The sequence below is a fragment of the Phyllobates terribilis genome, unplaced genomic scaffold, assembly GCF_046119375.1.
Source record: "Phyllobates terribilis strain yellow unplaced genomic scaffold, ASM4611937v1 Scaffold_5__5_contigs__length_657084704, whole genome shotgun sequence".
NCBI lineage: Eukaryota > Metazoa > Chordata > Amphibia > Anura > Dendrobatidae > Phyllobates > Phyllobates terribilis.
In genome coordinates this window covers 298812889-298884977 of record NW_027362765.1, presented here as the reverse complement: position 1 = coordinate 298884977, position 72089 = coordinate 298812889, and the positions used below count along the sequence as shown (strand labels likewise).

The window sequence follows — 72089 nt, the reverse complement described above, 5'->3', positions numbered from 1 at the left end:
CCCTCACTCCCCACAGTTGCTTTCCCTGCTCTGAAACCAGGGCTGTGGAGTCTGTAAGCCAAACCTCCAACTCCGACTCCTCAATTTCCATGACACAGACTCCGACTCCCTCATACATGGCTCATGTTTAAGTGTTACTGTAGCACAGATTCATCTCAGCTAAAAGTCTAGACCCTTAGATCAGGAATAGGACAGACATTTATAGGACATTTCATAACTTTCCTAAATTCTTATGAAAAAAATAATCCCCACAAACTGCATTGAACTACTGTACCCAATTTATTATATATTTTAGGAGTTGGAGTCGGTCCATTTTATACCGATTCCGACTCCACAGCCCTGCCTGAAACGGGATGTTATCAGGCACATCCTCTTCAGAGGGCGGACAGTACCTTTTCTACTGCGCGTGCGCCAGTTGTTTTGATGCAGACTCAGTATGGTCTCTCTGCTTGCAGCGCTCCATCGCTGGCTCGCTAGTTCCCTTTACTGTGCATCAGGTGACTAACAAGAATGCACTTACCATGTGACAAAACGAAAACTGCAGTAAAAAAAGCAATAGATTGACCTCTGAAAAGGCTGTTTCAGGGCAGGGAAGCAACTGAGGCCAGTTACCACAACGCTGGCCCCATGATGCTTTGTTTTAGGAAGAAAAGCTATGTAAGTGACAGCAGCCCCCTACTCCTTGATGATGATCTATTAGAGAATTCAGTTGGGATTCTCAAACCAATATTCATTGGAAGTATAAAAAAAAAAAAAAGTAGACAAAGTCAGAGTAGACAGGGAAAGGTAATTTGGAAGTTTAAAGAGGTTGTGTGCACATTCCTTCTATTTCTTGTTCTTACGGGCCCTGGCTGAGCCTGATTTTCTATGTCCAGTTCTATGGCTCAGTATGTCCTGTTCTGAATATGTATATACACATACACAGTGGGGGAAATAAGTATTTGATCCCGTGCTGTTTTTGTAAGTTTGCCCACTGACAAAGACATGAGCAGTCTATAATTTTAAGGGTAGGTTAATTTTAACATTGAGAGATAGAATATCCAAAAAAAAACAAGAAAAACACATTGTATAAATTAGATAATTTTTTGCATTTTGCAGTGAGAAATAAGTATTTGATCCCCTACAAACCATTATGAGTTTTGGCTCCTACAGACCAGTTAGACGCTCCTAATCAACTCGTTACCTGCTTTAAAGACAGCTGTCTTACATAGTCACCTGTATAAAAGACACAGACTCAATTAATCAGTCAAACTCTAACCTCTACAACATGGGCAAGACCAAAGAGCTTTCTAAGGATGTCAGGCACAAGATCATAGATCTGCACAAAGCTGGAATGGGCTACAAAACCATAAGTAAGACGCTGGGTGAGAAGGAGACAACTGTTGGTGCAATAGTAAGAAAATGGAAAAAATACAAAATGACTGTCAATCGACATCGATCTGGGTCACCATGCAAAATCTCACCTCGTGGGGTTTCCTTGATCAGGAGGAAGGTGAGAGATCAGCCTAAAACTACACGGGGGGAACTTGTTAATGATCTCCAGGCAGCTGGGACCATTGTCACCAAGAAAACCATTGGTAACACATTACGCCTTAATCCTGAAGTGCCTGCAAGGTCCCCCTGCTCAAGAAGGCACATGTGCAGGCCCATCTGAAGTTTGCCAATGAACACCTGGGTGATTCTGTGAGTTATTGGGAGAAGGTGCTGTGGTCAGATGAAAGAAAAATTGAGTTCTTTGGCATTAACTCAACTCGCCGTGTTTAGAGGAAGAAGAAAGATGAGCACAACCCTAAGAACATCGTCCCAACCGTGAAGCATGTTGGGGTAAACATACTTTGGGGGTGCTTTTCTGCAAAGGGGACATGAAAACTGCACTGTACTGAGGGGAAGATGTATGGGGTCATGTATCGTGAAATTTTGGCCAACAACCTCCTTCCCTCAGTAAGAGCATTGAAGATGGGTCGTGGCTGGGTCTTCCAGCAAGACAATGACCCAAAACATACAGCCAATGCAACAAAGGAGTGGCTCAAAAAGAAGCACAGTAAGGTCATGGAGTGGCCTAGCCAGTCTCCAGCCCTTAATCCCATAGAAAACTTATGGAGGGAGTTGAAGCTACGAGTTGCCAAGCGACTGCCTCAAAATTTTAATGATTTAGAGATTATCCTCAAAGAGGAGTGGGCCAAAATTCCTCCTGACATGTGCGCAACCCTCATCATCAACTACAAAAAAGTCTGACTGCTGTGCTTGCCAATAAGGCTTTCGCCACCAAGTATTAAGTGTTGTTTGCCAGAGGGATCAAATACTTATTTCTCACTGCAAAATGCAAATAAATGTATCTAATTTATACAGTGTGATTGTGATTTTCTTGATTTTTTTGGGGATATTCAACCTCTTAATGTTAAAATTAACCTACCCTTAAAATTATAGACTGTTCATGTCTGTCAGTGGGCAAACTCACAAAAACAGCAAGGGATCAAATACTTATTTCCCCCACCGTGTGTGTGTGTGTGTGTGTGTGCGCATGTGCATATATATATATATATATATATATATATATATATATATATATATATATATATATATATATATATATATATATATATATATATACAGTACAGACCAAAAGTTTGGACACACCTTCTCATTTAAAGATTTTTCTCTATTTTCATGACTATGAAAATTGTACATTCACACTGAAGGCATCAAAACTATGAATTAACACATGTGGAATTATATACTTAACAAAAAAGTGTGAAACAACTGAAAATATGTCTTATATTCTAGGTTCTTCAAGGTAGCCACCTTTTGTTTTGATGACTGCTTTGCACACTCTTGGCATTCTCTTGATGAGCTTCAAGAGGTAGTCACCAGAAATGGTCTTCCAACAATCTTGAAGGAGTTTCCAGAGATGCTTAGCACTTGTTGGCCCTTTTGCCTTCACTCTGCGGTCCAGCTCACCCCAAACCATCTCAATTGGGTTCAGGTCAGGTGCCTGTGGAGGCCAGGACATCTGGCGTAGCACCCCATCACTCTGCTTCTTGGTCAAATAGCCCTTACACAGCCTGGAGGTGTGTTTGGGGTCATTGTCCTGTTGAAAAATAAATGATGGTCCAACTAAACGCAAACCCGATGGAATAGCATGCCGCTGCAAGATGCTGTGGTAGCCATGCTGGTTCAGTATGCCTTCAATTTTGAATAAATCCCCAACAGTGTCACAAGCAAACCCCACCCTACACCATTACACCTCCTCCTCCATGCTTCGCGGTGGGAACCAGGCATGTAGAGTCCATCCGTTCACCTTTTCTGCGTCGCACAAACACACGGTGCTTAGAAACAAAGATCTCAAATTTGGACTCATCAGAACAAAGCACAGATTTCCACTGGTCTAATGTCCATTCCTTGGGTTCTTTAGCCCAAACAATTCTCTTCTGCTTGTTGCCTGTCCTTAGCAGTGGTTTTCTAGCAGCTATTTTACCATGAAGGCCTGCTGCACAAAGTCTCCTCTTAACAGTTGTTGTAGAGATGTGTCTGCTGCTAGAACTCTGTGGCATAGACCTGGTCTCTAATCTGAGCTGCTGTTAACCTGTGATTTCTGAGGCTGGTGACTCGGATAAACTTATCCTCAGAAGCAGAGGTGACTCTTGGTCTTCCTTTCCTGGGGCGGTCCTCGTGAGCCAGTTTCTTTGTAGCGCTTGATGGTTTTTGCAACTGCAGTTGGGGACACTTTCAAAGTTTGCCCAATTTTTCGGACTGACTGACCTTCATTTCTTAAAGTAATGATGGCCACTCATTTTTCTTTACTTAGCTGCTTTTTTCTTGCCATAATACAAATTCTAACAGTCTATTCAGTATGACTATCAGTTGTGTATCCACCTGACTTCTGCACAACACAACTGATGGTCCCAACCCCATTTATAAGGCAAGAAATCCCACTTATTAAACCTGACAGGGCACACCTGTGAAGTGAAAACCATTTCCGGTGACTACCTCTTGAAGCTCATCAAGATTATGCCAAGAGTGTGCAAAGCAGTCATCAAAGCAAAAGGTGGCTACTTTGAAGAACCTAGAATATAAGACATATTTTCAGTTGTTTCACACTTTTTTGTTAAGTATATAATTCCCCATATGTTAATTCATAGTTTTGATGCCTTCAATGTGAATGTACAATTTTCATAGTCATGAAAATACAGAAAAATCTTTAAATAACGTGTGTCCAAACTTTTGGTCTGTACTGTGTATATATATATATATATATATATATATATATATATATATATATATATATATATACAGGGTGGTCCAAAAGTAGGTGGACAGAAAGTGTAATAAGGTTATGAAGGGGGAGATTTATCAAACACTAAATTGCAGCCGCCTGTCAGGATCATCCTCCAATAAACCATGAATTAGACGTGGACGATAAGTTTTCCACCCAACAGATTTCAGGATTCGCATGATAGAAGCTCGTGAAATTCCCAATTCCAAAGAGGCTCTTCTGGTGACTTTTTTGGACTCTGAACAAATGTTTCAGCAACAAGTTGTTTATTATCTTCTGTACAGACTGTTTTGGGTCGACCAGTTTTTGGAGCATTAAGGATTGAGCCAGTGGCATTGAATTTGTCACGAATGCGGTAAATGGTTTGTCTCTTTGGGGCTTGAGTAACAAATGTTTCAACTCAATTTGCTCTAACGGTTTCAGCATTTTGAGATTTCCAATACTCTGTTAAAATCCATTTTCTTTGATCTGTATTTAAATTATTTCCCATTATGTGTTATCTGAAAAGAAAACAGATTTGGGGGAGATCTATCTGTGAAAACTAGATCTATGAAACTGGCTCAGTTGCCCTTAGCAACCAATCAGATTCCACCTTTCATTTTCCAAAGAGTTTAAGGAATGAAAAGTGGAATCTGATTGGTTGCTACGAGCTACTGAACCAGTTTCACTTTACACCATGTTTGATAAATCTCCCCCTTCATAACCTTATTACACTTTCTGTCCACCTACTTTGGACCACCCTGTATGTATGTATATATGTGTTTATATATATATATATATAATATATATACACTGCTCAAAAACATAAAGGGAACACTCAAATAACACATCCTAGATCTGAATGAATGAAATATTCTCATTGAATACTTTGTTCTGTACAAAGTTGAATGTGCTGACAACAAAATCACACAAAAATCATCAATGGAAATCAAATTTATTAACCAATGGAGGCCTGGATTTGGAGTCACCCCCAAAATTAAAGTGGAAAAACACACTACAGGATGATCCAACTTTGATGTAATGTCCTTAAAACAAGTTAAAATGAGGCTCAGTAATGTGTGTTGCCCTCACGTGCCTGTATGACCTCCTTACAACGCCTGGGCATGCTCCTGATGAGGTTGCGGATGGTCTCCTGTGGGATCTCCTCCCAGACCTGGACTAAAGCATCCGCCAACTCCTGGACAGTCTGTGATGCAACGTGACATTGGTGGATGGGAGTCTCGGATGAGACTCACACATTCAAGTCTATGGGTGCAAGAAAAAAAACGGATCCCATCCGATTTTTACAGATAGATTTGTATTATAAACCTAGGCAATATAATTTTTATTTCTATAGTGCCAACATATTCCACAGCACTTTACTTGTATAGACAATATGTGATCATGTGCATGTTTTAATGTAGTTGTATGAAAACAGATTGCACATGGATGTAAAAGGACACACCGATGGCACATGGATGAAAATACTAAAAAAAAAAATTGTCAGAGTTTTCTAGGCTGAAACTTTGATGATTTTTCATATGCTTGTCTGCAGGCAACTAAGTATGGTGAGAGTGGGGATGTTGCATTGCTAGGGCCAGCTTATATTTCTACGACACTGTGACATTTTATTTTTATTTTTGAGGCCCCCAAGAAAAAAACTTTGAAGACAGGACTTGTTAGAAATAAAGTGGAAAAAAGGGCCTGCCTAGCGTTGGTGTATTTGTACACCTGTATATTTATTTAATACTTCGTGGCGAATATACTAACATGTACATACACAATGTGTCAGCACACCGCGATTATAGGGGTTGTCCATTACTTTGACATTGATGCCCTATCCGTAGCATAGGGCATCAATGTATGACTGGCCGGAGTCCCACATGCGGCACCCCCGCCGATCAGCTGTTATCGTTGCCGGCGGCTGGAAGTCCTTACCTGCTTGCCTGGCCATCAAGTTGCAGTGGCCGCCGCTTGTAACTGCACATCCGCCTCCCATTCAATTGAATAGGAGGCGGATGTGCAGTAACAAGCGGCAACCACTGCAACTTGACGGCCAGGCACCGCAGGCAATGACTTATGGCTGGCGGCCGCCGCCGGCACCGATAACAGCTGATCGGCAGGGGTGCCGCGTGCGGCACCCCAGCCTATCATACATTGATGCCCTATCCTACGGATAGGGCATCAATGTCAAAGTAGTGGACGACTTCTTTAAGGAATACATACTCCACTATTGCTATACCCGTAAATAATCCAAGGCATTTTGTTAACAATTTTTGAGTAAAAGTGCAAAAGCCATCCAACCACATCAAGGTGTACCTAAGTATGGATGGTCCCTAATGCTAATGTCCTACTTTTCCATATGTCAAGCCAGTCTTCATCTGAACTGGGGAAGTGAAAGGAAATCAGGCATCGCTCGTATTTAAAAGCTCTGGAAAATATGGTCTGGAGGAGGGGGTTCCTGGTTGGCTACTTATTGGTGGCCGAGTCACAACATTTAATACTGGCACGATCTAACGTGTCCATTCCATGGCAATCGTTTTGTCCTATTTTCTTTGTGGTGTATTGATGGTTCCCTACGGGTCAGTGATCTCTACAACATACAATCAGTCTTGAGCCAAGATCCTTTGCTGACTCTTTCTGCTACCTAGGAATCCAGTCCATAATTTTACATGGTGTTATAATTTTCAATACTTTGTCTATTTTGCCCTGGTCGTTTAGTGGCATGCACATTCACAAACTGTAAACTTGTTAAAATGTTCCCTGTGATAACAGTACTTCATTTTGACAGCCACAAGGCTTATAATAGTGAGAGCCCCACCGTCCTCCAGCAGATTTGCTGTTTGGATTTTATTCTGCAATCCTCCAGCAATTTCTAGCACAGCACATGTACAATGAACTATGAAGGGATTCCACCTTTGCAATGTAGCACCACTCTTTGCAAAATTTGCGGTGACAATTTTTATCACCCAGAAGAGCAGAGCCTTTCATTAGTTTTCCTCTTTGTATGTACAATGCCTCATTTTAACAAACAAATGCTGATGCAAAATACAAACTAGAATACTGCCATGTGAATGAGCGGTACAAGAGACAGACTACGGCACTCTCATCACAGTGATTGCCACACTTTTTCTCAGTAATACTAGCCATAATGCCCCATACAAACCAAGCTACAATAGAGCCTCCTATAACCAGACCCCATCATAGTCCACATCAATGTAGAGCAGTGTTTCCTAAACCCCATCCTCACGGCCCCCCACAGGTCAAGTTTTCAGGATCTCCTTAGTATTGCACAGGTGATTGAAGTATCATCAAGGCATCAGGAATTCTCTCACCTGTGCAATACTAAGGAGATCCTGAAAACATGACCTGTGGGGGGCCGTGAGGATGGGGTTTGGGAAACACTGATGTGGAGCATGTTCCAGGGCAGCAGCAATGGAACGTATTGATCTTTGCAGTACTGACAGACCAGGGAAGATCAGAGGTGGCTCAGATGGATCTCATTGGCTTTTGGCAGCCTAATTTTTCTAGATGATAGTCGCTGTATTGATCAATTTTTAGGCATTTTAATGCCACCCTCTAAAAACAGGAAATTCTATTCAAGTGGAGAGTGAAACCAGTTCTCGGGAAGTATAAGATAATGGCTAATTTCAACCAAGGAGGACAATTAGGATGAATGGAATATGACTTCTATTCTAGATGTATCATCAATACTTCTCTCCATTCAGATGTCCGTGAGTCACCAATGTGTTCTATCCATGGGTTTCCATTTTAGTCTGTGGCTGTTCACATCTGTGTTTGTTTGCAAGCTGAGTGGTCTGCATGAATCAAAACTACCTATACAAGTCTATGGGTCCGTGAAAAATCACTAACCGCACAAGTTGTCATCTGTGTGTTGTCTGTTTTTAACAATGTGTCGGAGAAGCTTTGCAAATTATTTATTTTTTCATAAGAAAAGTTGCTGAAGAAACACTCATGATAAAAACTGACAGTGACCAAATACTGATTTAATTCTAATAAAAAAACACTGATGAAAATCAGACTGATTTTTGCATACAAGAGAAATCACTGAAGTCCAAATGAGGGGTTTCCCAATGTTTATCACAGAATTCATTATAAATATAGGGCCACTGCGTTTTCGGCAGCTGAGAACTCCAGTGATCTTGAGAATGGGGGTCCCTTGTGTAACTAGATGGGTAGTAAGCAAAGTCAACCACCACATTATTTACTTTCTTTGATAAAAAAATCACATTCTCTTCTCATAATTAGCGGATGCCATGTTGCGTTGGAGAGCCCTCTGATGTGCCTAAACAGTGGAAACCCCCTATAAGTGACACCATTTTGAAAACTAGACCTCTCAGGCAATTTATCTAGATGTGTGGTGAGCACCTTGACCCACAGGTGCTTCACAGAAGTTTATAACGTTGAGCCGTGAAAATAAAATAAATCACATTTTTCCCACAAAAATGTTTTTTTTAGCCCTAAATTTTGCATTTTTCACAAGGGTAACCGGAGAAAATGGACTCCAAATTTTTTGGTGCAATTTCTCCTGAGTACGCAAATATCCCATATGTGGGTGAAAACTACTGTTTGGGCACACAGCAGGGCTTAGAAAGGAAGGAGTGACGTTTTTGAATGCACATTTTGATGGAATGGTGTAGGGGTGTCATGTTGCGTTTGGAGAGCCCCTGATGTGCCTCAATAGTGGAAACCCCCACAAGTGACCACATTTTGAAAACTACACTCCTCAAGGATTTTATCAAGGGGTATAGTGAACATTTTGAATCCAGGGGTACGACACAAAATTTGATAACATTAGGTCATCATATTGAATATGTATTTGTATGTAATAGACCCCTAAAGGAATTTATCTAGACGCGGTGAGCACCTTGAACCCACTGGTGCTTCACAGATTTTACAATGTTGATCTGTGAAAGTGAAAAAAAAAATTTTACACAAAAAAATTTTAGCCCCAATTTTTTTTTAGTTTCACAAGGATAGCAGAAGAAAATGGACCCCAAAACTTGTTGTGCAATTTCTTCTGAGTAAGCTGTTACCCTATATGTGGTCGAAATCTACTTTTCAGACACAGTGCAAAGCTGAGAAGGAAAGAAGCGCCATATTGGAGTTCAGATTTTGCTGGTTTGAGGGTGCCATGTCACATTGGAAGAGCCCCTGAGGTGCCAGAACAGCCGAACCCCCCTCCCTATAAGTGACCCCATTTTACAAACTACACCTCTCAATTAATTAATCTAAGGATGCAGAGATCATATTGACACCACAGGTGTGTCACAGAATTTTATACCATTGGGCAGTGAAGAAACAATACAATTTTTACCACCAAAATTTTGTTTAGCCCCATATTTTGCATTTTCACACTCGGAAATGGGTAAAAATGGCACTAAAATTTGTCCCTCAATTTCTGCTGAATGTACAAATACCCCATATGTGGCTGTACTGCTTAGCCACATGGCGGGACTCAGGAGGAAATGAGCGCTATTTGCCTCCTGGAGCACAGATTTTCCTAGAATAGTTTGCGGACTCCATATACAGAGCCCCTAAGTGCTAGAAAAGCAGAATATTCCCCTCAAGTGACGCCTTTGGGAATTTATCTACAAGTGTAGTGACGATTTTGACTCCATGGGTGTTTTCCAGAAACAAGTAGTAGTGGATGTTGCTGAGTGAAAATTGCAAACTGCTATTGTAGTGACGAGTGATGTTGTAGTGATCAGAACGTTGTAGTGACCAGTACGTTGTCGTGCCTGTACATTGTGCACAGCTCAGGCTTCTAGAGAAATGCGCCTGTAAATTAGGCCAGCTCTCATCGCTACAGAAATGCCAAACATGTGGATGCTAAATGTGGTTTAGACAAATTGGGGCCCAGAAGGGAGGGGGGCATTTGGATTTGGGAGTGCAGAATGCGCTGAATTTCTTTTGGGGGGCGAGGGGCCATAGCACTTTTCCAGAGCCTTTGTACTATAACGTGGAAGTCCCCTATATTTCTGATAACAGATGATGGACATGAGTGGGGGCTTTTTTTGTGGATTGAGTTGAAGCTTTTATTGGGAACATTTTACATAACATTTTGGATCACATTTATCCAGTGCTCTTAGCACTTACTTTGGGGTTTCCATCTAAATCTCCAGTTGACGTGACAGATGAAACCCCCAAAGGATCTATTCACTATAATGATGCAGCAGAGTTACTCTGAACTCCGTCTGGCCTCTGTTCAGCGTTGTCCTTCTTTCCAGAGGTGCGCAAAACTGTGGCTGATGGCACGTTTAGGCACGCCTAAAAAGACGGACACCGCTGGATCACAGGTCAGACGGTATCAACAGTGTCTCCATCTGCGTCATTATAGGGAATATTCCGCCAGGGTTTCCGCCTGAATCACGTATCCTAGAGATTTACACGGAAACACTGGTATAAGCACTCAGCGCAGAACGGAGGATAAATGTGAGCCTGCGATCTTTGGGAGGCAGAATGAACAAATCAACATAAGGTGAAGAATTGATTTTATTTATTTTTTACATCATTCCTTATGCTGTATAAGTGATTAGACATCTTTATTCTTCGGGTTGGTGTAATTATAGTGATACCAGATTTATATCGGGTTTTTATGTTTGGCTGCTGTCACACACTAAAAGACGCTTTTTTTTGCAAAGACTAGTGCTCACTACTTGAGTTTGCATCGGGTGCTTGGGTATGCACTGAGTATCGTGGGTGCTCGACTGACATGCTCGAGTCTCCGCCCCATATGTTTCGCGGCTGTTATACAGCCAAAAAAAACATGCAGGGATTGCCTGCTATTCACGAGCCATCCCCGCATGTTTTTTTTTTGGCTGTCTAACAACCATGTAACATGCAGGGTGGGGAATCGAGCATCTCACTCGAGCACCCGCGATACTTGGTGCATACCTAAGTACCCGATGCAAACTCAAGTAACGAGCACTTGCACTCAAGACTAATGACAACATATTTAATATGATGGCCTAACGTTATCAAATTTTGTGTCGTACCTCTGGGTTCAAAATGTTCACTATACCCCTTGATAAAATCCTTGAGGGGTGTAGTCTCCAAAATGGGGTCACTTGTGGGGGGTTTCCACTGTTTAGGCACATCAGGAGCTCTCCAAATGCAACATGGCGTCTGCTCTCAATTCCAGACAATTTTGCGTTCAAAAAATTATACAGTGCTCCTTCCCTTCTGAACCCAGCTGTGCGTCCAAAACAGTGGTTTTCCCCCACATATGGGGTATCTATCGGCTTACTCAGGATAAATTGCACAACAAATGGTATGGTGCAATTTCTTCTGTTACCCTTATAAAAATGCGAAATTGGGGGCTGGAAAACATTTTTGTGGGAAAAATGTGAAAATTTTATTTTTACGGCTTCATGTTATAAACTTCTGTGCTGCACCTGGGGGTTCAAGGTGTTCACCACACATCTAAATAAGTTCCTTTTTTAGGCCAGACAGAAATTTATCAAGGATGAGAGGGGCATGGATGTTCTCCCGGGGCTCCCACGTTCTCTCCCTCAGGACCAAACCCCTTCCAATCTACCAGAAAAAAGGTTTTTCCTCTTACCCTTTTGGTGGCCAGAATGTTCTCTACCTCAAACTCGTTTTCAGCGGAAGCCGGAGCAGGAGGCGTACCTGTAGACTTGGAAAAAGAGTTAAGTACCACGGGTTTGAGGAGAGATACATGGAAGGAGTTAGGGATCCGCAAGTTGGCCGGGAGTTTCAATTTATAGGCCACTGGGTTGATTTGTTTGATAACTTCTAGTGGGCCGATGAACCGAGGCCCTAACTTGTAGGAAGGAATCTTGAGCCGGACATACTTGGACGAGAGCCAGACTTTATCTCCAGGACGGAATTGTGGAGGATCCAGGCGTTTTTTGTCAGCGTGTTTTTTCATCCGCTCGGACGACTGAAGGAGTGCGGATCGGGTACTCTCCCAAATAGAGGAAAATTTGCTAACGAGAGATTCCGCAGCCGGATTGTCCACCGAGGTGGAGACGGGAAATGGGATCCGAGGATGCTGACCGAAGACTACAAAAAACGGGGATCTGGAGGAAGATTCGCTCTCGTGATTATTGTAAGAGAATTCGGCCCATGGCAGGAGATCCACCCAGTCTGAATGGTGGGCATTAACGAAGTGCCGGAGGTAACTGGTCAGGATCTGATTGATCCGCTCCACTTGACCATTGGACTGTGGGTGGTATGCGGAGGAGAAGTCCAGGGTGACGTCTAGTAGCTTACATGTGGCTCTCCAGAAGCGTGAGGTGAACTGAACCCCACGATCTGACACGATGTGGAGGGGCAGGCCATGGAGACGGAAGATGTGGCGGATAAAGTCTTTAGCCAGCTCTGGTGCAGATGGGAGGCCTGGCAGGGGAATGAAATGAGCCATTTTGGAAAAGCGGTCAGCGACCACCCAAATGACCGTACAACCGGCAGAGACAGGGCGATCTGTTATGAAGTCCATAGCTATATGCTGCCAGGGGGCAGCAGGTACTGGAAGAGGAAGGAGGCGACCGGCTGGCAGGTGTCTCGGAACCTTGTTGCGGGCGCAGGACACGCAGGCAGAAACAAAGTCTATTACGTCCTTGTGCATGGTAGGCCACCAGTAGTGCCGGGTGATAAGCTGGAGGGTCTTTTTCTGACCGGCATGGCCAGCAAGCTTAGACGAGTGACCCCAGTGTAGGATCTTCTCCCGATCAGGTACCGTTACGAACGTCTTACCGGGAGGGAGACGATTTAGACTCACGGGGGCTACCTGCATTACTCTGGCGGGATCGATGATGTGTTTAGGTTCCTCCTCAAGATCAGACACCAGGAAGGATCGGGACAAGGCGTCAGCTTTGATGTTTTTGTCAGCCAGGCGAAAATGAAGAACAAAACCAAAGCGAGCAAAAAACAAGGACCACCGGGCTTGGCGCGGGTTAAGTCTCTGGGCACTCTGGAGGTAAGCCAAGTTCTTGTGGTCCGTGTAAATTATTACCGGGTGAAGAGCCCCCTCGAGCAGGTAACGCCACTCCTGCAATGCCAGCTTAATGGCCAATAATTCTCGGTCTCCTATAGAATAGTTGCGCTCGGAAGAGGAGAAGAGTTTGGAGAAGAAGCCGCAAGTTACCATTCTCCCGGAAGACGATTTTTGGGTAAGTACCGCTCCGGCTCCAGAGGAGGAGGCGTCAACTTCCAGGAAGAATTGCTTGTTGCCGTCCGGGCGATGCAGCACCGGGGCGGAAGAGAAAGCCTGTTTTAAGGAAAGAAAGGCTTCCTCAGCTTCGGGCGGCCATTCTCTGAGATTAGTGCCCTTACGGGTGAGCACAGAGATTGGGGCAGTCCGGGAAGAGAAGTGCGGTATGAAGAGGCGGTAGTAGTTGGCGAAGCCCAGGAACCGCTGAATTGCCTTCAACCCATCTGGTCGAGGCCACTTCTCGATGGCAGACAGTTTCTCAGGATCCATTCGTAGGCCGGTCTGAGAAATTATGTAGCCCAAAAACGGAAGCGAGGTCTGCTCAAAGATGCACTTCTCATATTTAGCATAGAGGTGGTTCTGCCTGAGCCTGAGCAGAACCTGACGAACATCCCTCCGGTGTGTGGGGAGATCCAGAGAGAAGACCAAGATGTCGTCCAGGTACACCACTACGCAGGAGTAGAGAAGGTCCCGGAAGATGTCATTGACCAACTCTTGAAAGACGGCGGGAGCGTTACAGAGACCGAAGGGCATTACCAGGTATTCATAGTGGCCGTCCTGGGTGTTGAATGCCGTCTTCCATTCATCCCCCTGACGGATACGGACCAGGTTATACGCCCCACGGAGGTCCAGCTTGGTGAAGATTCTAGCCCCCCTCAGACGGTCAAATAATTCCGGAATGAGCGGAAGGGGGTATTTATTCTTCACCGTGATCTGGTTAAGGCCTCTATAGTCTATACAGGGACGGAGTGAGCCATCCTTCTTTTTGACGAAGAAGAAGCCTGCTCCCGCCGGGGAAGTAGATTTCCGGATGAATCCCTGGGCCAGATTCTCCTCAATATATTCTGACATGGATCTGGTCTCAGCAGCGGACAAAGGGTAAATGCGCCCACGGGGAGGAGTAGCGCCGGGCATCAGGTCGATTGGGCAGTCGTATGGTCTATGAGGGGGAAATGTCTCTGCCTCCTTTTTACTAAAGACGTCCACATACGACCAATAAGGAGCCGGAAGACCAGGTAGATTGGCTGGAGTAGGAGAAGGACGGACAGGATGGACGGGAACTAAACAAGTCTTATGGCAGTCCTGTCCCCAGCGAAGGACTTCTCCGGTCTGCCAATCAAGCACGGGTGCATGTCTCTGAAGCCAAGGTAGGCCTAGCAATAGTCCAGGCAGAACATGAAAGAAGATGCTCTCAGAGTGCAGCATTCCCACCTGCAGGGTTATGGATTCGGTGATGAGTTGGATGGGATGTGGTAAGAGGCCCCCATCCACGGCAGCGACAGATAAGGGTACAGCTAGAGGTTTGGTGGGAATGCGGTATTTCTCTACCAGAGACTGAGAAATGAGATTTCCGGCAGCTCCAGAGTCAAGTTGGGCTAGTTCAAAATAACGATTCTCCCTGCAGATGATAGAGACCGACAGCAACAGAGATGGAGAGGGTTTACTCTTGTCTAGGACGACCTCTCTGAGCGATCCTAGACACAGGCGTTTCCCGACCTCTCCGGGCAGGAACGGATCCGGTGCTCCTTACTGCCACAGTAGAAGCAGCTCCCCTCGGCACGGCGTAACTCTTGACGGGTTTTGACCATCTTGGTCTGGTCGACCTGCATAGGCTCGGGTGAGTGCGCCTGGGGAGTAGCAGGAGAAGGGACAGGTTTCAGAAAGGTAGGGGCTAGACGTGGAAACCTCCTCTCACGGGTGACCTCTTTGGCGCGTTCCTGGAACCGGATGTCAATCCGGGTGGCAAGAGTTATTAAGTCGTCAAGAGTGGTAGGTATGTCCCGACCGACGAGTTCATCTTTAATACGGCCGGACAGACCCTCCCAAAAGACAGACACCAGGGCGTCGTTATCCCAGGCCAGCTCCGAAGCAAGGGTACGGAACCGTATGGCATATTGGCCCACGGTGAGATTTCCTTGATGGAGACGTAGCAGAGATAATGCGGATGAGGTCTTCCGTCCGGGTTCGTCGAAGACTTTCCGGAAAGCCGTGAGAAAGGCTGGCAGGTTGGACACCAGGGGGTCTCCTCTCTCCCATAGAGGATTTAGCCAAGCCAGTGCCTCCCCCGTGAGATGGGACATGATGAAGGCTACTTTGGCCCGGTCGGAGATAAACTGGTGGGACAGGAGTTCAAAGTGCAGGGTGCACTGGTTCATGAAGCCCCGAGCTTGAGCGGGGTGGCCTCCGAAGCGAGGAGGTGCAGAAAGCCGGGGTCCGGGGCAGGATGCCATGGTATTGGTGGGCAGCGGCGCTGCCGGGCTGCGAATCATGACACTAGCGGTGGTTGCTGGTGGAGCAGTCAGAGTGTCCAGGCGAGAGTTGACATTCCGCAGATGACTCAGGATGGACTCCTGTTGGGACCTCTGACGGGACAGTTCATGACATAGGTCCGAGAGCGAGGGAGCTTGGGTGCCACCGGGTTCCATGGCCTGAGCAAACTGTAACGGGTCTGGGAGGCGGAACCTCTGAGCAACTATACAAGGGGGCAGTCCTTGTAAGGAAGCGGGTGGCTCCCAGGGAAGACGGGCAGGTAGTCACGGCAAGTGACAGGGACAGTCTCTGGGTAGAAGGGCAGGTAGTCGCGGCAAGTGACAGGGACAGTCTCTGTGTAGAAGGGCAGGTAGTCACGGCAAGTGACAGGGACAGTCTCTGGGTAGAAGGACGGGTACTCACGGCAAGTGACAGGGACAGTCTCTGGGTAGAAGGACAGCAGGCAGGTGGCTGGTGAGCACTCCCAGGTGAGCGGGCGAGAGTCTCTGGACGGGCAGGTGGTCACGGCAAGTGACGGCAGAGCCTCCAGGTAGGCTAGCAGGCAGGTAGCAGGTGAGTGCTCCCAGGTGAGCAGGCGAGAGTCTCTGGACAGGCAGGTGGTCACGGCAAGTGACGGCGGAGCCTCCAGGTAGGCTAGCAGGCAGGTAGCAGGTGAGCGCTCCCAGGTGAGCAGGCAAGAGTCTCTGGACAGGCAGGTGGTCACGGCAAGTGACGGCGGAGCCTCCAGGTAGGCTAGCAGGCAGGTAGCAGGTGAGCGCTCCCAGGTGAGCAGGCAAGAGTCTCTGGACAGGCAGGTGGTCACGGCAAGTGACGGCGGAGCCTCCAGGTAGGCTAGCAGGCAGGTAGCAGGTGAGCGCTCCCAGGTGAGCGGGCAGGCTGGTCCATAGACAGACTGACAGGTGTCGGAAGGCAGACCGTCGGACCGCAGGCTTGCAAGCAGGTAAACGGATATCAGGCAGGTATCAAGCAGGAATCTGACAGGTGACTGGCAGGTAACTGGTAACGGGACCTGAGGGCTGAAGCAGAGTGAAGGCTTTGCAACAACATTGCTCGGGCACCTCAATTTTGGAGGAGGTGCCTTATATATGGTGAGGTCCTCCGGCCATTGGCCGTGGACTCCTTAGGACGGCGCGCGCGGCCCCTTTAAGAGAGGGGGAGCGCGCGCGCCCTAAGCACAGTGGCCGGGAAGCAGCGCGCGCTGCCAGCAGAGCGGGAGGAGGACGCCGGGCACAGAGTGGAGAGGTGAGGGGAACAGCGTCCCTGCCTAGCAGGAGGCAGGGACGCCGACGCTACACAGAGGCTGTGTGGGAGCTCATACTGTAGTATATAGGGAGGCTGCGTGGGTGCTCAGGCTGTATATAGGGAGACTGTCTTGGGGCTCATGCTGTATATAGTGAGGATGTGTCGGAGCGCATGCTGTATATAGGAGGCTATATGGGGGCTCATGCTGTATATAGCAGACTATATGGGGCTCACGCTGAATATAGGAGGTTATGTGAGGGCTCATACTGTATGATATTAAGGCTGTTTGGGGGCTCATGCTGTATATTGGAGACTATGTGTTTAAACTAGGGATTGGGGGGGTATTCATTTTATAGGTGGGGAAGATAGTGCAGATAGTGACCTGGCCACAAATAAAGAAATTGGGGGTGGGGTTAGAAAAGTCAATATAGTAAGAAGGAATAGAGAGGTACGGAGAGATACCTAAAATGTATGTACACTAATGCCAGAAGCCTCACCAACAAAATGGAGGAATTAGAATTAATTTTGTTGGAAAATAATTATGACATGGTGGGGATATCTGAGACATGGCTGGATGAGAGCCATGACTGGGCAGTTAATTTACAGGGCTATAGTCTGTTCAGAAATGACCGTACAAACAAGCGAGGGGGGGTGTGTGTTTATATGTAAAATCATCCTTAAAACCCATCTTGCGTGAGAATATATGTGAATCTAATGAAAATGTAGAGTCCCTGTGGGTGGAGATAAGGGGAGGGGGAAAAAATAATAAATTACTGATAGGGGTTTGTTATAAGTCTCCAAAAATAATGGAAGCAGCGGAGAATATCCTCATAAAGCAAATAGATGAAGCAGCGACTCAAGGAGAAGTCATTATAATGGGGGACTTTAACTACCCTGAAATACATTGGGGAACAGAAACCTGTAGTTCAAGCAAAGGTAATAGGCTTTTGACAACTATGAGAGACAATTACCTTTTACAACTGGTTCAGGACCCAACAAGAAGGGGGGCACTGCTAGACCTAATATTAACCAACAGGCCAGACCGCATATCAAATATACGAGTTGGGGATCACTTGGGTAATAGTGATCACAAAATAATAAGTTTTCATGTAACCTTTAATAAGATGTGTAGTAGAAGGGTTACAAGGACACTAAACTTCAGGAAGGCAAATTTCCAACGGTTGAGAGATGATCTTAGTGCAATAAACTGGGACGATATCCTGAGACATAAAACTACACAAAGCAAATGGGAGACATTTATTAGCATCCTTAATAGGACCTGTGCACAATATATACCCTATGGGAATAAACATGCTAGAAATAGGAGGAAACCACTATGGCTAAATAGAGCTGTAAGGGGCGCAATAAGTGACATAAAGAAAGCATTTAGAGAACTAAAGCAAGTAGGTAGTGATGAGGCATTAAATAAATACAGAAAATTAAATAAATTCTGTAAAAACCAAATCAAGGCAGCAGAGATTGAGACAAGAGAGACTCATTGCCAGAGAAAGTAAAAATAATCCCAAAATGTTCTTTAACTGCATAAATAGTAAGAAACTAAAAAATGATAGTGTTGGCCCCATTAAAAATAGTCTGGGTGAAATGGTGGATGAGGAAAAAGCCAATATGCTAAATTATTTTTTTACAACAGTATTTACACAAGAAAATCGCATCACAGAAAACATGATCAGTGATAACAAAAATTCTCCATTAAATGTCACTTGCTTAACCCAGCAGGAAGTACGGCGGCGTCTAAAAATCACTAAAGTTGACAAATCCCCCGGCCCGGATGGGATACACCCGCGAGTACTGCAGGAATTAAGTAACGTCATAGATAGACCATTATTTTTAATCTTTAAAGATTCCATAATAACAGGGTCTGTGCCACAGGACTGGCGTATAGCAAATGTGGTGCTAATATTCAAAAAGGGGACAAAAGCCGAACTTGGAAATTATAGGCCAGTAAGCTTAACCTCTACTGTGGGTAAAATCCTGGAGGTTTTCTAAGAGATGCTATACTAGAGTATCTGAAGAAGAATAACCTCAGGACCCAATATCAACATGGGTTTACGAGGGACCGTTCCTGTCAAACTAATCTGATCAGCTTTTATGAAGAGGTAAGTTCCGGACTGGACCAAGGAAATGTAGTGGATGTTGTGTATATGGACTTTTCAAAAGCTTTTGATACGGTTCCACACAAAAGGTTGATACATAAAATGAGAACAATTGGGATAGGGGAAAATATATGTAAGTGGGTTAAAGCCCCCGTCACACTAAGCGAGATCGCTAGTGAGATCGCTGCTGAGTCACAAGTTTTGTGATGCAACAGCGACCTCAGTAGCGATCTCGTTACGTTTGACACTTAGCAGTGACCAGGCCCCTGCTGTGAGATCGCTGGTCGTGTCGGAATGGTCTGGACATTTCTTTGATCGTTGAGGCCCCGCTGGGTAGCATGCATCGCTGTGTTTGACACCTTACCAACGACCTTGTTGACGACTCAGACACAGAGACACATAGGCGTGCATCGTTATACAGATCGTTACGGGTCACCGCATCGTTGCTGCGTCGTTGGGAAGATCTGACCGTTTGACATCTCACCAGCGACCACATAGCGACGCAGCAACGATCCCTGACAGGTCGTATCGTTGTCGGGATCGCTGTAGCGTCGCTTAGTGTGACGGGGCCTTAAGAACTGGCTCAGTGATAGGAAACAAAGGGTGGTTATTAATGGAACACACTCAGGCTGGGTCACAGTTAACAGTGAGGTACCACAGGGGTCAGTATTGGGCCTGCTTCTTTTTAACATTTATTAATGACCTTGTAGGGGGCATACAGAGTAATATTTCAATATTTTCAGATGACACTAAACTCTGCAGGGTAATCAATACAGAGGAGGACACTTTTATATTACAGGAGGATCTATGTAAACTAGAAGCTTGGGCTGATAAATGGCAAATGAGCTTTAATGGGGATAAATGTAAGGTAATGCACTTGGGCAGAGGAAATAAAATGTATACTGTAATTATATGCTTAATTGTAAAACACCGGGCAAAACGGTCACTGAAAAAGACCTGGGTGTATTGGTGGACTACAAGCTCACGTTTGGTGGCCAGTGTCAGGCAGCTGCTGCAAAGGCAAATAAAATAATTGGATGCATTAAAAGAGGCATAGATGCTCATGAGGAGAACATAATTTTACCTAACTCTATACAAGTCACTAGTGCGACCACACTTAGAATACTGTGTACAGTTCTGGTCTCCGGTGTATAAGAAAGACATAGCTGAACTAGAGCGGGTGCAGAGAAGAGCGACCAAGGTTATTAGAGGACTGGGGGTCTGCAATACCAAGACAGGTTACTACATTTGGGGTTATTTACTGTGGAAAAAAGAAGGTTTAGGGGAGATCTTATTACTATGTACAAGTATATGAGGGGACAGTACAAAGACCTTTCTACTGATCTTTTTACTCTTAGACGGGGACAAGGGGGCATCTTCTACACCTGGAGGAAAGAAGGTTTAATCATAATCACAGACGCGGATTCTTTACTGTAAGAGCAGTGAGACTATGGAACTCTCTGCCGCATGATGTTGTAATGAGTGATTCACTACTAAAATTTAAGGAGAGCATGGATGCCTTTCTTGAAAAGTATAATATTACAAGTTATATATACTAGATTCCTTGATAGGGTGTTGATCCAGGGAACTAATCTGATTGCCGTATGGATTCAGGAAGGAATTTTTTTCCCCAATGTGGAGCTTAGTGTTTGCCACATGTTTGTGTTTTGCCTACCTCTGGATCAACATGTTAGGCTATGGGTTGAACTAGATGGACTTAGTCTTCCTTCAACCTTAAAAACTATGTTACTATGTGAGTTCTTATGCTGCATTTAGGGAGGCTGTGTGGGGGCTTATGCTGTATATAGGGAGGCTGTGTGGAGGCTCATGCTGTATATAAGAGGCTATGTGGGGGCTCATACTGTATATAGGAGTCTATGTGGGACTTGTGCTGTAGATAGGAGGCTATGCGGGGCTCCTGCAGTATATAGGAAGGCTGTATGGGGGCTCATGCTGTATATATGGGGCTGTGTGGGGCTCATGCTGTATATAGGAAGGCTGTGTGGGGGCTCATGCTGTATATATGGGGCTGTGTGGGACTCATGCTGTATATAAGGAAGCTGTGTGGGGGCCCATGCTGAAGATAGGGAGGCTGTGTGGGGGCTTATACTGTATATAAGACGATATATGGGGAATCATTCTGTATATAGGGAGGCTGTGTGGGAACTCATACTATATATAAAGAGGCTATGTGGGGGCTCATACTGTATATAGGAGGCTATGTTGGACTCGTGCTATTGATAGGAGGCTATGTGGGGGTCCTGCAGTATATAGGAAGGCTGTGTGGAGGCTCATGCTGTATATAGGAAGCTGTCTTGGGGTTCATGCTGTATATAGGGAGGCTGTGTTGGAGCCCATGCTGTATATAGGAGGCTGTATATTGGAGACTATGTGGGTTCTTATGCTGCAATCAGGGGGGCTGTGTGGGGGCTTATGTTGTATATGGGGGGGGGCTCTTGCTATATATAGGGTGGCTGTGTGGGGGCTCATGCTGTATATAAGAGGTTATGTAGGGGCTCATACTGTAAATAGGAGGCTATGTGGGGCTCATAGGAGGCTATGTGGGGCTCATGCTATATATAGGAGGCTATGTGGGGGCTCATGCTGGATGCAATGTGGAAGAAAAATATTAAAATTTTACTTTTTTCCACAAAAATATTGCTTTACACCTAAATTTGGCATTTTCACCATGGTAACAGGAGAGAATAGACCATATAATTTGTTGTTCAATTTCTCATGAGTACACGGATACCCAAACTACTGTTTGGGCGCATGGCAGGGCTCAGAAGGGAAGGAGCGCCAATTGACTTTTGGAGTGCAAAATTGTCTGGAATAGATAGTGGACGCGATGTCGTGTTTTCAGAGCCTCTGATGTGCTTAAACAGAGAAAACCCCCACAATTGACCCCATTTTGGAAACTACACACTTCAAGGAACTTATCTACAGGTGAGGTGAGCACCTTAAACCCACAGGGGCTTCACAGAATTTTATAACGTTGAGCTGTGAAAATTAAAAAATACATTTCCTGCAAAAATGTTGCTTCGGCCCTAAATTTTTCATTTTCACAAGGGTAACAGAAGAAAATATACCATACAATTTATTGTGCAATTTCTCCTGAGTACGCCAATACCCCATATGAGGCGTAAAAGTACTATTTGGGCACATGGCAGGGCTCAGAAGGGAAGTAGTACCAATTGAATTCTGGAACGCAATCCCTTGTCACATTTGAAGAACCCCTGACATGCCAAAACAGCAGAAAACCCCACAAGTGACCCCATTTTGGAAACTACACCTCTTGAGGAATTCATCTAGGGTTGTAGTAAGCAATTTTAACCCTCAGGCGATTCACAGAATTGTATAACATTGGGCTGTGTCAAAGGAATATTACCATTTTTTCCACTAAAAGGTTGCTTTGGCCCCAAGTTTTGAATTTTCAAAAGCGATAATAGAAGAAATTGAATGTTACAATGTATTATATAATTTCTCCTGAGTACACTGATACCCAATATGTGGTCAAAAACTACTTTTCAGGCACAGTGTAAAGCTCAGAAGGGAAAAAGCGCCATATTGGAGTTCAGATGTTGCTGGAATGCTTTGCAGGTGCCATGTCACATTGGCAGAGCCCATGAGGTGCCAGAACAGCAGAACCCCCCCATAACCGACCTCATTTTACAAACTACACCCCCCAATCAATTCATCTAGGGGTGCAGTGAGCATGTTGACACCAAATGTGTCTCACAGAAATTTATACCATTGGGCAGTGAGGAAAGAATAATTACATTTTTACCACTAAAATGTTGTTTTAGTCCCAAATTTTAATTTTTATAAGGGCTAATAGGAAAAAATGGACCTCACAGAATTTTTCTCCAGAGTACGCCTACCCTATATGTAATCGGAACTACTTCTCAGGCACAGTGCAATGCTTAGAAGGGAAGGAGCGCCATATTATAGTGCAGATTTTGCTGTTATTGTTTGCGGGTGCCATGACCCACTGGAAGTGCCCCTGAGGTTCCCGAACAACAAAAACAGAACCCCCTCATAAGAGACCCCATTTTACAAACTACACCTCTCAATGAATTCATCTGAGGGTGCAGTGATCATATTGACATCACGGGTGTGTCACAGAATTTTATACCATTCGGCAGTGAAGAAAAAATAATTACATTTTTACAACAAAAATGTTGTTTTAGCCCCAGATTTTACATTTTCACACAGGAAAATGGATAAAAATGGCACCAAAGTTCATCACACAATATTTTCTGATAGTGGCAATACCCAATATGTGGCTGTACAGTACTCATGCTTCTGGTGTCATACACCCATAAATTAGGCAGGCTCTCATCGCTACAGAAATGCCAAACATGTGGATGTCAAATGTAGTTTAGGCACACACTAGAGCTCAGAAGGGAGGGGGCATTTGGATTTGGGAGCACAGAATTCACAAGATTTTTCTGCAGGGGTGAGGAGCCATAGTACTTTTCCAAAGTCTTTGTGCTACCAGTAATGTGGAAGACCCTATATTTCCGTTAACAGATGACAGACCTGAGTGGGTTCTTGCTTTTTTTGTGTATTGAGTTGAAGCTTTTGTTGGGAACATTTTACATAACATTTTGGATCACATTTATCCTGCGCTCTACGCTGAGCACTTATATCGGGGTTTCCATTTACATCTCCGAATGACGTTATTCAGATGAAACTCCAGACGGATCCATTCACTATAATGAGGCAGCAGAGTTACTCTGGACTCCGTCTAGCCTCTGTTCAGCGGTGTCCTGCTTTTCAGAGGTGCACAAAACTGTGGCCCAATCATGCTTTTATGCACGCCTACAAAGACGGACACCGCCGGATCATAGGTCATATTTCAGATTTACATGGAAACCCCGGTGTAAGCACTCAGCGCAGAGCGCAGTATAAATGAGCCTTGCTGCAATCTTTGGGAGGCATAATGAAAAAATCAACAGCAAGTTACTTGGTTTTATTTATTTTTTATGATGTTCCTCGTGCGGTATAAGTGATTAGACGACTTTATTCTTCGGGTCGGTACAATTACAGCGATGCCAGATTTATATTGGATTTTTATGTTTGGCTGCTGTCACACACAAAAAGACGCTTTTTTTTAACAGCTATAATTTTTCCAGATTTCTGCCAACAGAGTAATGTGAGGGCTTGTTTTTTGTGAGACGAGTTGATGTTTTTATTGGTACCATTTTCGGTAACATAACATCTTTTGATCGCTTTCTATCCCGATTTTTGGGGGCCAGAATGAACAAAATCCAGCAATTAAGGAATTATCTGGGGTTTTTTTTATACCGTTCTGCGTGTGGTAAAATTGATAAGGCGGCTTTACTCTTCAGGGCAGTACGATTATAGCGATACTACATTTATATCTTTTTTTTATGTTTTGCCACTTTTACACAATCAAAACTATTTTATAGAAAAAATAATTATTTTCACATCGCTTTATTTTGATAGCTATAACTTTTTTATTTTTCCGTTGATGGAGCTCTATGGCGGCTTGTTTTTTGAGGGGCAAGATGGCGTTTTCAGCTATACCATTTTATTTACATTTGTCTTTTTGTTCGCGTTTTATTCCACTTTTTGTTCGGCAGTATGATGAAAAAGTATAGTTTTTTTGTCTATTTTTTTAGGAATTTTTTTTATGGTGTTCACTTAAGGGGTTGACTAGTGTGACAGTTTTATCGATCAAGTTGTTCTGGACGTGGCGATACCAAATATGTGTACTTTTTTTGTTTCTTTTTACATAAAAATACATATTTATGCGTATATTTTTTCCTTTTTTTAGTATTTAGTGATTTTTAAAAAAAATATTTTTACACTTTTTTTTTTTTACTTTTTACTTAGTCTCTCTATGGGTCTTTAACCTTTATTACCCTGATCGCTGATATAATTCATTTCAGTGCCAGCATTGCAAAGCATTATACCTGTAAGTGTTGCACTGACAGAAGCCTCTTAGACCATGCTGTCAGCATGGTCTAACAGGCTTCCTGTAGGTGGCAGACCCGGAGGTCGTCATGACTATCGGGCCCTTGCGATGACGTTGCAGGGGCGCCAATTGGATGGGAGAGGGAGCCACATTTAGAGGGTTAAATAGCCATGGGTGGTGCATGAAGGGATCTATGACTCTCTCCGATTCTCTCTCATGAGAGAATCGCAGCACAGGTTCGGAGGAGACGGAGAAAGTAATTTCTCCATCTCCTCTATTGCTGATATCTGTGATAATCGGACTGAACTGGGATGACATCTGAGTGCAGTACGATGTTTCACACGCACTGTGATGAACCGGTAGCCGCCATCTTGGTAATGATAAATCATATCCAGGGATGGCCACACTTCAGCAGCCCCCACCCTTGGGACCTTCTGTTAAAACGTCAACTAGATAGTTTCCCCCCATCCAGGCTCCTGTAAGATAAGAAGCCTACTTAACACCTGAATGCTAGGAGCCTCAAAGACTTCGAGAGGAAACACAGCCAGCAGGGGGGGGTGCTTCGTCTATCTGTACCTGACCATTTGTCCCATAGGACTAGTTTCTTTGTCTGTCACAAGCATGGAGGCATAAGATATAGAAACATGAAAAGTACACGCATGTTGCATGGGATGGGCCAATAAAAAAATATCACGGCGTCCCGGAGCCATTGCGCACACAAGCCTCCGCGGTAGACGTTTGTACGTGCTCTGGAAGCCAAGATATAGCGCGGAGCCATTCCTGAGGACCGTATGGTATCATAATTGATATCAAAAGGTCGGTTACGGCGGCCCGAATCCATGGGAACCCCTGGGGGTATCATGAGACCATCCCAGAAGAAGTTATTGGGTTCCATAGAATTTGGGCTTCTGATCGAAGTTAGACCTGAGGGTGGAGACTGAGCCAGCTGACCTCACCAGCAGTGGGCGGGACGGGGCAGGTAAGATAGCAGGACAGACAAGAGACAAGTCAGTCTTGACCCAAGAGTGGTGTGCTGAACATCTGAGCACCAGCTGAGGCCACCAAGGGGAGGAGCAGTTTGACCATGCGGTGGTAGGCCTCAGCCTGTAACAAAGAACCGTGCCTGCGACCGCAGAATCCTCTCCCTGCGTCACAAGAAAATCAAGAAACCGGTAACTGATATGCTGTGGTGATTCTGTGTGTTGTATTCCATTGTTGTATAGTTTAGCCTGACCTTATACCTGTGTATATTTAGTTGTATATCGTGTATCTAGTGTATTATTATAATCAATTACCTCAAGTAATTGTGGGCCTGCCTTTTATTCTGCATAACGAACGCACGTCCGTGTGAGCTCGGCTCAAGCCAAAAACGCTACCCAGGGTTGGTTCCTGACCCGATATAGGCCCATTCACGGACTGGGCGTATATCTAAAATAGGGACTGGTGGCAGCATACCAACTGGGGATTGGGGAAGGCTGATAGTGACGGTCGGAGGTTCAGATATATATATTCCTGGCGCGGCCAAGGAAGATATATATACCGCCCTCACTACAGAGCGCCCCGATACCCAGTAGGTTACAGGACAGTCTCTCTGGCGACCGCTTATCCTAGGTGCAGTTCCTTGACTGCCCTGAGGCTAAGAGGGCGCTAGCGAGTTGTGCTGTGTAGTGACGTTACGGTTTAGTGACGTTGAAGGGATAACACACTACCGTGTTCCCTGCGCTGGTTGCAGCTACCTGGCACTACTTTCTCTAGGTGCAATACCTTGACTGACCTGAGAGGTAAGGGGGCGCCAGAGAGCTGCACCCACCGGCCGGCTTTCGTCACATTGGTGGCAGAGCGGTGGGATTGCAGAATAATAGTGTTGTGGGACCCCTACTCCCAGGCACTAAAGACTGCCAGTGGTAACTTCCACTGCTGGAGTCTTAAGGTCAGCCCAACGTTAGACGGTCAGGCTAAAAGTATAACAAGGTGTGTGCAAACTCAGGGTTGCAGCGGTGTCAGTTACCAAGATGGCAGACGGCACCAGGAGCAAGACCCTGCAGGAGGCTAATGCTACGGTCCGTGTGGCAGGAGGGGAGGACATTGTTACTCATGGCGAGGAGGAGTCCAGCCCGGGCACCTCAGGGAGCCAGTCCCCAGTATACGGTCCCGCAGTGGGCTGCCCACCACCTACCCAGCCCAGCCTGTCCAGATCACAAGCCCTTTTACAAGCGGCTATGGCAAGTCTCCAGTCTCATGGCGATGCCGTCTACAAAACCCTCCTGGCAGCATCAGAGAAGGCAGCGGAGGAGGAGCGTGCAGAGCGGGCTGCGGAGCGGGCTGCGGAGCGGGCTACGGAGCGTGAAGCTGCAGAGCGCCGGGAGGCTGCGGAGCGTGCAGAGCGAGCTGCGGAGCGCCAGCACCAACTGGACCTGGCCCAGCGGGGGCTTCCGCTAGAGCAACCAACCCATCAGGAGACCAAGTCGTCCAAAGTCCGAGCTGAGGACTTCCCTCTACTGGAGAAGGATGGGGACCTGGACTCCTTTCTGGTGGCATTTGAACGGACCTGTCTTCAGCACCATCTGGCCCGGGATCAGTGGGCCAGATACCTGACCCCCCGTTTGAGGGGTAAGTCCCTGGATGCCTTGGGGGACTTACCTGCCGGGGAGGTACAGAACTACGACTGCATCAAGCGGGCCCTGATCCGGCAGTACAACCTCACTCCCGAGTCGTACCGCCAGAAGTTCCGGAGCCTGCTGCGTGGCCCCAAGGACACCTGGACCGATCATATGCGGGCGCTGTTGAGAGCCGCAGAGCACTGGACCTCGGGTCTAGCGCTTACTACCCGCCAGGAGGTCCAGGAACTGTTCGTCACGGAGCAGTTCTTGTGGAACTGCCCAGAGGACCTCCGACAGTTCCTCCGTGACCGAAAACCAACAGGGGCTTCTGCTACAGCCGCCCTGGCAGACGAGTATGCCAATAACAGGGCGCCTGAGCTGAAGAAGTCTGCCAGCAGCACCTGGAGAGGGGGTAAGCCCAGTCATGCCCCTGTTTCCCCGGCCCCTAGAACACAAGGGGTGTATCCCCCTGTTGCCCTCTCCAGGCAAGGACCAGACGTAAGACGTTGTCATCTATGCAACAAACCAGGACACTTTAGGGCTGAGTGTCCCCAGCGCCAAAAGACCCCATCCCAGTCCCAGAGAGCGCCCAATGTTTTGTGTGTGGGAGGGGGTGGTGGTAGGTCCCTGGACAACATCCAACCCGTCACCATAGGCCGTTCTGCGGTCATGGGACTGCGGGACACGGGCGCTGAACGAACACTGGTACGGCCTGAGGTGGTGTCCCCCCAGGACTTGGTACCAGGAAAGACTCTTTCCGTCTCCGGGGTTGGAGGCGTGGAGCCGGCACTTCCCGTTGCCATGGTGTATTTGGACTGGGGTGCCGGAAGGGGGATGCGGGAGGTGGGAGTAACGCCAAATATTCCCGCAAATGTTTTATTAGGGACCGACTTGGGGCGTCTAGTATCGCAGTATGTACCCTCTGAACCCCCAAGTTCGGCCCCCCAAGAGTGTATTGATTTGTCTGCTGCTAATGCCAACCATGTTGTATGTAGTGTGTGTCCTGCTGAGGAGGAGGGAGTGAAACCTGAGGGTAACACCTGCACAGACACAACACAAACAGGGTTAGTGAAAGCAGGTGGGGAGTGTGGGGATGCCCGCAGAGGTGCTCAGCCGGCGTGCCGTGACCTCTTGTCCTCCGGTGAGGGAGGGGGCGGGCAGGATTCTGTAGAGGGAAGCTCAGGGATGGAGAGGGGGGCAGCTACCGGCAGTGTAGGGCTCCCAGGGGTATCCAGGCTGCTGAGTATAGGCCCACTGCAGGGGGAGGAACAGGTCCATCGAGGATGTGGGGGTTGGCCACCAGCTCACGGAGGACCAACGGTCCCAGCTGGGGACCACCCTGCACCCCTTCCGGGGGCTGTTCAGCAGCCTGCCCGGAAGGACTGAGATGGCTGTCCACGACGTGGACACTGGCGATCACCCGCCGATCCGGCGTTCAGCATATCGGGTCTCTTTCGAGGTGCAGGGAAACATGCGCCAAGAGATAGACGAGATGCTGAAGCTGGGGGTGATCCAGGCATCCAGCAGCGCGTGGGCCTCGCCTGTAGTCCTCGTACCAAAGAAGGACCGAACTACACGGTTCTGCGTGGACTACCGGGGGCTCAACGCTGTAACGGCCACCGATGCGTTCCCCATACCACGCATCGATGACCTGCTCGATCGGATGGCCGGGGCTAAGTACCTGACCATCATGGATCTGAGCCGGGGGTACTGGCAGATTCCTCTGACCCCCGCGGCAAGGGAACGCTCTGCCTTTATCACCCCTTTTGGACTGTACGAGTCCACAGTGATGCCATTCGGCATGAAGAATGCCCCTGCCACTTTTCAGCGGATGGTCAATATGCTGCTTGAGGGACTTGAAGGGTACGCGGCTGCGTACTTGGACGATATTGCAGTCTTCAGTCCCACTTGGGAGGATCACCTAGAGCACCTGCGGCAGGTGCTCGGTCGGATCCACCGGGCAGGCTTGACCATCAAGCCGGAAAAGTGCCAGCTGGGCATGAGTGAGGTCCTCTACCTGGGTCACCGGGTAGGCGGGGGGGTTCTGAAGCCAGAACCGGGGAAAGTGGATGCCATCGCATCCTGGCCCACTCCTAGGACCAAAAAGCAGGTGATGTCCTTCTTGGGGACCGCCGGGTACTATAGGAGGTTCGTCCCACACTATAGCACCCTGGCCAAGCCCCTGACGGACCTCACCAAGAAGAAGCTGCCCGTCGCAGTCGACTGGACAGTCGCCTGCGAGACAGCTTTCGGGGCACTCAAGGCCGCCCTAAGTAGCTCCCCTGTACTGCAAGCTGCCGACTTCGACCGGCCGTTTGTGGTACAGACCGACGCCAGTGACTTTGGCCTCGGTGCTGTGCTAAGTCAGGTCAACACGACAGGCCAGGAACATCCTGTCTTGTACCTGAGCAGGAAGCTACTGCCCCGGGAGGTGGCTTACTCCACGGTGGAAAAAGAATGCCTGGCAATTGTATGGGCCCTGCAGCGTCTGCAGCCCTACTTGTACGGGAGCCATTTCACCGTGGAGACGGACCACAACCCCCTCAGCTGGTTACACACGGTCTCTGGGTCGAATGGCAGGTTGCTACGCTGGAGCCTCGCTCTCCAGCAGTACCACTTCTCCATTCGCCACAGAAGAGGCCGTGACCACGGTAACGCTGACGGGTTATCCCGGCAAGGGGAGGGTGCAGAAGGACGCACGGGGGAACACAGGAATGTGCTACCCCCTCGCGCCCTCGTATAGGGGGAGGTGTGATGAACCGGTAGCCGCCATCTTGGTAATGATAAATCATATCCAGGGATGGCCACACTTCAGCAGCCCCCACCCTTGGGACCTTCTGTTAAAACGTCAACTAGATAGTTTCCCCCCATCCAGGCTCCTGTAAGATAAGAAGCCTACTTAACACCTGAATGCTAGGAGCCTCAAAGACTTCGAGAGGAAACACAGCCAGCAGGGGGGGTGCTTCGTCTATCTGTACCTGACCATTTGTCCCATAGGACTAGTTTCTTTGTCTGTCACAAGCATGGAGGCATAAGATATAGAAACATGAAAAGTACACGCATGTTGCATGGGATGGGCCAATAAAAAAATATCACGGCGTCCCGGAGCCATTGCGCACACAAGCCTCCGCGGTAGACGTTTGTACGTGCTCTGGAAGCCAAGATATAGCGCGGAGCCATTCCTGAGGACCGTATGGTATCATAATTGATATCAAAAGGTCGGTTACGGCGGCCCGAATCCATGGGAACCCCTGGGGGTATCATGAGACCATCCCAGAAGAAGTTATTGGGTTCCATAGAATTTGGGCTTCTGATCGAAGTTAGACCTGAGGGTGGAGACTGAGCCAGCTGACCTCACCAGCAGTGGGCGGGACGGGGCAGGTAAGATAGCAGGACAGACAAGAGACAAGTCAGTCTTGACCCAAGAGTGGTGTGCTGAACATCTGAGCACCAGCTGAGGCCACCAAGGGGAGGAGCAGTTTGACCATGCGGTGGTAGGCCTCAGCCTGTAACAAAGAACCGTGCCTGCGACCGCAGAATCCTCTCCCTGCGTCACAAGAAAATCAAGAAACCGGTAACTGATATGCTGTGGTGATTCTGTGTGTTGTATTCCATTGTTGTATAGTTTAGCCTGACCTTATACCTGTGTATATTTAGTTGTATATCGTGTATCTAGTGTATTATTATAATCAATTACCTCAAGTAATTGTGGGCCTGCCTTTTATTCTGCATAACGAACGCACGTCCGTGTGAGCTCGGCTCAAGCCAAAAACGCTACCCAGGGTTGGTTCCTGACCCGATATAGGCCCATTCACGGACTGGGCGTATATCTAAAATAGGGACTGGTGGCAGCATACCAACTGGGGATTGGGGAAGGCTGATAGTGACGGTCGGAGGTTCAGATATATATATTCCTGGCGCGGCCAAGGAAGATATATATACCGCCCTCACTACAGAGCGCCCCGATACCCAGTAGGTTACAGGACAGTCTCTCTGGCGACCGCTTATCCTAGGTGCAGTTCCTTGACTGCCCTGAGGCTAAGAGGGCGCTAGCGAGTTGTGCTGTGTAGTGACGTTACGGTTTAGTGACGTTGAAGGGATAACACACTACCGTGTTCCCTGCGCTGGTTGCAGCTACCTGGCACTACTTTCTCTAGGTGCAGTACCTTGACTGACCTGAGAGGTAAGGGGGCGCCAGAGAGCTGCACCCACCGGCCGGCTTTCATCACACGCACCCATAGACTTTTATGGGTGCATGCAATCCGATTATTGGATGCACCCCCAGCATGATGTGATTGTTTTCTCATGCCAAATTGGCATGATAAAATAATCGCAGCTATGCACTGGCCCATAGAATAACACTGGTGCGAGTGCTATAAGCATCGTATAGCACTAGGTGGTGTTATGCACTCGTGTGAGCGAGCCCTTAAGGGGAGTATAGTTTAGGAGTTGTCAAATCTCCTCTGGGACCTGCTACTGTAACGTCTGCTTCTGTCACCAGGCAATCCCGTATTCATTCTGCGGCCGGCACTGGAGAAGTCAGAACCTGAAGCTCTGGGTGGCTAGGACCAGCAGCACCATTTAATCTGGCAGTATAGGTGTGTGTGCTGTCCTGCTGGAGTCATCAGCTCCCTGATTCAGCCAACTGGAAAGCACCACACCCCACTAAAGCTCCCAGCAAATTGCTGGAAGCTGCCAGATATAGTCTTGTTCTTCTTTGGGTCAACGCTATGTGTGTTGCACGTTTTCACGTGTCTTGTCACTCGGATTTGTTGGATATGGTTCCCTTATGGGTTCCCCCTGATAGGTCTAGTGGGGGAGTGTGTGGTCATTAGCTTCCGCTCCCCCCTGACCCTTTTCTTTTGACAGTCAGTGGCCCCTAGCTTGGGTGGAAGCCTGGGCAGATGCTAGGAGTGAGCCTGAGGCTAAGGGAGACTAATTGTCCTCGACCCTCGCTGTGGCCTTTGGGCTTGGAGGGACAGGGAATGGTTTTTGGTTTCATGAGACCAGCATCCAAGTGCACTTTTTTGTGGCACCATGTCACTTTTTTTAAGCAAGTTCGGGTGGAGAGCACAACCTTGAGTCTTCCAAGAAAATAAAGTGTTCAGCTCCTATCTTGTATGCGGTTCCTGTTTTCGCCTTGGCCTGTTCACTGACTACTCGAGTCTTCTGATGTTGTACCTTCTCTGCCCTCCTGGGTCTCACAAGTCCGGCCAGCTCGCACCACCAGCCAGCAGCCAACCTAGAGGCGCCTGTGTAAGTCCAGCTCCTGTATAGGCGTTATAGAGCCGCTGCCAGAACCTGATTCCAGGAGTGTAGGGTAGGTGAGGAGTGTAGTGTAGATAGAAATATCTGACTGTGTGTAAACGTCCATGTTCCCATCCTTGCATTCCTCACATTACAGACTGTTGCTTGCTGTGCAGCAATCTACAGCTCCATGTTATCAGCCACAGCAAGTAAGTCTGATTACCGTAGTCTGGTCACGCTGAAATGACAGCACACAAGCTGTCAGACAAAGCTAGCTGAGGGGAAGGAGTCTGCAGCTCACTGCCTGCTACCGGGTAAACGAGGTGTTCCAGCCCACAGCTAACAAAAACTCCTGGAAGGATGCCCTCCCACCATGTGACTTTTGAGGTCATGTGACCGTGTTCTCTAAACTTTAAATCCCAGAATTCCGTGCGAAGCGTTTACTTCCTGCACAATATTCATTTGTGGAGTCGGCTGCTCCTGCAGGTAATCAGTGTAGTCACGTGTCCTCTGAAGACGGGAGGAACTATATACAGTGTATTATATACGGGCATAGTATGTGGGGAGAACTATATACAGTGTATTATATACGGGCATACTATGTGGGGAGAACTATATACAGTGTATTATATACGAGCATAGTATGTGGGGAGAACTATATACAGTGTATTATATACGGGCATAGTATGTGGGGAGAACTATATACAGTGTATTATATACGGGCATAGTATGTGGGGAGAACTATATACAGTGTATTTTATAGACATAGTATGTGGGGAGAACTATATACAGTGTATTATATACGGGCATAGTATGTGGGGAGAACTATATACAGTGTATTATATAGACATAGTATGTGTACACTGGGGAGAACTATATACAGTGTATTATATAGACATAGTATGTGGGGAGAACTATATACAGTGTATTATATAGGCATAGTATGTGGGGAGAACTATATACAGTGTATTATATACGGGCATAGTATGTGGGGAGAACTATATACAGTGTATTATATACGGGCATAGTATGTGGGGAGAACTATATACAGTGTATTATATAGGCATAGTATGTGGGGAGAACTATATACAGTGTATTTTATAGACATAGTATGTGGGGAGAACTATATACAGTGTATTATATACGGGCATAGTATGTGGGGAGAACTATATACAGTGTATTATATACGGGCATAGTATGTGGGGAGAACTATATACAGTGTATTATATAGACATAGTATGTGTACACTGGGGAGAACTATATACAGTGTATTATATAGGTATTGTATGTGTACAGTGGGGAGAACTATATACAGTGTATTATATAGACATAGTATGTGGGGAGAACTATATACAGTGTATTATATACGGGCATAGTATGTGGGGAGAACTATATACAGTGTATTTTATAGACATAGTATGTGGGGAGAACTATATACAGTGTATTATATACGGGCATAGTATGTGGGGAGAACTATATACAGTGTATTATATAGACATAGTATGTGTACACTGGGGAGAACTATATACAGTGTATTATATAGACATAGTATGTGGGGAGAACTATATACAGTGTATTATATAGGCATAGTATGTGGGGAGAACTATATACAGTGTATTATATACGGGCATAGTATGTGGGGAGAACTATATACAGTGTATTATATACGGGCATAGTATGTGGGGAGAACTATATACAGTGTATTATATAGGCATAGTATGTGGGGAGAACTATATACAGTGTATTTTATAGACATAGTATGTGGGGAGAACTATATACAGTGTATTATATACGGGCATAGTATGTGGGGAGAACTATATACAGTGTATTATATACGGGCATAGTATGTGGGGAGAACTATATACAGTGTATTATATAGACATAGTATGTGTACACTGGGGAGAACTATATACAGTGTATTATATAGGTATTGTATGTGTACAGTGGGGAGAACTATATACAGTGTATTATATAGACATAGTATGTGGGGAGAACTATATACAGTGTATTATATACGGGCATAGTATGTGGGGAGAACTATATACAGTGTATTATATAGACATAGTATGTGTACACTGGGGAGAACTATATACAGTGTATTATATAGGTATTGTATGTGTACAGTGGGGAGAACTATATACAGTGTATTATATAGACATAGTATGTGGGGAGAACTATATACAGTGTATTATATACGGGCATAGTATGTGGGGAGAACTATATACAGTGTATTATATAGACATAGTATGTGGGGAGAACTATATACAGTGTATTATATACGGGCATAGTATGTGGGGAGAACTATATACAGTGTATTATATATGGGCATAGTATGTGGGGAGAACTATATACAGTGTATTATATACGGGCATAGTATGTGGGGAGAACTATATACAGTGTATTATGTAGACATAGTATGTGGGGAGAACTATATACAGTGTATTATATACGGGCATAGTATGTGGGGAGAACTATATACAGTGTATTATATAGACATAGTATGTGGGGAGAACTATATACAGTGTATTATATACGGGCATAGTATGTGGGGAGAACTATATGCAGTGTATTATATAGGCATAGTATGTGGGGAGAACTATATACAGTGTATTATATAGGCATAGTATGTGGGGAGAACTATATACAGTGTATTATATAGACATAGTATGTGGGGAGAACTATATACAGTGTATTATATAGACATAGTATGTGGGGAGAACTATATACAGTGTATTATATACGGACATAGTATGTGGGGAGAACTATATACAGTGTATTATATACGGGCATAGTATGTGGGGAGAACTATATACAGTGTATTATATAGACATAGTATGTGGGGAGAACTATATACAGTGTATTATATACGGGCATAGTATGTGGGGAGAACTATATACAGTGTATTATATACGGGCATAGTATGTGGGGAGAACTATATGCAGTGTATTATATAGGCATAGTATGTGGGGAGAACTATATACAGTGTATTATATAGGCATAGTATGTGTACAGTGGGGAGAACTATATACAGTGTATTATATAGGCATAGTATGTGGGGAGAACTATATACAGTGTATTATATAGGCATAGTATGTGTACACTGGGGAGAACTATATACAGTGTATTATATAGACAGTATGTGGGGAGAACTATATACAGTGTATTATATAGACATAGTATGTGGGGAGAACTATATACAGTGTATTATATAGGCATAGTATGTGTACACTGGGGAGAGCTATATACAGTGTATTATATAGGCATAGTGTGTGTACAGTGGGGAGAACTATATACAGTGTATTATATAGGCATAGTATGTGTGCAGTGGGGAGAACTATATACAGTGTATTATATACGGGCATAGTATGTGGGGAGAACTATATACAGTGTATTATATAGACATAGTATGTGGGGAGAACTATATACAGTGTATTATATACGGGCATAGTATGTGGGGAGAATTATATACAGTGTATTATATAGACATAGTATGTGGGGAGAACTATATACAGTGTATTATATACGGGCATAGTATGTGGGGAGAATTATATACAGTGTATTATATAGACATAGTATGTGGGGAGAACTATATACAGTGTATTATATACGGGCATAGTATGTGGGGAGAACTATATACAGTGTATTATATACGGGCATAGTATGTGGGGAGAACTATATACAGTGTATTATATACGGGCATAGTATGTGGGGAGAACTATATACAGTGTATTATATACGGGCATAGTATGTGGAGAGAACTATATACAGTGTATTATATAGGCATAGTATGTGTTCAGTGGGGAGAACTATATACAGTGTATTATATAGACATAGTATGTGGGGAGAACTATATACAGTGTATTATATAGACATAGTATGTGGGGAGAACTATATACAGTGTATTATATAGACATAGTATGTGGGGAGAACTATATACAGTGTATTATATAGACAAAGTATGTGGGGAGAACTATATACAGTGTATTATATAGACAAAGTATGTGGGGAGAACTATATACAGTATATTATATAGACATAGTATGTGGGGAGAACTATATACAGTGTATTATATAGACATAGTATGTGGGGAGAACTATATACAGTGTATTATATAGACATAGTATGTGGGGAGAACTATATACAGTGTATTATATAGACATAGTATGTGGGGAGAACTATATACAGTGTATTATATAGGCATAGTATGTGGGGAGAACTATATACAGTGTATTATATAGACATAGTATGTGGGGAGAACTATATACAGTGTATTATATACGGGCATAGTATGTGGGGAGAACTATATACAGTGTATTATATACGGGCATAGTATGTGGGGAGAACTATATACAGTGTATTATATAGACATAGTATGTGTGGAGAACTATATACAGTGTATTATATACGGGCATAGTATGTGGGGAGAACTATATACAGTGTATTATATACGGGCATAGTATGTGGGGAGAACTATATACAGTGTATTATATACGGGCATAGTATGTGGGGAGAACTATATACAGTGTATTATATACGGGCATAGTATGTGGAGAGAACTATATACAGTGTATTATATAGGCATAGTATGTGTACAGTGGGGAGAACTATATACAGTGTATTATATAGGCATAGTATGTGTGCAGTGGGGAGAACTATATACAGTGTATTATATAGACATAGTATGTGGGGAGAACTATATACAGTGTATTATATAGACATAGTATGTGGGGAGAACTATATACAGTGTATTATATACGGGCATAGTATGTGGGGAGAACTATATACAGTGTATTATATACGGGCATAGTATGTGGGGAGAACTATATACAGTGTATTATATACGGGCATAGTATGTGGGGAGAACTATATACAGTGTATTATATAGGCATAGTATGTGTGCAGTGGGCAGAACTATATACAGTGTATTATATAGGCATAGTATGTGTGCAGTGGGCAGAACTATATACAGTGTATTATATAGGCATAGTATGTGTACAGTGGGGAGAACTATATACAGTGTATTATATAGACATAGTATGTGGGGAGAACTATATACAGTGTATTATATAAACATAGTATGTGGGGAGAACTATATACAGTGTATTATATAGACATAGTATGTGGGGAGAACTATATACAGTGTATTATATAGACATAGTATGTGGGGAGAACTATATACAGTGTATTATATAGACATAGTATGTGGGGAGAACTATATACAGTGTATTATATAGACATAGTATGTGGGGAGAACTATATACAGTGTATTATATAGACATAGTATGTGGGGAGAACTATATACAGTGTATTATATAGACATAGATGTGGGGAGAACTATATACAGTGTATTATATAGACATAGTATGTGGGGAGAACTATATACAGTGTATTATATAGACATAGTATGTGGGGAGAACTATATGCAGTGTATTATATAGACATAATATGTGGGGAGAACTATATACAGTGTATTATATAGACATAGTATGTGGGGAGAACTATATACAGTGTATTATATAGACATAGTATGTGGGGAGAACTATATACAGTGTATTATATAGACATAGTATGTGGGGAGAACTATATACAGTGTATTATATACGGGCATAGTATGTGGGGAGAACTATATACAGTGTATTATATACGGGCATAGTATGTGGGGAGAACTATATACAGTGTATTATATACGGGCATAGTATGTGGGGAGAACTATATACAGTGTATTATATACGGGCATAGTATGTGGGGAGAACTATATACAGTGTATTATATACGGGCATAGTATGTGGGGAGAACTATATACAGTGTATTATATACGGGCATAGTATGTGGGGAGAACTATATACAGTGTATTATATACGGGCATAGTATGTGGGGAGAACTATATACAGTGTATTATATACGGGCATAGTATGTGGGGAGAACTATATACAGTGTATTATATACGGGCATAGTATGTGGGGAGAACTATATACAGTGTATTATATACGGGCATAGTATGTGGGGAGAACTATATACAGTGTATTATATACGGGCATAGTATGTGTGCAGTGGGGAGAACTATATACAGTGTATTATATAGACATAGTATGTGGGGAGAACTATATACAGTGTATTATATAGACATAGTATGTGGGGAGAACTATATACAGTGTATTATATAGACATAGTATGTGGGGAGAACTATATACAGTGTATTATATAGACATAGTATGTGGGGAGAACTATATACAGTGTATTATATAGACATAGTATGTGGGAAGAACTATATACAGTGTATTATATAGTGTTAGGATCATTCAGCCATGAAGGGTCCTTGTTGGAGTCGGGGTATCCCCGTAACAAGAAATACACAGACACGTAGTGTATAATCAAGTACTGGGAAGCCCCTGAGCGCGCCTGCCTCTATAGGTGCTGTCCCTTTATTTATACTAATAATCATAGTTTTTTTGTCACACATGCGCAGTAAAATGCCTTTGTTTCACAAGCAGTGAAGTGATGATTCATAACAGTGGAATGTTGATAAGAAAGTTTCATAAACAGAAAAGTGATAATTCATAGCAGTAGAAGGTTGCTGAGACAGCTAAAAACAAGTTACAATCTAATTTCTGGGCGTCAGTCCAAATGTCCAGATAAGGGAAGAATAACTTCATCTGTGTCTTACATCGTAGTCTTGGGTGAAGTATAACTCCTATCATCCTCTCAGTCCCCCCTTTGATTCTTCCTTATGGACTTTTGGTAGAAGACCTAATCCGGAAATTCTTTTCTTTCATATTCTTGAGTCCGTGTTACAAAGCTTATTTATGCATTTTAAAATAATTTTTAATCCTATTTTAAACACTACATATATGACTACTATAATTCGCACAATCTGTAATATACCTTGCAGAATTCCAGCCACCCAACCTCCAATACCCTTAAACCAGTTCTTTGGGTTGAGAAAGGAGAAGGTGTCTGACCACCAGCTATCTTTATTTTGGTCATTGTGTCTGTCATATTCATCCCGTAATCGTTGTATATCTGCCAGCTTGAACCTCATACTCATTGTACTGTTTGGATTTATGTAATGACAACAGGTTGGACCAATAATTTGACACATTCCTCCCTGGGCCGCAGTTAGGTAGTCTAACACTACAGTATGTTGATTAGTAACAATTATAAGTTGATTTTGGACAGCTATACTAGTATTAAGTATATCCATAATATCCCATATCTGATCATCTAGATAGTCGGTGGCCTGAACTAATTTATCCCACATCTGCATCAACATTGGATACACAAAGAAAGTGCTGAATATTTTATTAGGAATTCCCATTTGGACCACATGTGGCCTACCTGAAGGTCTAGGCGAGTTGTCGGCTGCTCTTTTGTATAGTGTGTGTTTAGGTACTGCTTGCATATCTACCTGCTGATTCTGAACTATAAATGTGGCCGGTGTTAAGCGTCCTAGAGTACATACACCTTTTATTCCTACTGGGAGCCATTTGTATGCTCCATTTCCACAAATCCAGAAGGTTCCTTCAGGCAGATCCCATATTGCAGAGTGTTGGAGCACCAACCTATGTACCAAATCTAAAAATTTAGATACATTCTGAAGTATACACCAAGGGGGTTTTTGACCTAATGGACTACAGTATCCTGCATCTGGATTTTCACAAGTCGGTGTACCTGGGTCATATGCACTTGACTCATTACATAATATATTACCTGGTATCTTTGAACATGTATCATTGTTTCCATCGGGGAATAATTGTGAATATTTCCAACCATTATTGTGTATGTATTTTTCTACTATATCAGGTTTAAAAGGTTGAGAAGAAGATACTGTGCTACTAAAACTGAGTTGTATATTTTCTGTAGGAATTAACCCTAAGTCTGTTAGTCCCGTCTTATTTCTAGGAACCCATACACCTCCTTTAAACGCTAAATATTGTAAGTTGTTTATTTTTCCGGTCATATTACCTTGCCACCAGGGAAATCCCACCCACCCCACAACTGGGATGGCAACAGTGGTGTTCCATAATCTAGAATTAACGGTTTGGTTATTTGCTAATTTGTCTGAGCAATTAGTCCATGTAAACACTTCCTCAGGGGTCATGGGTACGGCCAGGAAGGGTATGCTCGTGGCTGATATTGGAGAATGCGTACAAATCCAACAGTCTGCTATTTTCTGTCCGCCATCGAGCAGCCCGTTTACCAATGTCTCATGATGTTTTATAAATTTATTATCTGCAGGTTTTGGGGAACTTAGTTTATCCCACAGGTCTCCCTGATCTATCGTTATAGCTAACACAAGTACAATCACCACTATTTCTTTTTGCAATGGCTTGCATGTACCCATGCTGATTTTCCTTCCAATTTTACTGCAGTTGGAGTTGTCAATAACACCTGATATGGACCCTCAAATCTGGGTTCTAGCGTTCTTCTGTTATGTCTTTTTACGTAAACTTCGTCTCCTGGTTGCAGCTTGTGCGTTCCCTCAATGGAATCTGGATCTGGAATGGAAGAGAACACTAAAGAGTGTATTTTAGACACATGCTTACATAAATTTTGTACATAAGCAGTTAAGCTTTCAGTTTCTAACATTAAAGTCTGTGGGAAATACAATCCTGTATTGGCAACTCTACCAAACAATATTTCATGGGGGGTGAGTTTGCTCTTTCCCTGGGGGGTGTTTCTGACTGAATACAATGCTATTGGGAGACACTCAGTCCATGGTTTCTGTGTTTCTGCCATGGCTTTCTGTATTTTTAACTTAAGTGTTCCATTCATTCTCTCAACCTTACCAGAACTCTGTGGGTGGTAAGGGGTGTGTAGTTCACTTTTTATACACAACATTTTCATTACATTCTGAAAGATCTCTCCAGTAAAATGTGTACCTCTATCTGACTTGATCACTTCTGGGATACCATAACGGGGTACCAGTTCATGTGCTATTTTTACTGCAGTGACTTTAGCCGTGGCTGTATGAACTGGATAAGCCTCTGGCCACCCCGAAAACATGTCCACACATACCAGTACATACTCATAGTGTCCATGCTTAGGCATCTGGATGTAATCGATCTGAAGTCTCTGGAACGGATATAGTGGTCTTACATGGTGCTTCTGGGGGGTCTTAACAGTCTGTCCTGGATTGTGGGCTAAACAGATTTCACAAGAACCACATTTTGCTCGAGCTACCTGGCCGAACCCTGGGGCTAACCACTTCTGTCTGACCCTCTGTATCATACCGTTTGCAGACACATGTGTAGGTCCGTGGGCTTCACTGACCACAACAGGGTACCACGCTCGGGGGAGACAAAGCTCATCTCCTTTTCTCCATAGTCCTTCTTTTTCTTCTGCCCCCTGTTTCTGCCACTCTTCTTTTTCTTCTCTACTCACCTGCTGGTGGGCTTCTTTGAGCCGTGTAATTAAGTCAAATTCTGATACTGCACTAATAGTGTGGTCAGTTGTCAGAGGTTTTACTGCAGCTCGCTTAGCAGCCTTGTCGGCTCGGTCATTACCCCTAGCTATCTCGGTGTCGAGTCTTACATGTGCAGGTACTTTTATTACTGCTACTTGTTTGGTTGAGGCAGCTGATTCTAGGATTTGTCTAATCATTGAAATGTGTTTTGGCAATACCTGATTCAGTATGCCATGTACATCATGTGTAGTTTGTACTATTAAGGCATGGTCTAGTACTATTTCTGAGGCTTTTTCTACCAAAAGAGAGACAGCTGCTACTACTCTGACACATGATGGTGCAGCTTTGGTAACATTATCTAATTGAGCAGAATAGTATGCGACAGGTCTTTGTTTATTTTCATGTTTCTGTGTTAGTACTCCTGTAGCATGATTAGACATTTCCGCAGCCATTAATTGGAATGGTTTGGCGTAGTCTGGGATTCCCAAGGCCGGGGCTGACATGAGACCTTTCTTGAGGTCTTGAAAGGCTATGAGCGCTGATTCAGTTAACTGAAAAGGCTCGATTTTTAAACAATCATATAGAGGTTGCATAAGCTGACTAGCATGTATAACCCATTGTCTGCAGTGTGATACTATTCCCAAAAATGCTCTTAATGTTTTGTAGTTCTTGGGAGGAACAAGATCTCTAATGATTTTTAGTCTGTCGGCGGTGAGGTGCCGAATACCTTGTGAAATGCAGTGTCCTAGAAATACTACCGTAGTCATACAAAGTTGTACTTTTTTCTTGTTAACTTTACAGCCCATGTCTGCTAGAAATATTAACAATCTTATTGTGTTGCTGTTTGCGGACTCTTGAGCAGGGGCACATAACAATAGGTCATCAACATATTGAAGAATTACAACCTCATCCGTAGGTTTGAAATTTTGAAGAACTGATCTCATAGCTTCTGAGTACAAGGTAGGTGAATGTATCATACCCTGTGGTAATCTTGTCCATGCTAATTGTCTATTCTTAAATGTAAATGCAAACAGTTTGTAACAGTCTGGGTGTAATGGTACTGAAAAAAATGCATTTGATAAGTCTATGACAGAAAATACTCGTGCTGTTGCTGGGATCTGTGATAGCAACGTGTGTGGATTTGGCACAACAGGAGTAATAGGTTCCAAAATTTTATTTATCTCTCTTAAATCATGTACCATCCGGTATCTAGCAGCTGACCCCTCAGTAGATTTCTTTTTTACGGGGTACAACGGTGTATTGGCTGGTGACTTTACTTCTATCAGTACTCCAGTTTTTAGATAATCTTTTATCTGTTCTCCTATGGCGTGTTCTTGTTGGGCACTAATAGGATACTGTCTTAATTGGGGTAGTGTCACACCTGGAACAGGAGTGACTTTTACTGGAGCTATTGGCATTAGTCCTACATCGGTGTCATGTTGTGCCCATAATTTTTCTGGTACCTCAGAAAGATCTAAAATAATTTGGGTAGGGGCAGGATCTTTCTCATCCTCTAAGGCTTGGACTTTTACAATGTTTTCTAGAGACTCTTGGTCATCAGGCACCAAAATTTGGACTCTACCATCCTCCAAAAATTGGATATTCATTTCTGTCTGCTTTAATAGGTCTGTACCTAGAAGACAAGTAGGTGCCCCTTTGACAAAAAGAAATTTAGATAAAAATATTTTAGATCCTATCTTTGTTTCAAGGGGAATACTATATGGGAGTGGCCTGATTCCTCCATCATACCCTTCGGTATAGGTTACATCATCTGATAAACAATCAGCATTTGGTAAGGCGTCTTCATTGAGGACGGAGGAAGTTGCTCCGGTATCTATTAGAAAAGGGCATTGTTTTCCTGCTACTTTTACCTGAATTATTGGGCGCCTTCCAGTCAAAGTGGTTTGCATCACGTCTAGTCACTCGCTTGCTGCAGGAGCAGAAGCCTGTACTGTCTTTTCTTGTGATTCTCTTGGGACATAGGTACCATCTTCTATATCCCTGGCTTTTTTCCTGCATTCTCTAATCCAATGTCCTGGTTTCTTACAGTAGTGACATGGATTAGTTTTCTTATCCAAGTTCCCTTTGTCATAGGTCTGATTTGATCTTTTGTTTTTATTGACCAGACTATTATTTGCTGCTACTCTGACGGGTTTGGATGCTGCCTCACACATATCCATTTCTATCCCCAATAGTTTTTGTCTGACTATCTGGGGATCATCTAAGGTTCTCCAATCAGGAGTTGCAGCCTTGAACTTTTCCCTAAGTTTTGGGTTAAGATTCTCTATAAAAGTTTTTGTTATCAGTCGAATGACTCCTTCATTGGTAAGGTCCATTCCCTCGTCTCTGTAACTGTTTTCTACCGCTAAGTAGTATTCATCTACAGGCTGTCCTGACTTCTGGGAGACAGTTCCTGAAGTCCCTCTCATTCGTTGTTTAGTTCTCATAAACTCCATAAGTCTGATCATAAAATTCTGTCCTGACAGTGCGGTATTTGGATCCTCACCATCTACTGGTTGAGGTCTATGAGGTTCTATAACTGTCATCAATTCCTGATACAACCCTGGTGTCATTTTCATTCTACATAATTCTGTCCCATCTGACCATGTTCCATTATGGGTGTGTATTATCTGCTGTATGTACGTAGCAAATCTTAGTGGGCATTGTATTGGATCTGGTGCATTCTGAAGTAGGGACATTCCCTCAGCGGGGGTCCATGGAAAATATTGTCTAGTCTGATGGTATCTAGTTACTCTACGCGGTGGATTGCCACCATCTTCTTCTCTGTATGGTCGACTGAGGATACGCACTGGTGCCAACATATCATGTGGTCGTGGTGCTCCACATCCTGCACATGTGTCTCTCCAGTCTGGATTCTGGAGTCCACAGTTTGTACATGTCCATCCACCCGGACCCCGAAAATCAGGATACAGTGTGGGTTCTGACCTGGGCTGATATGGTGGTGCCAATGGGTTCATTTGTTTACTGTTTTCTGTTTGTACAATGGGACCCTGTCTGACTGGAGTTCTCCATAATCCATTGTCTTTATTAAAAGTCCAATGGTCTGTCTCTGCTGTTTTTGATAGTTCGACCATGGCCTCTACTTGTTCCTGCCATCCTTTGTCTCTTATCACTCCTGCTTTTCTAACCCGAATGTCCTCCCATAGTTTCCTGTTAAACCTGTCATGCCTTGCTACCTGAAAAGTTTTGCAAACTTTCCCTAAATTCTTAGTTGCTTCTACACCACACCTTTCTTTCACGATTGTATAGACATCTTGTTCATCATTTGTGGTCTTAGTCTGTTTGTTGCCCATTTTTCCTGACTATTCCTACCTTAGGAGGCTTTTTGGGTTAGATAAAATATATTCTATATTTTACCTTTCCTCGTTACCTATTCTGTCCTAAGGAGCCAGTATCTGAAACGGTTTCTCTGGACCGTTTTGTCTGAAGTGTAGAGTAATTCTAACACATATATATATGGCAACAAGGGCAAGACCAACAATACATAAAATGAACCATACAGTCTCCATTATATATCGTGTCCCTGGAGTATTATCATTACTTCCATGGGCTCATTCTGTCAATCTCTTATCCGTCAAAAAGGAGGACAAAGGTTCGGGAGTTAAGCGTGAGCGAAGGTTTCCCCGAAAGGACACAACCTTATGACTCAGTTAGGCAATCTCCGTAATACTTATGTCATCTACCTTAGTGCGGCTTATGAGGCTATTCCCGACATCCACATCTCTTTCATACCATCCGTTTCATAACCTTCTCTGACCTCTCCTTCGGCAGATCCTACAGTATATACATGAATGACCCGAGCTATAGGTATCCTTCTCTACTAGTTCCTCAATCCCAACACAAGATATGCATGAAATTTACGGACTATCGCAGAGCAGATGTAAGAGAACTAACAGTGTCTCTTACCTGGCCAGGTTTGTCATCTGCTGTTCCGATGTCCCAATCTCAGCGGTTACTCGTGCCGGTCGATGAACTTGAAGGAATACGCAGACCTCGGGTCCCTGTTCGGGCGCCAGGAATTGTTAGGATCATTCAGCCATGGAGGGTACTTGTTGGAGTCGGGGTATCCCCGTAACAAGAAATACACAGACACGTAGTGTATAATCAAGTACTGGGAAGCCCCTGAGCGCGCCTGCCTCTATAGGTGCTGTCCCTTTATTTATACTAATAATCATAGTTTTTTTGTCACACATGCGCAGTAAAATGCCTTTGTTTCACAAGCAGTGAAGTGATGATTCATAACAGTGGAATGTTGATAAGAAAGTTTCATAAACAGAAAAGTGATAATTCATAGCAGTAGAAGGTTGCTGAGACAGCTAAAAACAAGTTACAATCTAATTTCTGGGCGTCAGTCCAAATGTCCAGATAAGGGAAGAATAACTTCATCTGTGTCTTACATCGTAGTCTTGGGTGAAGTATAACTCCTATCATCCTCTCAATAGACATAGTATGTGGGGAGAACTATATACAGTGTATTATATAGGCATAGTATGTGGGGAGAACTACATACAGTGTATTATATACGGGCATAGTATGTGGGGAGAACTATATACAGTGTATTGTATACGGGCATAGTATGTGGGGAGAACTATATACAGTGTATTGTATACGGGCATAGTATGTGGGGAGAACTATATACAGTGTATTTTATACGGGCATATTATGTGGGGAGAACTATATACAGTGTATTATATAGGCATAGTATGTGTACACTGGGGAGAACTATATACAGTGTATTATATAGGCATAGTATGTGGAGAGAACTATATACAGTGTATTATATAGACATAGTATGTGGGGAGAACTATATACAGTGTATTATATAGACATAGTATGTGGGGAGAACTATATACAGTGTATTATATAGACATAGTATGTGTACAGTGGAGAGAACTATATACAGTGTATTATATAGACATAGTATGTGTGCAGTGGGGAGAACTATATACAGTGTATTATATAGACATAGTATGTGGGGAGAACTATATACAGTGTATTATATAGACCTAGTATGTGGGGAGAACTATATACAGTGTATTATATAGACATAGTATGTGGGGAGAACTATATACAGTGTATTATATAGATATAGTATGTGGGGAGAACTATATACAGTGTATTATATAGACATAGTGTGTGGGGAGAACTATATACAGTGTATTATATACGGGCATAGTATGTGGGGAGAACTATATACAGTGTATTATATACGGGCATAGTATGTGGGGAGAACTATATACAGTGTATTATATACGGGCATAGTATGTGGGGAGAACTATATACAGTGTATTATATAGACATAGTATGTGGGGAGAACTATATACAGTGTATTATATACGGGCATAGTATGTGGGGAGAACTATATACAGTGTATTATATAGACATAGTATGTGGGGAGAACTATATACAGTGTATTATATAGGCATAGTATGTGGAGAGAACTATATACAGTGTATTATATAGACATAGTATGTGGGGAGAACTATATACAGTGTATTATATAGACATAGTATGTGGGGAGAACTATATACAGTGTATTATATAGATATAGTATGTGGGGAGAACTATATACAGTGTATTATATAGACATAGTGTGTGGGGAGAACTATATACAGTGTATTATATACGGGCATAGTATGTGGGGAGAACTATATACAGTGTATTATATACGGGCATAGTATGTGGGGAGAACTATATACAGTGTATTATATACGGGCATAGTATGTGGGGAGAACTATATACAGTGTATTATATACGGGCATAGTATGTGGGGAGAACTATATACAGTGTATTATATAGACATAGTATGTGTGCAGTGGGAAGAACTATATACAGTGTATTATATAGGCATAGTATGTGTACAGTGGGGAGAACTATATACAGTGTATTATATAGGCATAGTATGTGGAGAGAACTATATACAGTGTATTATATAGACATAGTATGTGGGGAGAACTATATACAGTGTATTATATAGACATAGTATGTGGGGAGAACTATATACAGTGTATTATATAGATATAGTATGTGGGGAGAACTATATACAGTGTATTATATAGACATTATACAGTGTATTATATATGGGCATAGTATGTGGGGAGAACTATATACAGTGTATTATATACGGGCATAGTATGTGGGGAGAACTATATACAGTGTATTATATACGGGCATAGTATGTGGGTAGAACTATATACAGTGTATTATATACGGGCATAGTATGTGGGGAGAACTATATACAGTGTATTATATACGGGCATAGTATGTGGGGAGAACTATATACAGTGTATTATATACGGGCATAGTATGTGGGGAGAACTATATACAGTGTATTATATAGACATAGTATGTGGGGAGAACTATATACAGTGTATTATATACGGGCATAGTATGTGGGGAGAACTATATACAGTGTATTATATAGACATAGTATGTGGGGAGAACTATATACAGTGTATTATATAGGCATAGTATGTGGAGAGAACTATATACAGTGTATTATATAGACATAGTATGTGGGGAGAACTATATACAGTGTATTATATAGACATAGTATGTGGGGAGAACTATATACAGTGTATTATATAGATATAGTATGTGGGGAGAACTATATACAGTGTATTATATAGACATAGTGTGTGGGGAGAACTATATACAGTGTATTATATACGGGCATAGTATGTGGGGAGAACTATATACAGTGTATTATATACGGGCATAGTATGTGGGGAGAACTATATACAGTGTATTATATACGGGCATAGTATGTGGGGAGAACTATATACAGTGTATTATATACGGGCATAGTATGTGGGGAGAACTATATACAGTGTATTATATAGACATAGTATGTGTGCAGTGGGAAGAACTATATACAGTGTATTATATAGGCATAGTATGTGTACAGTGGGGAGAACTATATACAGTGTATTATATAGGCATAGTATGTGGAGAGAACTATATACAGTGTATTATATAGACATAGTATGTGGGGAGAACTATATACAGTGTATTATATAGACATAGTATGTGGGGAGAACTATATACAGTGTATTATATAGATATAGTATGTGGGGAGAACTATATACAGTGTATTATATAGACATAGTATGTGGGGAGAACTTTATACAGTGTATTATATATGGGCATAGTATGTGGGGAGAACTATATACAGTGTATTATATACGGGCATAGTATGTGGGGAGAACTATATACAGTGTATTATATACGGGCATAGTATGTGGGTAGAACTATATACAGTGTATTATATACGGGCATAGTATGTGGGTAGAACTATATACAGTGTATTATATAGACATAGTTTGTGTACAGTGGGGAGAACTATATACAGTGTATTATATAGGCATAGTATGTGTGCAGTGGGCAGAACTATATACAGTGTATTATATAGGCATAGTATGTGTACAGTGGGGAGAACTATATACAGTGTATTATATAGACATAGTATGTGGGGAGAACTATATACAGTGTATTATATAGACATAGTATGTGGAGAGAACTATATACAGTGTATTATATAGACATAGTATGTGGGGAGAACTATATACAGTGTATTATATAGACATAGTATGTGGGGAGAACTATATACAGTGTATTATATAGGCATAGTATGTGGGGAGAACTATATACAGTGTATTATATAGACATAGTATGTGGGGAGAACTATATACAGTGTATTATATAGGCATAGTATGTGGGGAGAACTATATGCAGTGTATTATATACGGGCATAGTATGTGGGGAGAACTATATACAGTGTATTATATACGGGCATAGTATGTGGGGAGAACTATATACAGTGTATTATATAGGCATAGTATGTGGGGAGAACTATATACAGTGTATTATATAGGCATAGTATGTGGGGAGAACTATATACAGTGTATTATATAGGCATAGTATGTGGGAAGAACTATATACAGTGTATTATATATGGGCATAGTATGTGGGGAGAACTATATACAGTGTATTATATACGGCCATAGTATGTGGGGAGAACTATATACAGTGTATTATATAGGCATAGTATGTGTACAGTGGGGAGAACTATATACAGTGTATTATATAGGCATGGTATGTGTACAGTGGGGAGAATTATATACAGTGTATTATATAGGCATAGTATGTGTACAGTGGGGAGAATTATATACAGTGTATTATATAGGCATAGTGTGTGTACAGTGGGGAGAACTATATACAGTGTATTATATAGACATAGTATGTGTGCAGTGGGGAGAACTATATACAGTGTATTATATTGGCATAGTATGTGGGGAGAACTATATACAGTGTATTATATAGGCATAGTATGTGGGGAGAACTATATACAGTGTATTATATACGGGCATAGTATGTGGGGAGAACTATATACAGTGTATTATATAGGCATAGTATGTGTACACTGGGGAGAACTATATACAGTGTATTATATAGACATAGTATGTGTGCAGTGGGGAGAACTATATACAGTGTATTATATAGGCATAGTATGTGTGCAGTGGGGAGAGCTATATACAGTGTATTATATAGGCATAGTATGTGTACAGTGGGGAGAACTGCATACAGTGTATTATATAGGCATAGTATGTGTACAGTGGGGAGAACTATATACAGTGTATTATATTGGCATAGTATGTGTGCAGTGGGGAGAACTATATACAGTGTATTATATAGGCATAGTATGTGTACACTGGGGAGAACTATATACAGTGTATTATATAGGCATAGTATGTGTACACTGGGGAGAACTATATACAGTGTTATATAGGCATAGTGTTTGTACAGTGGGGAGAACTATATACAGTGTATTATATAGGCATAGTGTGTGTACAGTGGGAAGAACTATATACAGTGTATTATATAGGCATAGTGTGTGTACAGTGGGGAGAACTATATACAGTGTATTATATAGGCATAGTGTGTGTACAGTGGGGAGAATTATATACAGTGTATTATATAGGCATAGTGTGTGTACAGTGGGGAGAATTATATACAGTGTATTATATAGGCATAGTGTGTGTACAGTGGGGAGAATTATATACAGTGTATTATATAGGCATAGTGTGTGTACAGTGGGGAGAACTATATACAGTGTATTATATAGGCATAGTGTGTGTACAGTGGGGAGAATTATATACAGTGTATTATATAGGCATAGTATGTGTACACTGGGGAGAACTATATACAGTGTATTATATAGGCATAGTATGTGTACACTGGGGAGAACTATATACAGTGTATTATATAGGCATAGTATGTGTACACTGGGGAGAACTATATACAGTGTATTATATAGGCATAGTATGTGGGGAGAACTATATACAGTGTATTATATACAGGCATAGTATGTGGGGAGAACTATATACAGTGTATTATATACGGGCATAGTATGTGGGGAGAACTATATACAGTATTATATACGGGCATAGTATGTGGGGAGAACTATATACAGTGTATTATGTACGGGCATAGTATGTGGGGAGAACTATATACAGTGTATTATATAGGCATAGTATGTGGAGAGAACTATATACAGTATTATATAGGCATAGTATGTGGAGAGAACTATATACAGTGTATTATATAGGCATAGTATGTGTACAGTGGGGAGAATTATATACAGTGTATTATATAGGCATAGTATGTGTACACTGGGGAGAACTATATACAGTGTATTATATAGGCATAGTATGTGTACACTGGGGAGAACTATATACAGTGTATTATATAGGCATAGTATGTGTACACTGGGGAGAACTATATACAGTGTATTATATAGGCATAGTATGTGTACACTGGGGAGAACTATATACAGTGTATTATATAGGCATAGTATGTGTACACTGGGGAGAACTATATACAGTGTATTATATAGGCATAGTATGTGTACACTGGGGAGAACTATATACAGTGTATTATAAAGGCATAGCATGTGTGCAGCATGCTAAATAGAAAATCCATCGGAAACAATTAGGCAGCAGTGGGAGTTATCTCAGAGGGACATGACGGATCATCTAATGGGGTTGTCGTCCCAAAGGCGTATGTTCACCAAACAAAAATATTTTATTGATGGAGAAAGTGCAGGACATTTGCTGGCAACAATAGTAAAGGCTTAAGAAGGGCCTTCACGTATATTTAAACTAGTATCCACAGAAAGGGAAATAATTACAGACACTTCAGATATCCATATCTTGTCCCCATTAAGTAAACACTATAGAGGAATATACACGTCTAACTCCATAGCGCAAGAAGATGATATATCCCTATACATAGACACTATACAGCTCCCTAAACTGTAGATTCTAGTATGCTCTTGGACAGGCCATTAACAGTAGAGGAGGCAGTGAGTAAACTCTAAATGAAAAAGCCCTGGGGTCTGATGGTATCACAGGAGACTTCTATAAAGATTATGGGGAGATAATGTTACCAAAATTATTGGGAGTTTTCGAGGAGGCCTTATCAGTAGGAAGATTGCCCCCATCTATGTATTAAGCAATTGTTGTCTTAATCTTGGAACCGGAAAAAAACCCTGAGTACCCAGAATCTTATCCCCCAATATCCCTATTCCCTGTAGATATTAAAATATTAGCCAAAGTACTTGCCAATAAGTTAAATAAAATGATAACGGAAGTGATCTTTACCCTTCACCATGACAGCACCGTATAGAGAGAGAGAATATCCGGCCCCAGGAACAGGAAACCTACCAAAATAAAAGGGGCGGCACCTCTCTTCCTTCCCAGTGTGGTTTCCTGTTCCTGGAAGAGGATACCTACAGTATACCTGGGGAGATTTCTCCTGGTGCTGTGACCCGGTAGACCTGGTGGCCGGGGGGCTGTTCCATAAGGTGGGGGTACTTTTCATGAAGGAATCGCTCCAGCCGGAGCACGGGACGTCATCCGTATTCGGAGGTTGACTCTGAGAGGAGTGCAGAGCACCAGGAGCGGATAAGGAAGATGGCGCCGGTTTGTAAAACGGCGCATGCGCGGTGTGGGGTTCACTCCGGATGATGTCAGCAGGACTTACAGGGCGGTCTGCTTCCGGATTCGGAAGCGGAGACCGCCGATACAGGTGATGTTGTAATGGTGACCGCAGTAGAGGGAAAAAAAAAAAAAAAAAAGCCACACCCCCCTCCCCCATGAAGGGGGTCCCTGAGCAGCTGAGGTGCACTTAGCATAACATTGCTGGGCGTGTTAGCTGTTACAAGTTTGGTATCCAGTCCCTGTGGAAGGGAAATGGAGAATCCAAACATACTTGAAGGAGATGAACAGACACCTGCTCCTGGCGCGGTAGTTCCGGGGCCCTAGGACGGGGTGAGTGTTTCTCCTGCACACACACATACTGAATGGTGTCATTACCTATTTTAGGATAGACCCAGGAAAACAGTGACCAAGACAAAAAGTAAGCAATGTGCCTTATACAAGGACACTTTACCAAAGTCTTATACTTAAAAGCTGTATCGGACCTGCATAGAGAAAACGGTTATGGAGGAATCCCTGTCTCTGTTTCAGGACATAAAAACCTTGGTCAAAGACTAGGTTAAAAATACTGTAAAAAAGGAAATACAACATACCAGGGGTCTGTCCACCTCCTCAGGCATACAGCATATACCCTCAGATATCAGCTTAGAGGAAGAAAAGGAAGAATCAGGAGAATTAGTTGATTCTGATAGCTCAGAACTATCATCATCTGATGGGGAATATGGCCAGCCTTGCTTCCCGGGGAAGACACGACAAAACTACTAAAGATCATTAGGTCTACCATGGGGGTAGAGACCCCGATGGAGCATAGATCTGTGAAGGATTCCATGTTCAATAACTTGGAAGAGCGCAAACATCGGGTGTTCCCAGTACACAAATATTTACTTTCCTTAATAAAAAAAAAAAAACGTTAAAAAGGTGTCAGTCCTAAACATTCTTAATCGGAAGTATCCTTTTGAAGATGAGTTAACTAGTGTTTGGGAAAAATCCACGAAGATTGACGTGGCTATTGCCAGAGTTTCTAAGGAGGTAGCCCTTCCTTTTGAGGATCTAGGTTCTCTGAAAGATCCTTTAGATAAGAAGTCTGACACATTCCTCAGGGGCACATGGGAGGCAGCGGCAGGTTCCTTTAAGTCCAGCATCACAGCCACATTTACAGCCAGGTCGCTAGTGAAGTGGCTACAAGAACTGGAGTCCCAGATAAGTAATAAATGTCCTAGGGAACAACTCCTGGAGGCACTCCCCACTATCCAAAAAAGCAGCTGACTTCTTGGCTGACACCTCAGTAGACAGCGTGAGGCTTGCGGTTCGGGACCTGTGGTCTCTCAAACTCTGCACGGAGAGCCTTTGGCTTAAGGATTGGTCAGCTGATTTTTCAATCCAAAATGAAATTGTGCCATTCCCTGCCAAGATGACTACTTATTTAAGACAGTGCTGGATGACATATTAGAGAAAGCAGTCGATAAAATGCGGAATGTTCACCTCCCTCTCTCAAATAATAAAAAAAATATATATATATAATAAAAAAAACGATTGTTCCTACAGGACAATAATAAATCTAAAAGCCTTGAATGTATACATAAAAACAGGATAATTCAAGATGGTGACTTTGAGATCAACAATAAAGCTTTAGTACCCCTTCTGTTTCATGGCAGTGATAGACTTAAAGGATGCGTACTATCACATCCCAATCCACCCAGTCCACAAGCAATACCTCAGAGTGGCAGTAGAGTTCCAAGGTGACCTTTTGCATCTGCAATATCAGTGCCTGCCGTTTGGAGTGTCACTAGCGCCCAGAATTTTTACCAATGTAGTGGCAGAAATTACGTCCTATATAAGAAAAAGAGACCTATTAATGGTGCCATACCTAGACGACTTTTTAATAGTTGGGGTCTCAGAAAAAGCCTATACTGTGGCGGTCAAACAGGTTCTATCCATCCTAACAAGGTTGGGTTGGATAATAAACAAAGAAAAATCGAGACCCAAGGCCCATTCAACTTGAAACCTTCCTGGGCATCAACCTGGATGCTATTCATCAGCGTTGCTTCCTCCCACAAGAGAAAGTTCAAAAAATAAAACAAAAAATTGTAATATTCAAGGAAGACATAGCTCAGTAAGAGAAGGCATGTCCTTACTAGGATCCGTAACAGCCACAAGTCCAGCAGTACAATGAGCTCATTTCCACACCAGAACACTACAGTGGGAGATCCTGGAAATATAGACCTCAGTAGTAGATCGGCTGGACTTCAAATTTCAGCTGTCTGCAAAGACATTAAATTCTTTAAATTGGTGGGCAGATTAAAAAAATCTTCTGAAAGGGGTCCAATGGATAGTAAAAAATCCAGTAGTAATCACCACGGGTGCAAGCCCGACAGGCTGGGATGCACATCTAGAGAGAGGGGGGTCTGTTTTAGGGTTTATGGGATTCCAAATTAAAAAGCGGTTCCTCAAACCTAAAAGAACTGACAGCAGTCAGGAAAACATTACAGGTAACCCTAAAATACTGCATGGGGAAGGATGTGGTAATCGTATTGGACAACAGCACAGCAGTAGCTTATTTAAATCGCTAGGGGGGAACCAGGTCAGACCGATTAATGTTAGGAGGTTGAGAAAATATTCTCCATGGTGGAACAAAATTTTCTATCTCGTTCAAGCCGCCACTTAAGGGGTTCTGAAAATATCGTTGCCAATTATTTAAGTCGTCATTCACTCAGTCAAGGAGAATGGGCTCTAAACAAAGGAATCTTCCATCAGATTTGTTTGACCTGGGGTCTTCCGGAAATAGACTTATTTGCCACCAGAGAAAACCGTCAGGTTCGAAAATTCTACTCTCTAAATCCAAAGGAGTCACCAGATGGGGTGGATGCTCTTCTCCAGGAATGGGGTTTTTACATGGCATATAACTTCCCGCAATTTCCCTTGATTCCCCTAATATTGACGAAAATACGCGAGCAAAAAAACAGAGTAATACTGATTGCCCCCTTCTGGCCGAAAAGGGCCTGGTTTACTTGGCTAAGGGTCATGTCAGTCCCGGACTCCTGGATCCTACTCGCCAATCCAGATCTGCTATCCCAGGGTCCGGTAACCCATCCTCAGGCTCCCAGTTTACACCTAACTGCCTGGAACTTGAGAGGGGACTGTTATCGGCCAGGGGTTTTCTCAGAAAATTTAGTTTCAACTCTCCCGTTGAGCAGGAAAAAAGTCACCTCCCTTAAATATGAAAAGATTTGGAATATATTTCTTAAATTGTCAGGCTGGGTCATGACTCCCCAAAGTTAGCTAGTTTTGGAAATACTAGAATTCCTTCAAAAGGGTCTAGAGAGGGGTCTCTCCACTAGCTCCTTTAAAGGTGCAGGTATCAGCTCTAGGGGTGCTATTCGATCATAAAATAGCTGATCACCCATGAATATATACGTTTATAAAAGCATCTTTTTTGTCCAGACCTATATCCAGTCCTAGGGTAGCCCCCTGGGACCTTAATTTAGTCCCTTTGAACCAATCTCATCCGCTACTATTAAAGTGCTTACACTTAAAACAGTACTACTGGTGGCACTAACCTCTGCTAGGCGAGTGAGTGAGTTACAGGCTGTCTCAATCATCAATCCCCCTTTTACAAACATCTTACAAGATAGGGTGATATTGAGGCCAGATCCAGCTTTCCTCCCAAAAGTAAGCTCTAGATTCCACAGAAGTCAGAAAATAGTGCTCCCTTCATTTTGTGATGAACCAGAGACCCAAAGGGAAGTAACATTTCACTCCCTAGATGTGAGAATGTGTATCCTTAGATACCTTGAGGTAACAAGTCAGTGGAGGACGTCATCGGCCATGTTTGTTTGTTTTCAAGGGGAAAACAAGGGTAAAGCAGCTACTAAGTCCACGATTGCCAGATGAGTTAGAACGGCCATAATTTTAACCTGCTCTGCCTCTGACTGTGATCCCCCTTAGGGTATAAAGGCACATTCTACTAGGGTCATAGCTGCCTTTTGGGCAGAAAGAACCAATGCCTCAGTAGACCAGATCTGCAAAGCGGCAATCTGGTTGTCTCCGACCACCTTCTTCAGACACTATAGGTTGGATCTTGGGCTGTCTGATCTTTCCTTTGGGATAAAAGTTCTTTCAGTGGTGGTCCCATCCTAGGGATTTCATCTATTTTAATCTCTCTGTACAGTGCTGTCATGGTGAAGGGTAAATATGATAATTGCTTACTGGTAATTTGATTTTCCAGAGCCATGACAGTACCGTGCTACTACCCTCCCTTCTCTTTTACTTTGGTGATGGAAATCTTCCTGTTTCACAAAAAAAAAAAAATCACTGGATTGTGCAAACACTATAAGGTGAATGTTGATCACTATTGTTGTATGCATATATATCTTAACAAGGCGGTTACCTCTTATTCTCTGTAAACACACTGGGGAGGAAGAGAGGTGCCGCCCCTTTTATTTTGGTAGGTTTCCTGTTCCTGGGGGCGGATACTCTCTCTCTGTACGGTGCTGTCATGTTTCTGGAAAATCAAATTACCGGTAAGCAATTATCATATACAGTATGAAGACCAAACAGGATTTATGGCTAACAAATCTACGGCTATCAACATTAGACGGTTATATTTTAATATACAAATGAGTAATAAGGAGGCTGGAAATAGAGCAATAATGTCCTTTAACGCTGCAAAAGCTTTCAACAGCGTAGAGTGGATTTATTTATGGAAAGTATTAAGCAAAATGGGATTTCGTCATAAGTTTTAAATTAGGTCAAAATTCTCGATGGGTCACCGTCCGATAGATTGAGAGTAAATGGTGAATTGTCAAGGCCATTTGAGTTGGGCAGGGGTACACGACAGGGATGCCCGCTGTCACCTCTCCTATTTGCATTAGCAATTGAGCCGCTGGTATGTAAACTGAGAGATTCGAAGGACTTCATTGGTTTTAAGTGTAATAACTGAATAGAAAAGGTGAGTCTGTATGCCGATGACATGCTACTGTATGTGGGCGAAATATAGTCATCTTTTTTGGCCTAATAATGACATATAAAGGAGTTTGGTCAGAGATCAGGCCTAAAAATCAATTGGGATGTCCTCTATATTACCACTGGACCCTCTCCCACATATGGAAACTATTGCACTAGCTCAGATACAAGTGGTAGAATGGTTAAGTATCTCGGTGTGGTAGTCAGTTCAAATATTAAAGACTATATAGAGTTAAACATAAACCCCTTACTAGCTAGATTTAGATCCAAAAAAATGCGTGGTGTAAATTACCTCTGTCGGTAATAGCTGGGGGAACCTCATTAAAATGATTTTGATGCCACAATTGTTGTATTTGCTTGACAATTCCCAATGTTGGATCCCTCCTCCCATATTCCGAAAGGTGTAATCATTGTTAAGAGAACTGATATGTTGGAAGCAAAATGCAAGGATAAAACTGGTGTCACTTCCAAATTACAAAACTGAGGGAGGTTTGGCGATTCCAGATCCATGGATATATTTTATAGCTTCGCAAATGCAACATTTTCATGGGTGGGGAAACAAAGAGAGTGTGGGCAAGAATGGTAGTCTTGTTCTTCAAGATAAAAAATGGGTGTCACCCATATACGTGCTGGAGGTGGGCACTATATGGTGAAAGAACGACCTTAGCAATGATGATGTACAAGGTGTGGGACAGGGGGAAGAGACTGTTGGTGATAAGGGAATACTCTAATTTTACCCCATTATGGCAAAATCAGCGACTGGTGGAGTTTGACAAATTGACTGGTTTCAGAGGTTGGGAATCAAGGGGAATTCAGATTTTAGGTCAGGTAATAGAAAATGGAACACTTAACAGCTTTAACAAAGTACAAGAGTTTCAATACCTACAACTTAGGCATGCATATCTGACTCAGTTCAACGCTGCGGCATCAGATATACGGAAAATTGTTTTATTAGACTCAATAGTGGTGGCAAAATACACAACCGGTTTAATTTCCAAAATCTATCAGCAACTCTTACAGTCTTGCATGGGAGACCTTCCCCTGACAGCTAAATTAAAATGGAAAGCATATGTAGGGACAATTACAGAAGAACTCTTAGACTGTCCCCATGTGAACCTCTCGCAGATATACCTTATTCATAGAGTATATAGAACACCAAGCTTTCTTTTTAGAATTGGGATACGTCCAAATGCAGATTGTCCAAGATGTGGAACAGGAGATGCACATTTGTTACACATGTTCTGGGAGTGCAGGAGATTGGGCTCCTACTGGAAAAACACACTATCTTTAATAAAAAGGGTATTTGGTGTGCAAATCCAAGCGGACCCCAAAATATGCATATTGTGATATTTGGGGGATTTGGTCGATTTTAAATCCTCGATGGTTATAGGTCTTTCGCGAACTGATCTTGCTTTGTAAAAACGTTATTGTGTAATTTTTTGTATAAAAATTATCTGATTTAAAAAAGAAATACAAGTCTACAATGGGCAAAAACGGGATCAGTTAGAAGTTTAAAAACATGGACTTAGATTTTAGCTGCACCATACTAATGGAGGGTCAGAATTTGGGGCAGCATGAATTGGTACCCTTCCTGACAGGTGTCAATAGTCCAGGCCAGTGAAGAATGGAATAATGGTGTGGTCACTGATACCTTTGGATAGTAGGACCTACCTAAACCTTGTGGACAGCTGTTCATCCTATGGCAGAAGGACACTTTTCAGTAGGACAATGCACCATGCCACCAGGGGTCATATAGTCAGGAATTGCCCAGGAACATGACGGTTAGTTTTCTTTGCTTTTCTGGTGTTTAGGTCACATCCTATAGATTATCTCTAGGATGCAGAAGAATGGACTGTAGCGCAAGTGAGTACTGCCATCTAATGTGCAGCAACTGTGAGAAGCTCTCCTGTCTGCATGGGCCAGTATTCCTACAGAATGATTTCGGCAGATAATGGGATCTGTGCCTTAACTAATTGTGGTTCTGGAGACCAGAGGTGTTGCAACACACTACTAGACAGGTGTCTGATTAAGCGACCATGAGTGGATATGCATGACGTAAAACATCCTGCTGAATATTATGTTAAAGACATAAAGTTATACCTTATATTGAATATAACCGAGTAAAAAAGAAATCTAGAAATCCCATGTCCACTATGTGTTTCTGTATACCTGCGGATCACCTGTGGAAACTGACATGTGCCGTGTCTTTCAGATCCGCAGCATGTCAATTTCTCTTGCAGGTCTGCATGTGGACGTTCCCTATAGACTTGCATCAATGAGGAAAGTCCACATGTTACAAAAAAAAATAATAATAATAATAATTGCGGCCGCTCATTTGTATAATGAGGGCTGAAGTAGTGTGGCTGTTTTGCTCCCATTCTATTGGGAGGCGAATGTGCAGCAGTTACAAGCGGCAGCCACTACAACTTGACGGCCAAGCACCGCAGGTAAGGACTTCCAAAGGGCGGCCACTGCCGCCGGCACCGATAACAGCTGATCGGCGGGGGTGCTTAGTGCGGGACCCCAGCTGATCATACATAGGGCATCAATGTCAAAATAGTGGACTTCTTTAAGCATGAGCCATATATGAGGGCGTCGGAGTCGTGGAGTCGGTGTCATGGAAATTGAGGAGTCGGAGGTTTAGCTTACCGATTCCACAGCCCTGGTTTGTTAGGGTATGTTCATGTGAATGTACTTTGGTCCAATGCTGTTTGTGTTAAACAAACCCTCATACGGAGAGCACTTGGACCAGTGTTAGCCTAGGGGCATGGGCTACTTCACATACGTTCTTTAGGTCCATGTGTAAAAGAAACACACTCGGCTCATCTAATCGCTGCGTGCGACGCGGCTGGCGTGTCTAATCCCCGAACTTGACACAACCGGCGCATCTAGTCCCGATGTGCACGCGATACAGCCCGTCTATCTAATGCCCGCACGCAATACAGCAGGTGTATCTAATGCCCGCGCTCGTCATGGCCAGCATACCTAATCCCCGCACTCCACAGCTAGCATATATAATCCCAGGTTGCGATACTGTGAGCAGCACCAATTAACAAAATCAGCGCTGCCAGCTGTCCTTGATGACTCTCCACATCTCAGTATCACTTTACAGTCACTACCAATATGTTCCTGCACTGAGATCCTAAACATCATCCTCCCTTATCCTTTTGCAAACTCCCAGAAGGGAAGGGGAGGAGTGATGTCACACGCACGTGAGCAGCTCCCGCCCACTTTTACTGCAGTCGTAATGTGAGCTAGCATACTGCATTTTCATAGCAATTTATTTGGCAATTGCTATCCCTAGTGTTTAAAAGTGGAAAATATCAAAACTTTTTTTAAAAAAAATTGTATTTTATACCAATAATAAAAGTTTTAGATTTTAAAAAAAAAATGAAAACATTAATGCTTTACATTTCTCCAATTGTTGAAGAAAATTTTTTTTGATACATTCCCCTTTAAGGGAACCTGTTATCATGTGCAATGCACTGGGAGCCGGCTATAAGCACCCCCAAGCGCTAACTGACAGCCGGCCCAGCAGTATGTTATTACAGAGCTTGCTGTCAGTCATGACAGGGACGTGGTTACAACTTCCGCTCTCAATGCTGTGAGTGGTGGCTGTAATTGCTCCGGGCACACCCTCAAGACTGAAAACCTGAAGCTCCTGGGAGAAATAAAGTTAATTTTCTCCCAGGTGATGTACTTTTAATATAGTGGCCAAGCACCTTCATAACACTATTATGCTGTAGGTAAATGGTGTTAAAATCAGGTTCAGAACATTTACCTAAACAGCAGCGACAGGGAGAAAAATAACTTCTATCCTTCCTGTAGCTGCTTGCTTACAGTCATCAGGGTGGTGCAGGGAGTGGTTACAGTTACCGCTCACTACACATTGAGTGCGGTGCATGCCTCCCCAGCACTTTGACTTATATCTATTCTACACACACACTCTGTAGAGTTGGCTATCAAAGTGCCGGATTTGGTTACAGCGCTCAATATATAGTGAGAGGTGATTGCTGCTCCACCCCTATGACTGCAAGCAAGTGGCTGCAGGAAGAATAGAATATAAGTTCATTTTCTTCCTGTAGGCACTACTCCAGTAAGCCGGTTCCATGGGGTGTGAAGGGAATCTGTCAGCACAGACTGTTCAAACCAGGTACAGTCGCTCGGTGCACCCTTGGCATTGCAAAATATTTAAAGGGAATCTGCCGGTAGGATCAACCTTCCTAAGCTGTTTATATGGGCATGTAGGTCATAGGAAGCTGAATAAAGTCGTATTTGCAATCTGATGTCTTATTCACAAGAAATTCAGGTTTTTCTTTATATTTAAATGAGCTGTTAAGATCTATGGGCCGGACGATGATCTGCATGAGTATCTGCCTCCAGAGATTATTTTACATGAAAAGGGGAGTTACCAGTGTGAGACATGTAGATCAGGAGTGCAGATTGTCAGTGATTACATGTCTCACACCACCCCATTTCATGTAAAATAAGCTCTAGAGGAAGATTCTCATGCTGATCATCGTGCGGCCCATAGATCTTAACAGCTCATTTACACATTAAAAACATTTGGATTGCAGATGTCAAGATATCATTTTATTCAGCTTCCTATGACCTGTATACTCATACAGATGGCCTAGAAGGGTTGGTCCTACTGACAGATTCCCTTATAGTGCACCTTCCCAATTGCTTGTTATCCCTCTATCTCTGCCCCCCTCTATAGCGCCTGTGCTTGGATTAAACAGTTATTCTGTGATGACAGACTCCATTTAAATGCTATTTTCCTGCAGATTAACCCTATATCTGCAGATAAATGGCGTTTTTGCATATGACAGGTTCCCTTTAAAGAAGCATTCTATATCACTGCCAAGTCCCTGGCAGGGGGAAGAAGTGGAGCAGCAGCTGGGTCAGGTGGTGAAGAGGAGATGGAGTTGGGCTGCCAAGGACATTGCAGTTATGTAGAATTGTAGTTCAAATTATGACTCGTGCAGGGAAAAAAGACTTCATCTTCTACATCAAACGTGTCAAACTCCGGCCCTTGGGCCAAATCTGGCCAGCAGGGAGGTTATATTTGGCCCTCGACACCAGAGACACCCCCCGCTATGTGGGCCCATTATTCTGTATGGAGGACTGTGTGGGGCCCATTATACTGTATGGAGGACTATGTGGGGCCCATTATACTGTATGGAGTACTATGTGGGGCCCATTATACTGTATGGAGTACTATGTGGGGCTATTATACTGTATGGAGGACTGTGTGGGGCCCATTATACTGTATGGAGGACTGTGTGGGGCCCATTATACTGTATGGAGGACTATGTGGGGCCCATTATACTGTATGGAGTACTATGTGGGGCTATTATACTGTATGGGTGACTGTGTGGGGCTATTATACTGTATGGAGGACTATGTGGGGCCCATTATTCTGTATGGAGTACTATGTGGGGCCATTATACTGTGTACTGGTTGGCCCGTGACTTTGTCCAAGTTTTTCATTTTGGCCCTCTGTGTGTTTAAGTTTGACATCCCTGTTCTACATAGAGCTTAGAATGATTCTGTCAGTCTGTTTTTAATCACGTGATGTCATAGACCTAAAGGAAAAGAGAAGAATTAACTTGGTAGAAAGGCAAAATGAGCAATTGTAAGTACACAGTGCTATATAGTATGATAACTAGAATATATTAAGAGCATAAAGAAGCACTCCCATCAAAGTTTTAAGTGTTGGGTTGTGTGCACCATCAGTATTTGCTTACAGAAATTTATGCAGCTTTTCTGCAAGGTTCTGCACCTCTTGACAGCAAAAACGTTGCGAAAATTGCGTTTTTGCCTGCGGATTTGCCATGCGTTTTTTCCAATGCATTGTATAGGAAAAATGCAGGCAAAAACGCACAAAGAATTAACATGCTGCTTATTTAAACGCACATTAAATTTTGTCAGGAAAATTCCTGATCATGTGCACAGATCTTGCAAAATCTCATAGAAATTGCTGGGATAAGGTCTGCAATGCGTTTTTTTGCGGCCTATTCCGCGTGGATTTACCTCATCAAACACGCATAAAAAACGCACCATGTGCACATACCCTTAGGGTAATTTTAATGCCATCCCATTGGAATCAGCCCAACACACAATATGTCATCATACAACATGAGTGCACATGCCTACCGATTGCGATGTCACAAAAATAAACAATATTTAGCTAATACAATTTACTGAATCCATCTTCTCATTCCAGATTTCATGTCTGAAGTATTTTGTATCACTGAACATGGACAAAAACCAGAGCGATCCAACTGAGCAGGCCCTAAACCTCACCCTGGAGATTATCCTCCTGCTGACAGGAGAGGTGAGAGTTCTGGGAATTGTGGCATGTGGTTTCACTTATATTTGATAGCATAACTGTCATGTGATCACAACGAATAAGTGAGGGAACATGTCTCACTAGACTGAGATCTTCTGGATATAAGATGTCTCGTTCTTCAGTGAACTGCAGTTGTTTAGGAAAGAGATGTGACATGGTATTATAGGGGGTGTCAATCTATGTTCCTCTATTATACCTATCATTCTCTCTCATTCTACAGGATTACTTTGTTTTGAGGAAGCCAAGAGGAAAAGCAAAGAATAACTGTCTTCAGGTTGCAGAAGGAACTTGGAGGGAGCTGAAGGATCTTCACCCACCATTGCCTCAATCAGTGATACATGAACCAAACTATAAGAAGAAGATCCTAGACCTCACCAACAAAATGATTGAGTTGCTAACTCAAGAGGTGAGCGCTGCTGGAAATATTGGGACATTATATGGTACACAAGGAATAATGAGTTTGGATGATGATGTATCATTGTGTGTCAGGTTCCTATAAGGTGTCAGGATGTTGGTGTCTATTTTTCCATGGAGGAGTGGGACTATGTAGAAGAGCACAGGGAAACATATAAGGACATCATGATGGAGGACCTCCAGCCACTCACATCATTGGGTTAGTGGCATATACTAGTAATCACATAATATATTATAATAGAAAAAAATGTGTAACTATCTGCTGCTCTTTTCTATAGGTGTACTTAAAGATGACACAAATGAATATCCATCAAAGAAGATTAAGGAGGAACGACATGAAAGAAATGTAACAAAACCCAATATTTATACACCTACAGATAATATACATCAAGATCCTCCTACTCCTATTAGGGAAGAACTAGTTTCCTGTGATGGAAGAAATCTCACAGAACATACACAACACAGTCCATTCAATCATGTTAAAGATGAACCAGTCAAATATAATGGTGGAACTCTCACATACAAAAGCATTAGTACATCTACTTCTACTAAGGAGGAACCAAGCTCATGCAATGTAAGTAATTTCAAAGACCCCAAAAATACACCTAATGCTCATACACTGTATCTACTTACTCATAATGGGGCTAAAGCAGACACTCAAGAAGAAGAAACCCTAACCAATCTTAACGATTATATGCAACAATGTTTATCTGATGATGGTAAGGAACCAGCCACATGTAGTGGAGGAAATCCCATGTTCAATACACACGAGTCAACAAATGGTGAAGAAGGTCCATCTCTTCCAGAGATACAGACCAGAACCAATAACATTTGTGTGCAGTTTTTTTGTTCTGAGTGCAAGAAATGTTTTTTGTCCATGGATGAGTTAGTGGCACATCAAGGAATTCATCTAGCAGAAAGATTACTTCAGAATGGGACCACGGCAGCTGTGAGTCTTCCAGTTGAACCACCTGTGAAACATAAATTGTTGAATTGTACCAAGTGTGGGAGAGCGTTCTACACCAAATCATCACTTGTGGGGCATATGAAGATTCATTGGGGTAAAAGGAATGAACTTTTTAAATGTATCTTGTGTGAGAAGTATTTCCCAAGTACATCAAAACTTCAGTTACATATGGGCCGCCACTTTGGAAACAGACCTTATGCCTGTAGCACATGTGGAGAGCGTTTCATGAGAACATGTGATCTTTGCAAACATCAAAGAATACATCAGTCAGGAACAACAAATGTGCCTTTAGGTTTGTGAACATCCACTAAATTTATGGAACAAGAACTATTAATAGGGAGTTTTCTGCATGACCAATAATTTTATTAGAAGGAAGTGGTGTGTATGAAGCACCAAAAAGGCCCTTATAATTAAATATATTAGGCGTATACAAGATTGATAAAATGAATAAATAAATTTATTATATAAAAAGTGCACAGAAGACAATTAAAAAACACCTTAGAAAGGTCCATACTATAATAATATAATAAATGTGGACACACAAACAATCTCCCAAATAGCCTGAAAATGTGGGCCGAGTATAATACAACATAAGAGCTAGTTGCTACCAATGGTACAGGGAAAAAAATATGCAACAAACTGCAGTAAAAATAACTGCAATAGCTGACATCACATGCTATGAAATATAAGTAATATAAATAAATATAAACAGCAAATTCTGTCCTGAGAAGGAGAGCACATGCAAAGGATCCTATAGAGAATAACGATAATACCTCAATCCAGTATGGAGTAAGGGTATGTGCACACGATGCAGAAATGCTCAGGATTTTTTCCTGAGCGTTTCTGCATCTCTCTGGCAGGAAAAAACGCATGCGGATTGTACATGCGGATTGTACATGCGGATTGTACATGCGGATTGTACATGTGGATTGTACATGCGGATTGTACATGCGGTTTCCTGCCAGGGACATGCGGATGTGAAGCGTTCTTCACTTTCATTTCCGCATGCGGGTTGACAAGCGCTTCCCAAGCGATTTTAGCATCACTTGGAAAGTGCTTGTCAACTTCACACTATATAAATCCATGCAACCGGCATGGATTTATATAGTGTGTGAATGTCAAAAAATAAAAAATAAATCTATACTTTACCCTCTGATGGCCCCCGGTGTCTTGCTTCATCGGTCCCGGCTGCTGGCAGTGAAGACTTTAGGACCTTCCGACGTCAGCGTCACGTGACCCGTCACATGACTCTGACGTCAGCGAAGGTCCTTCATTCAACCGCGAAGTGCCCGGGAAGCCGGCAGGACGCAGCGCGGGCCGTCAGAAGGTGAGAATATATATATTTTTTATTTTATTCTTTTGGTACCTGGGTCTGGATGAGAGTCCTCTCATCCACACCCGGGTACCATCCGCACATTAGACCGCATGAAAAGCGCATCAACATATACAGTGATGCGGATTCCATGCGGTCTAATGCAAGTCAATGGCGGCAAAAGAGCAGCGTTTCCGCAAAATTAATTGACATGCTGCGGATTTTTGACCGCAGCGTTTACGCTGCGGAAAAATCCGCATCATGGGCACAGCACATGCGGATTTCCATTGGGGAACATTGCTGCCCTTCTACCATGCGTTTTTCATGCGTTTCCGCGGCGTTTCCGCAACTGCAAAAACGCCGCGGAAACGCATGAAAAACGCATCGTGTGAACTCCGCCTAAGACAAGATTGCTGATGTGTGACCATAAATGCAGCTGAGCAAAAAATTAGAGAAATAAGTGGGAGAGCGCAAGATGCCCCACTATGTGTGTGTGTGTGTGTATGTGTATTTATAATAAATATATATATGTATGTGCATGTGTGTGTGTATGTATGGTATTGATCTATGAGGCAGGTACCAATTGCCAATTAGATGGAGCAGGTGTAAATTAGGAGGGGAAGAGAATGAGAGAGGACGTCGCGATTGAAGTGCATATATTATTATATTATAAATATATGTAATGATACCTGTAAGGTAAAGACTTGATGAAGCTAGCTGTCTGGATCCGCAAATATGTTTGGCGGTGGGAATAACGCCGCCGGAAATCCAAAATATTAGCCGCTCTGGAATGCAAACGCGCTCCAGTGACGCGGAAATGATATGCCCGGATATTATGTAAATTAGAGCGCAAATGTGTTTCAGAGAGAAGGATACAGAATGGATGCACCTTTTCCTTCTAATATTTGCTGTTTTGCTATATGGCACAGAGCCCGCTCATCCCTGCAGTGCTGGTCCATTCCTTTCTTTAATGACCCAGTAATTTTCCCATATCTGCTTCATGATGTTCAGTTTGTAAAAAGCAGCCGCAATTGGCCAACACCCACGGTCGGGCAGGAGTCTGTGATTTTTGCTTTTATACAAGACATTTATTTTGGCTATGTTTCTGAGTGTATTGTATTAAAGAAACGTCCTCTTCCTGATGGGGGCAATTTTCATTTTTGTGCTTTTGTTTTTGCAGGACAACTTGTAGTTTTGAATGACACCATTCACTTTACCATATAATGTACTGAAAGACTGGAAAAATATTCCAAGTGGGGTGAAATGAGGGAAAAAACTTCCATTTTGCCATTGTTTTTTTTTTTTTTTTTTTTTTTTTTTTAAAGCATTCATTTGTTTGGTAAAAATGATCCGTTAACACGATTCTTCAGGTCAGTATGATTGCGGCAATCTCAAATTTGTATACATATTTTAGCCCTTTCCTGACATACAGCTACATCATAGGCCTTGTCCCCGACTTTGATGCCTGCTCGCAAGCAGAGCGTGCATCTTTCCTGGCAGATGATGGCTGAATTATTCAATCACCTGCCTCTAACAGCTGCTGGTGAAGTGGAGCTGTTATCCTGGTCACCCCTTACCGACATATGACATACTGGTACGTTATACGCCGGCTCTCTGACTTTGATGGTGGCTGGTCTGTTAATAGATTCTAATCAAGACTGCAGCAGGGTAGCATGAAAAATCAGACACCTATATAATTGGACAACCAGTGCAACATACAGTGGGGAAAATAAGTATTTGATACATTGCCGATTTTGCAAGTTTTCCCACCTACAAAAAATGCAGAGGTCTGTAATTTTTATCGTAGGTGCACTTCACCTGTGACAGAATCTAAAAATATAAACCAGAAAATCACATTGTATGATTTTTAAATAATTACATTGCATTTTATTGCATGAAATAAGTATTTGATCACCTACCAATCATCAAGAATTCTAGCTCTCATAGTTAGTTTTTCTAACTAGCAACTGTTTGAACTCTTTACCTGTATAAAAGACACCTGTCCACACAATCACACTCAAAACTCTTCACCATGGCCAAGACCAAAGAGCTGTCTAAGGACACTAGGGACAAAATTGTAGACCTGCACAAGGCTGGGATGGTCTACAGCAGTGGTCCCCAACCTTTTTTGCACCAGGGACCGGCTTGAAGCAAGATCATTTTTCCATGGCCCAGCAAGGAGGGGGTGGGGTGGGCGGGGCTTTGGTCATATGGGGGCGGGGTAATGGAGGGATTTGGAGTTTAGTGCATACTTATCATATAGTGTAGACCAGGTCCCCGCCAGGAGCCCCACATAATGTGCTGTGCCAGGAGCCGCATCACTGAGGCCCCATCACGCCCTGCAGCTGTCCTGACAGCTGCTGTTCAGCTGCATTTACTTCATCCCAGGGGCGGACACAGACTGTAGTGGGCCCCTGTGCAAGAAATTTTTGGGGGCCCCCCCCCGCCCTTCATAAGGCAACAAAGTTATGTAAACATAACCCCCCCATGTGCAGCTCACCCCCGTGCATCTCTCATCCTCCTCCGTGCATCTCTCATCCTCCTCCGTGCATCTCTCATCCCCCTCCGTGCATCTCTCATCCACCCCCCGTGCATCTCTCATCCACCCCCCGTGCATCTCTCATCCACCCCCCGTGCATCTCTCATCCACCCCCCGTGCATCTCTCATCCCCCCGTGCATCTCTCACCCCCCGTGCATCTCTCATCCACCCCCCGTGCATCTCTCATCCACCCCCCGTGCATCTCTCACCCCCCCGTGCATCTCTCATCCACCCCCCGTGCATCTCTCATCCACCCCCCGTGCATCTCTCATCCACCCCCCGTGCATCTCTCATCCACCCCCCGTGCATCTCTCATCCACCCCCCGTGCATCTCTCATCCACCCCCCGTGCATCTCTCATCCACCCCCCGTGCATCTCTCATCCCCCCGTGCATCTCTCACCCCCCGTGCATCTCTCATCCACCCCCCGTGCATCTCTCATCCACCCCCCGTGCATCTCTCACCCCCCCGTGCATCTCTCATCCACCCCCCGTGCATCTCTCATCCACCCCCCGTGCATCTCTCATCCCCCCCGTGCATCTCTCATCCACCCCCCGTGCATCTCTCATCCACCCCCCGTGCATCTCTCATCCCCCCCGTGCATCTCTCATCCCCCCCGTGCATCTCTCACCCCCCCGTGCATCTCTCACCCCCCCGTGCATCTCTCATCTCTCCCCTCCCTCCCATGTGCATCTCTCCCCTCCCCCCATGTGCATCTCTCCCCTCCCCCCATGTGCATCTCTCATCTCTCCCCTCCCCCCCATGTGGATCTCTCCCCTCCCCCATGTGCATCTCTCATCTCTCCCCTCCCCCCCATGTGGATCTCTCATCTCTCCCCTCCCCATGTGCATCTCTCATCTCTCCCCTCCCCCCCATGTGGATCTCTCATCTCTCCCCTCCCCCATGTGCATCTCTCATCTCTCCCCTCCCCCCATGTGCATCTCCCATTCCCCCCACTCCTAGTTAATTGTATTTAAAAAAAAATAAAACTTGTTATACTTACCCCCATGCGATCCCTGCAGAATCCTGGCGCTCGTCCAAATCGCTGACACCAGGTTCTCCTGACTTCCGGCCATGTGACGGCGCCGTCACATGACCGGAAGTCAGGGGAATCATGAAGGTGCTGCCGCAGCAGCGCAGCGCTAAGATGTCCCGGACCCGGCGCTTAGCATGGGGCCGGGGGCCCCATGAGGAGAGAGACGCACAAGAGGGGGGCTCCGAGGGGGCTCCTACCGGCCGGGCCCCATACTGGAGTCAGGGCAGTCATGCCCTGATGGCGGCCCTGCTGGAGGCTGGAGGGGCCCCCTCTCCCCGCGGACCGGCTGAAAAACCCCAACGGCCCGGTCCTGGTCCGCGGACCGGCGGTTGGGGACCTCTGGTCTACAGGACAATAGGAAAACAGCTTGTTGAGAAGGCAACAACTGTAGGCGCAATTATTTGAAAATGGAAGAAACGCTAAAATGACTGTCAATCTTCATCAGTCTGGGACTCCATGCAAAATCTCACCTTGTGGGGTAAGGATGATTCTGAGAAAGGTCAATAATCAGCCCAGAACTACACGGGAACTTTTTGCTATCAACTCCACTCACCGTGTGCGGAGAAAGAAGGATGAGTACAACCCTAAGAACACCATCCCAAGCGGGAAGCATGGTGGGGGAAATATACTTTGGGGAATGGGAGGGAAAAAGTCAGGTCACCACGTAACTGCAACACCTGTTATACTGTAATAAGTTAATTGCCTGGAGCCATCCTAATCTGGAACGAGGATGAATGCAAGCAAAAAATAAGGAAAATCCTTCAGCAAAAAAATATATAAAAAATAGAATTTATTAATCCAAATAGGGATGAATTAAAACATGTTAGACACCACTAAAAATCGAAAAAAGAAGCACAGACTGACACGTTCCAGCAATAAGCCATATATACCATGATTAAGGCTTATTGCTGAAACGCGTCGGTCTGTGTTTCTTTTTTGGATTTTTTGTGGTGTCTAACATGTTTTAATTCATCCCTATTTGGATTAATAAATTCTATTTTTTACATATTTTTTCTTTGGAGGATTTTCCTTATTTTTTGCTTGCATTATACTTTGGGGGTGCTTTTCTGCAAAGGGGACTGGACGACTTCTCCGTATTGAAGGGAGGATTGATGGGGTCATGTATCGCAAGATTTTGGCCAACAACATCCTTCCCACAGTAAGAGCAATGAAGATGGGTCGTGGCTGGGTCTTCCATCATGACAATGACTCGA

General features: G+C 43.6%; 1 protein-coding gene across 1 annotated transcript; it reads left to right on the top strand.

Annotated features, from left to right (window-relative positions):
- The first annotated feature begins 33246 nt into the window (after positions 1-33246).
- Positions 33247-68438, top strand: LOC141273058 (gastrula zinc finger protein XlCGF66.1-like). Its single transcript, XM_073684395.1, has 5 exons — positions 33247-33355; positions 64482-64592; positions 64828-65013; positions 65097-65220; positions 65300-68438. The coding sequence occupies exons 2-5, from the start codon at positions 64515-64517 to the stop codon at positions 66286-66288; spliced, it is 1377 nt and encodes a 458-aa protein (XP_073540496.1). The 5' UTR covers positions 33247-33355; positions 64482-64514; the 3' UTR covers positions 66289-68438.
- Positions 68439-72089: the final 3651 nt, after the last annotated feature.

Coding starts and splice junctions, on each gene's coding strand:
- LOC141273058 (XM_073684395.1), top strand. CDS start 64,515: ATGGACAAAAACCAGAGCGATCCAACTGAGCAGGCCCTAAACCTCACC. Junction 64,593..64,827: donor TCCTCCTGCTGACAGGAGAG/GTGAGAGTTCTG, acceptor CTCATTCTACAG/GATTACTTTGTTTTGAGGAA. Junction 65,221..65,299: donor CCAGCCACTCACATCATTGG/GTTAGTGGCATA, acceptor TCTTTTCTATAG/GTGTACTTAAAGATGACACA.